The sequence below is a fragment of the Sorex fumeus genome, unplaced genomic scaffold (genome assembly GCF_029834395.1).
Source record: "Sorex fumeus unplaced genomic scaffold, SorFum_2.1 ptg000042l, whole genome shotgun sequence".
Taxonomy (NCBI): domain Eukaryota; kingdom Metazoa; phylum Chordata; class Mammalia; order Eulipotyphla; family Soricidae; genus Sorex; species Sorex fumeus.
In genome coordinates this window covers 2,836,408-2,907,423 of record NW_026606099.1, presented here as the reverse complement: position 1 = coordinate 2,907,423, position 71,016 = coordinate 2,836,408, and the positions used below count along the sequence as shown (strand labels likewise).

The 71,016-nt window shown below is 48.2% G+C and overlaps 1 protein-coding gene across 22 annotated transcripts; it reads right to left on the bottom strand.

The window, feature by feature from the left end:
* Positions 1–20,254: 20,254 nt before the first annotated feature.
* On the bottom strand, positions 20,255–46,396 carry TPM1 (tropomyosin 1). Of its 22 annotated transcripts, none has more exons than XM_056119973.1 (10): positions 46,187–46,392; positions 45,386–45,511; positions 45,078–45,203; positions 34,637–34,770; positions 32,307–32,424; positions 31,248–31,318; positions 30,389–30,464; positions 29,741–29,803; positions 28,994–29,063; positions 20,255–21,076 (listed from the first exon to the last, which is right to left on the bottom strand). In XM_056119973.1, the coding sequence occupies exons 1-10, from the start codon at positions 46,298–46,300 to the stop codon at positions 20,994–20,996; spliced, it is 981 nt and encodes a 326-aa protein (XP_055975948.1). In that variant the 5' UTR covers positions 46,301–46,392; the 3' UTR covers positions 20,255–20,993. The 22 variants fall into 22 exon arrangements, with proteins under 22 accessions (XP_055975948.1, XP_055975935.1, XP_055975934.1 ...); XM_056119957.1 differs by lacking the exons at positions 20,255–21,076; positions 30,389–30,464; positions 45,386–45,511 and adding exons at positions 25,650–25,850; positions 27,571–27,649; positions 30,915–30,990; XM_056119953.1 differs by lacking the exons at positions 20,255–21,076; positions 45,386–45,511 and adding exons at positions 25,650–25,850; positions 27,571–27,649 and having other exon boundaries at positions 46,187–46,387.
* Between the last annotated feature and the right edge of the window lie 24,620 nt (positions 46,397–71,016).

Below are 71,016 nucleotides of genomic sequence, written 5' to 3'. Positions count from 1 at the left end.
AAAGTGGTAAGTGGGAAAGAGGCAGCAAGCTAAGAAAGGCAGAACTGTTTTTTTTTAAGAAGCAGAGTTTTTAAGACCACGGCACTAGGTTCAGCGGGCACACAGCTGTGGGTCTGCCCAACTCTAGGCCTACCCAGTTGGAGACATCCAAATCCAATGAGCCATTGAGTAAAGGCCAACTTACAAGGGGTTAGAGTCCCCTTGGGAGAGGCCAAAGTGATTGACCTGGAGAAAAGTTTTGCCAAGGAACCATTCTTTTTCATAGATTATTGCTTGCAATTAGAAAAACATCCTAGGAGCTTCCAACTAGGTAGTTTAGATAAAGAGTATCTTGTTGACCTCTGTAACACCATGTGGCCTGAGTATAGTGGGGAAAGATAGCCAGTGAATGGCAGTTTGCATTACCAGATTATTTTGGAGTCAGATCTTTGCAGGTAACAAAAGAAATAGGAGTATCAAAGCAGACGAGGCAGGAAAATGCAAGATCTTATGATTAACTGTTTGACATCAGAAACAAAGAAGTATGTCACTAAGGCAGCCTATCCCCATATCTGATAAGAATCTCCCAGCCTCAGAATTAGCCTTGGCCAAAATATGGTAACATCTTTGTCATAGTTTATTTTGCTGGCTTATCTCAACAAAAGAGCTTTCTTGACCCATTTTTAACAAGCAGGAGACTGGCTGGTCAGGCTGGGAAATGGGGAGCAGTGTTCCCAATCGGCTGATAAGGTTTCTTTGCACTGGGGACTGTCCCTTCCTTTCTCAGTCCATCAGTTTCTCCCTGTCATCTTTTGAAGGGTCAGATTGATCAATCAACTGCTGATGTGTGCACATGTACGTGTGGTGTTTTTAGTCAGTTCATTGTCTGTCTGTCTGTCTGTCTGTCTGTCTGTCTGTCTGTCTATGTGAACACTCGAGTGTTGAAACCAGGCTGATATCAGAAGTAGAAATTCTAAAGAAGTCAGTGATATGCAACCCAGTGATTTAAGAAATGCAGTTGCAGTTGTTTTTGGAACCTGTCAGACAAGGGTTAAACGAAGATTTCTTATCAGAAGGTTGAGCCTACAAAGAAAGCAGAATTCTCAATCTAAATTTCTTGTTAGAAGAACATTAATGATTATATGATTATTAACAGTTGAAATCCTTTTGAACTTAAGAATCTGTAATATCTAGAAGAGCTATGGAACCAGAGTGAAATAAAGTGAAACTAAAGTGAAATAAAGTTCAGAGAATGCAAGACTTTATCTTACAAGCCTCAGTCAATTGTAATGAGGAATTTAGCTGTTTTATAAACAACAGAGGTACAGAAGGCGTCAAAATACACAAAGTTTTCTTATGGTTACATAAACATTGACAGTCCAAGTGTTATTTTCTATGATAATATCAAAGGTTTTTTTTTCTGTGTCTGAAAGCATGTTTGTATTCTTGTGGAATTGTTAAAAGTATCTGGTGTAGAGAGCTCATGATTTTAAATAACTAAGGTATAAGAACTATTGAAATTAAACCAAAGAAGGTGTTATCATGTTTTATAAAAATTGATTGTTCATAGGTCTCATGCTGTTATGTTACTGTATATATTTGTATCTGCATTGGATTAGAATATTTGACCTAGAAAATCTTGTAAGTTAAAATAACTATGACACATGAAAACAGGTTAAAAAAGTAATAGTTTAGTTTAAACATGAATTTCTAGAGTTATAAAATTGGTTGCAAAACTTGCCCTACCAGTGCTCTATCTGATCTCTGAGACTCCTGGTAACTAAAATTTCTAGAACTACTAAGAGTTATAAAGTGGGTTAATCTCAGATATCAGCCTGTCCAGTGCTTGAAAGTACATGCTACTATTTTGATAACTTTATTTCATGCAAAGCCTTGTCACCAGGTATCAACCTGGCCCTGTTCTTCAGAAAGCTTTGTACACAAGTGTGAAATACTTAATGTTTCATAATAATCTATAAGTGCTTTAGTCTTTTTGTATTTGTGTTTTCCTGGAAATCAGAATTTTTAGATGTCTTCTGCTTAATTTCTAATGAAAAGTGATCTTTTGCCCAGTGAATATGCCTTGTAAGAGCTTTAATTTTGAGCATTTTAAAGGCTTTTTGAATATCTATGGAAGCACTGCAAAGTACAGTTTTGTCATATTAAGTGAGATTAAGATAAGGTTGGCACTTCCCAGGTGGTCCCCCGTATTTTGTACCACCCAACTTCCACCCTTTATGATTACTGGTCCCCGCATGATGTTGCCTCACTCCGCAGATTCCGCCGCAAGCCTGTCTCTGCCATTACCATCACCACCCTGTTCACCCTTGGCCTTGCGGGCACTGGTACAGGCATCGCCCCCTGGCTTCTCAGCACTCTGGACTAGCTACACTTTGTGCCACTGTGGATGCCGATTTAGAAAGCCTTGAACAATCCATCTCTCACCCCAAGAATTCGCTGACGTTTCTTTTGGAGGTTGCTCTTCAAAACCGCTGAGGACTGGACTTGCTCTTTATGAAAGAGGGGGGATTGTGTGCTGCCTTGGGGGAGGAGTGTTGCCTTTATGTGAACTACAGTGAAGTGATTAAAAACTCCATGCGAGAACTAAGGGAAGGTTTGGAGCAGAGATGACGGGAACGTGAGTCTTCTAGCTCTGGGTGGGCCCTGCACTCTCTACTCCCTTACCTGTTGCCACTCTTGGGTCCCCTGACTGCCCTTTTATTGATTTCTATTGTGGGCCCCTGCATTTTTAACCGAATTACCTTTTGTTTGACAACAGATAGCTTCTCTATCTGCCAACCCCATACAAGTGCATTACCATCGCCTGGCAATGGAAGATGCTTCCCTGAACTATGCAGCCTACTGCAGAGGATGGTTCACGGGTCGTGGTTGGTTGGACCCAACCTTGAGTTGTTTATGGCCAGCTCCCCCACCCTCTCTGATCTGACACTCTGGGTACGAAAGAGTCAGACTTTACCCTATTCCATTTTTGTTCAGCCGCTAGGTGTCTGGCAAAGCACTGCAAGGGAGGCCTCATGGCTGCTTCCGACTCCCTGTGGAGTACACTGGGCCTGCATGGAGGTTTTCTCTGCTTAGCCTGACCTTTTTCCGCAGCTCCCCTCTGCTAGTAGGGTGAGCAGGGGAAATGGGCTTTATTTACTCTCCTCCCTCCACAAAACAGAGTCTTCTTGATATCCTGGAGGGGTCCAGTCAATGCTCCCCTTAGCTGGCGTCTTTTATAATATAGGAAGGGGGAGATGTGGGAAGCTGGCCCTTTAACTGACCAAGGGCCTACGTGCCTGTGCTATGTATGGTTATCTTGGCCTATGTGACCCTGAACAATCAGGTCCTGACTAGCACAAATCTGGTACTGCGTCTGCTCTAACCGCAGCCTATGCATATTCTGAGCTAAAAGAATTCTGGTTATCTAAAAGAAAACTTTTGTCACAGCTAGCCCAAGAATAAGAAGTAACTGACACTGACTAATCAAGCACATGAAACATGTAGTTTTTGTAACTCTCTTAACAATATATGATATGACCTAGTGATGTAATTGCCTTCCGTGATGTAAGCATAGTTTCCTGCATCGCAAAGTATATAATACCCCTGCTGCCTTGAATAAAATCCTGTCCTGTCCTATCCTGTCTGCTGTCCTGTCGGCTCTGTCCTGTTTTCTCTGCATTATGTCTCTTGTGTCTTGTGTTCATTCGGTCGGTCCCTCCCTGCACCTACGGACCCTAGGGCCACTTCCACGGGCTGGAGGGTGGTCTGGCAGGGCTCCCCGCAGTTTCTAAGATGGCTCACAGTTGCTTCTTAGTTTGCAGTTCTGTGAGCTTTAGAATGATATCCTTACGGTCACTATATAGTGTTCAGCTTTCAGGAACTTAGCTTTTTGCTTGGTGATCTGTGCCTTAGAAAGGGAGATTTTTTTTTTTTATGTAGGAGTACTGCTATTTATTCAGCCACTGATTAGCTGATTGAATTGTGCATTACCTCCACCTTAATTTTTTTTTCATTTTTTATAATTTTATTTATTGAATCACCGTGAGAGCAGTTACAAAGCTTTCGGGTCTAAGTCTCAGTCATACAATGAAACACCCATACCTTCACCAGTGCCCATTCTCTACCACCAAAAACCCCAGTATACCTCCATTCCCCAACCTCCCCCTACCTGTGGGGCAGATGATTTCCACATAACTCTCTCTCTACTTTGATCACATTCAATGTTTCAACCCAGACCCACCATTATTATTTGAGATTTTACCGCAACACTGACATCTGCTGAAAAGGCAACAGTAGACAATTTGTGTTCTATTGCTGGTTATGAATAACATATGACGTTGCATGGCTGCAGTAGGGCCACGTGATTTTGAAATTCCGAAATTTTAACACTTAAATCTGGAGGGATTTCTGCCAAAAGTCACTGGGTTTTGAGATTTTCTTCTGAGTCTCTGGGATCATGGCCGTTGAGTAGCTTGATCAGGAGCCAGAGAGGCCGTTTGTGGGTGATGACTTGGGGTCTCATTGGGACGGGGAAACCAGGACCAGCTCCACCCCCATCCTGTGAAGCCCAACAAGTTTCATCACTGCAGGCCCAGACCTGACTGTCCAATGGCCTCTGGAGAATGATGGCCACTGAGCCGCCAAGGGGGAGCAGGCAGATGGACAACACCCTTTCCCCCCTGGGGTGGCCTGGCGACGGTAACCTACTGCGGAGTCCGAACGCATTTCTGCTAAAAGCCGCTGGGTTTGGAGATTTGTTTCTGAGTCTCTGGGATCATGGCTGTTAAGCAGCTTGATCAGGAGCCAGAGAGGCCGTTCGTGGGCGATGACTTGGGGTCTCGTTGGGGTGGGGAGGACAGGACCGGATGATGGCCAACGAGCCGCCGAGGGGGAGCAGATGGAGTGACAACACCCTTTCCTCCCTGGGGTGGCCCGGTGACAGTAATGTACTGTGGGGTCCGGACGCATTTCTGCCAAAAGCCACTGGGTTTTTGAGATTTGTTTCTGAGTCTCTGGGATCATGGCTGTCAAGCAGCTTGATCAGGAGCCAAAGAGGCCATTCGTGGGCGATGACTTGAGGTCTTGTTGGGGTGGGGAGGACCGACCTGGCTCCACCCCCTTCCCGTGAGGCCCTGTGTATCTCGTCACTGGGAGCCCAAACCTGACTGACCTCTGGAGAATGGTGGCCACTGGGCTGCTGGAGGGAACAGGCCAAGGCACGAAACCTATTCCCACCTGGGTTGGCCCAGCACTGGTAACCTACTGCAGGGACCGGACGCATTTCTGCCAAAAGCTGCTGGGTTTCGAGATTTGTTTCTGAGTCTCTGAGATCATGGCCATTAAGCAGTTCAATCAGGAACCAGAGAGGCCATGCCTCCAATTATATAGCTGAGCTGGAGGTGGTTTGTGGGTGTGTTTCCCACATACCTAACTTTTGACTGTTTACTTTCTTGGTAAACTTTGCCCCAAGTTTTTGGGGTCTGGCCAAAGGCACAGCAGCAATTTTGGGGTATCTGGAAGTCTGAAGGTGCCATCAGGCTGCTGATGCACTCGTCTCACAGGTATAGATTGACCTGCTGGCAGCACCATACTCCCGTTATTTATATTTTATTTTTAATTTTATTGAATCACCATGAGAACAGTTACAAAGCTTTGAGGTTTAAGTCTCGGTCATACAATGATCAAACACCCATACCTTCACCAGTGTACATTTGCCACCACCAAGAACCCCAGAATGCCCCTCATTCCACCCCTCCCCCTGCTAGTGTGGCAGATGATTTCCACTTTATTCTCTCTCTACTTTGATTACATTCAGTTTTTCAACAGAAGACCTACCATTATTATTTAAAATTTCCCCCCAACATTCAGACCTGCCGAAAAGGCATCATTAGATAATTTGTTTTCTATTGCTGATAATAAAGAACAGATTGGATTTCTGATATTTTAGTAATTAAGTCCGGAGGGATTTCTTCTAGAAGCCACTGGGTTCCAAGATTGGTTGTGTGCCCCTGGGAACATAGCCATTCAGGAGCCAGAGGAGCCGTTCTTGGGCGGTAACTCGGGGTCTTGTCAGGTCAGGGAGAAGGGCTGGTTTTAGCCCCCATCCCGTGAGGCCCTGTGTGTCTTGTCACTGCAGGCGTGTACCTTTCAGTATAATAGACTCTGAAAGATGGTGGTCTCTTAGCACGCTGAAGGTTGTGTGTTCGCGGGCTCTCTGGACAGCTCTATCTCACTGCCCGCGTTTGGTGCTCTTGAACCACTATGTGTGGCCTGGATCGGGATGGCTGTTGGTCAAGGGCAGACAAAAGAAGAAACGAGGGCCAGACTGGTCAATATTAATTGTAGTTTATTCCAATCCTCTTCACTCCTGTCTCTCCTTTGCCTCCTTCTCTCTTGGGCCCCAACCTGGAACCCCTTCTCCTCCTGGCTCTGACTCTGGATCTCTGGAGCCCCAGCTCTCTCACTTCTGACTCTGCTCTTCGAGCTTACATTCTTAGTTTATATAGCAATCACGTAGGGTGGTGACACAAAGGTGGGTTGAACATTACAAATCAACAAAGAGAGGTAAGACCATTCCTCCAGGAGATTAACTCAAGGATAAAATCGCATCTAAGGAGATTACTCCAGTTTACTAGGAGATCCGCTCAAGGGTGAGATCCTAACAAGGGTGTGTTCTTTCCTCAGTAATCTACTTAAATAGTTGTGGTAAATCTACTTCTAATATTTCTAGCAATATCATTCTGTGTGAGCACAGTAAGAGATAGAAACATCTCACTATACATTCCGCAGTCCTCAGACCAGGTTAGTCTTTCTAGCCCCAGCTGGGTCCTAGTCTCATCGTTATTTACTATTGGATCATGACAGCATTTGTCCATGATCATGCCCTCAACTTATAGTTGAGTATCATGGGGCTTTGGCCTGGCCCATTTCAATGCCAGGGTAGCTCACAGCTTGCCCTGGGTTCATTCAGTCCCTCGTTGGAACCCTGCTCTTGGGGTGCTAGGAACTAAGGGCAACTGAGTCAAGAAAGCAGATGCCCAGGAGTAAATACTATTCGGAGTCAATCAACTCCCAAGTTACAAAGCATAATATTAACTGTCTTCCTGTGTCCATACAGAAAGGACATTGCTTATAATACAATTTCAGTGTCCTTAGGATGGGTGTGACCCGATAAACGTAAGCTACCTGAAGAAGGACAAAAACAGTGTTATCCTACAGCAGTCACAATGCCGCTGAGGGGAAGAGGGCGGAAGGGACAATGCCCTGTCCCCCCCAGGGTGTCACGGGGCCATAACTTGATTCACAGTCCAGAAACATTTCTGCCAGAAGTCACTGGGTTCCAAGATTGGTTTGTGTGCCTCTGGGACCATGGCCATTCAGGAGCCAGAGGAGCTGTTTGTGGCCGGGAACTCGGGGTCACATCAAGGCGGGGAGAAGGGCCGGTTCCAGCCCCCATCCCTTGAAGCCCCGTGAGTCTCGTCACTGCAGGCTCGTACCTCTCAGTCCAATAGACTCTAAAGATGGTGGTCACCATGCTGCCAAAGGAGAGAAGGCAGAAGGGACAATGCCCTTTCTCCCCCGGTGTGCTACAAGGCCGTAGCTTAAGTCACAGTCCAGAAGCATGAGCCACTGTGAGACACAGTTACAAAGCTTTCATGTTTGATGTTCAGCTATACAATGATCAATCACACATCCCTCTATCAGTGCAAACTTTCCACCAACAATATCCCCATTATCTCCTCCATTTCCATCTCAGTCAGATCTCCTCCATTTCCATCTCAGTCAGAAGGGGAGATCTTATATCAATAAGCCCCCACGAATAGCTAAAGCAATTCTTGGGAAAAAGAAAATGGGAGGAATCAACCTCCCGAACTTCAAACTGTACTACAAAGCAGTAATAATTAAAACAGCATGGTACTGGAACAAAGGCAGAACTGCAGACCAATGGAACAGGGTTGAATACACTGACATCTTCCCTCAATCATATGATCATCTAATCTTTGATAAAGGTGCAAGTAATGTGAAGTGGAGTAAGGAAAGCCTCTTTAACAAATTGTGCTGGCATCACTGGATGGCTACACACAAAAAAATGGGCTCAGAACTCTGCCTAACACCATGTACAAAAGTAAGATAAAAATGGATTAAAGACCTCAACATCAGACCAGAAACCATAAGGTACATTGAAGACAAAGTTGGCAAAACCCTCCATGACATTGAAGCTAATGGTATCTTCAAAGATGCCACGCCACTGACTGAGCAAGTGAAAACAGAGATAGATAAATGGGACTATCTTAAACTAAGAAGCTTCTGCACCTCCAAAGAAACAGTGACCAAAATACAAAGACAGTCTACAGAATGGGAAAGGATATTCGCCGAATACACATCTGACAAGGGGTTGATATCCAGGATATACAAAATACTGGTTAAACTCCACAAGAAGAAAACATCCAACCCCATCCAAAAATGGGGCAATGAAATGAACAGAAACTTTCTCAAAGAAGAAATCCGAATGGCAAAAAAGCACATGAGAAAATGCTCTACATCATTAATCATCAAGGAGATGCAGATCAAAACCACAATGAGATACCATCTCACACCTCAGAGACTGGCCCACATTCAAAAGAACAAAAGCAACCGATGCTGGCGTGGATGTGGTGAGAAAGGGACACTCCTTCACTGTTGGTGGGAATGTCGACTGGTTCAGCCCTTCTGGAAAACAGTATGGACGATTCTCAAAAAATTAGAAATTGAGCTCCCATTTGACCCAGCAATACCACTCCTGGGAATATATCCCAGAGAGGCAAAAATGTATAGTCAAAGTGACATCTGCACTTGTTTGTTCATTGCAGCACTCTTTACAATAGCCAGAAACTGGAAGAAACCTGAATGCCCAAGAACAGATGACTGGTTAAAGAAACTTTGGTACATCTACACAATGGAATACTATGTAGCTGTTAGAAAAGATGAAGTCATGAAATTTACATACAAGTGGTACAACATGGAAAGTGTAATGTTAAGCAAAATGAGTCAGAAAGAGAGGGATAGACATAGAAAGATTGCATTCATCTGGGGGATATAAAGTAACAAAATATGAGATTAATACCCAAGAATAGCTGAGATCAGCACCAGGAGGATTACTCCATAGCTTAGTGGCCAGTCGGGCATTCTAGAGGAAAGGGCAGCTCAGATAGAGAAGGGAACACCAAATAAAGGGTGTTTGGAGGATCCTCCCAGGAGGGGAGATGCATGTCGAAAGTAGACTATGGACTGAACATGTTTGCCACTCAATGCCTCTTTTGCAGACCACAACACCCAAAAGGAGAGAGAGAACACAGGGGATTGCCCTGCCACAGAGGCAGGGGGGGATGGGGGGATGGGGGTGGGGGATATTATCCATGGTGGTGGAAAATGGGCACTGGTGGAGGGATGGGTATCTGATCATTGTATAATCGAAACCCAAGCACAAAAAATTGTATATCTACAACTGTACCTCATGGTGTTTCACTAATTAAAAAAATAAATTAAAAAAATCACTTCTGGGAATATATCCCAAGGGTCCAAAATAGCACAGTAGAAATGACATCTGCACCTGTATGGTCATTGCAGCACTGTTTACAAATCTCCCTTGCTCTTATTAGTATCGGTGAAGGTCACTCATTGAGAAGGCACATGAACCTTCACTACACCTGCCTCTCATTTGGCACTTTCCTTAGAGGAAACATTTGGCCATCTTATCAGGTTTGGGATCAGGTTTGGGATGCTGGCAGGGCAGGTACACTCAGGGTGTACCCTGCTGAGCTGGCTTCTGATAGAGAGGGGCATGCAGCAGACTCTTTTGAAAGCACACTGCTCTTCTGGGTGCTTTATGGTCATGGTGGGCTTCCTGCTAGCATCTCTTTCTGAACTACTCTTCTCTGAGGAGGAGCTAGATCACCCTTGGGTTGCCGAACCAGGTAGCCTGAATTGGGAGACTTCCGCATTGGTAGTGATCTAGGTGGGGGAGGGCCCTCCTCTGTGACCGCCTGAGCCTCTGAAATTTTTTTCTGTTCCTGGGCAGAGTCATAAACAAAGGTGGAGGCAGATCCTCCAGCGGGGCCGGAGCCTTTGGAGCACCGGTGCATGCAGTTTGTGGGGAGTTTAACATCAGAATATAATCTATAGGGTCTGTGTTCTGTTTTTTTTTTTTTTTTTTTTTTTTTTTTTGCTTGTGAGACTGGCAGGTAGCAGTTGTGTCAGCTCTTTCCTGATACAATCCTGATACAATGCCATAAAGGCCTGGACATAAGAAATTTCATCTAACTTTTTTTGCTTTGTGCAAAAGCCATCTAACTGCAGAATGGTCTGGTAATGCAAGCTGCCCTTCACTGGCCATCTTTCCCCATGCTCTAGTTTATACTCAGGCCATGTGGTGTTACAAAGGTCAACAAGATCCTCCTAATTTAGGCTATCTAATCGGAAACTCTTCAAATGTTTTAATAAGCAACCCAGAGGGGAATCTTTGAGTATCCAAGTTGAGTTGCCCATATCTCTTGAGTAAGAGCAATGACCTATGAAAGAGAAAAAACAACCTCCCGGTTTGCTCCCTGTCCTAGGTCAGTGAACCAGACCCGGGCTACCATTCCCCCGTGCCTGTGCCCCAGTCATCCCCTCGGACCCTGAGCCACCCAACCAACCTCCCTGGCCGCCATCCTGTCTGCCCCTGCGCCATCCTCCAGCGCCGCGACCAGTTTGTTCTCTGTCCCAGGTTCATGCCTCCCCCCCTACCCAGCACCCCACCTACATTGCGGTAGGGGGTGTGGCTTCTGCAGAAGTGGGCGTGGCCACTTTGGGGGCCGGAAGCCACTCACAGGACAGTTATTTCCCCCCTTTCCCAGTACTCTGGACTCACATCTTCATCTCCATCACCTAATTCTGGGGAGAATATCCTTGCCATCTCAAACACATTAGGCCAATAATCCTGTAACCCATTCCAATTGAACCATAATACTGGCAGACACAAGAAGCTCTACAAGCCCAATATAAAAGAACACATCCTCCGAAGCTTCACTAGAGCCCTCACATAAGCTGCAGAGGAGCACCTGAGAGGAAGGTGGAACTTTAGAAGGGGGAAAAGGTGACCACCATCGACGGAGCTCAGCTAGAATCCTTTCTCAAAACTAGAGGGGAATACTGATAGTGAACTAGAAGATTCCACCTCCATACTACTACAAAATCCCTACCACAAGGAGAGAATGATGAAAAGGATCCAGATGCCTCTACAGGCATCACCCACAAATACAATCTCTCTGATAAAGAATTCAGAGATGAAATGTTGAAGATGTTCAATGAACTCAAAGAAACGATGGAACAGACATCCAGTAAATTAAAGGAGGACATGAAAGTAACAGTGGAATGGACAGCCGAGAAAATAAAGGAAGAAATGAAAGCAGAAATAAGAAAGCTGAAAACAGAAATGTCACTAATAAAGGATTCGGTAGATGAAATAAAAACCTCAGTGGATGCCCTCAACAGTAGAATGACTACACAGAAGACAGAATCAGCGAGCTTGAAGATGAGCTGCAGGAAGCTTACAGGCAACAACAAACAATGGTAAAAGACCTCAAAATAGCTCTTAGGCAAATCAGAGACCTAGGTGATGATTTCAAGAGGAACAACATTAGAATCATCGGAGTACCAGAAGGACAGGGAAGCAACCCCAATGAAAAAGCCACTGTTAAAAATATTATTGCTGAAAAGTTTCCAGAGCTGGAGAATAAAGACATCCAGATCCAAGGACCCTGAACAGTACCAGCTAAAAGAAATCCTAGTAAAAAGACTCCAAGATATATAGTAAGAATGATGGATGCCACAGATAGAGACACAATACTGCAAGCAGCAAGGTCAAAGAAGGAAATCACACACAAAGGAGCACTCATTAGATTTACAGCAGACATTTACATTCAAAGGGCAAATGATTAATATTTATTAATTTCTTTTCCTTCAGGCTCATTTCATAAGGTTGCAATTCGGAGGAGCACACCCGACAATGCTCAGGGGTTACTCCTGGCTCTGCCCTCAGTGTACTCTGAGAAGTTCTCGGGGACCATAGGGGACGCCAAGATCAAACTGAGGTCAGCCACATGCAGGTCCTATTGCCCTGGCTCAAGGTTGGAATTCTTGAAATGTAATATTTTATAAGAATATAAACATTTCCTAATTATAGCACCCTGGCTTTTAAAAATGAAAACTGAAGTTTTAGTTAAAGTTAGTTTAGTTAAAGTATCTCTCTTCCAAATCCTAGGATAAATAGATTTCACTCACCACTGTTAACTCTGTGAGGCACAGTTCTGTAATTTGATAAAGTGCCATTGATTTTTCATACAACTTTACTAGATAACATGGGTAAGGGTCTCTCACACAGTTTGGTATAAATTTTAGTGAGAAACTGAGCAAGCTGTACTTGGATAGAAACTAAAAATAAATCTTTTTAAAGTTTAATAAAGTTTCTGAGAAAGTAATGAGAATAACCCCCCTTACTATCATCCCAATGGTATTTTTCTAAGAAGGATCAACCTTCAGGAGTTAGAGGCAAGATAATGCAAACTCATATCACTAATGAGTCAATACATTATCCATCAGTTTTTTTCTAGCTTTCTTCACGGGCTGGAGCGATAGCACAGCAGGTAGGGCATTTACTTTGCACGCAGCCGACCTGGATTTGATTCCTCTGTCCCTCTTGGAGAGCTCGGCAAGCTACTGAGGGTATCCCGTCTGCACGGCAGAGCCTGGCAAGCTCCCTGTGGCGTACTCAATATGCAAAAAATGGTAACAATAAGTCTCACAATGGAGATGTACTGGTGCCTGCTCGAGCAAATCGATGAACAATGGGAAGACAGTGCTACAGTTTTTTTCACAATCTATGTTAGTGAACTATTGTTGATATGGCTTTTCTGCCTGAAATACCACTATCTGAATTGATAAAAAAATTTACATTTTTGTCTTAACTCAAATTTCTTCTTTTCATTGAAACTTTCTTAGATTTTCTTTTTCTGACCTGATTTACCACCACTTTCTCTATATTACTGTAGTAATTTATCAAACCTATAGATTTTTAAGAAATGTATATGATTAATGAATGCATTTCACTCATTCTTCACTTTTCATCAAAGTCATTGCAGTTATAATCATTGACCAGTGTATATGCCATTCGTCACCACAGTGGTAGTGGCGTTTACCTTGCACGCAGCCAACATGGCCGACCTGAGTTCGAATCCTCCACCCCTCTCGGAGAGCCCGGCAAGCTACCGAGAGTATCTTGCCCGCACGGCAGAGTCTGGCAAGCTCCCCGTGACGTATTCGATATGCCAGACACAGTAACAACAAAGTCTCCGATGGAGATGTTACTGGGCCCGCTCAAGAAAATCGATGAACAACGGGAGGACAGTGACAGTGACATTTTCTTATTCTCATTGTCTGCCACCAGTGTCTTGCTCAAAGAGACTCTTGGTAATATTGTTTCTCAAAAAACGTTACTTATTGGAAATTAGAAAACAATAGCATTTTTAGCTGAATCGGATTTCCTATTGAATTCAATGGTAGTTTCAATGTCTCTGGTATACTAGAATAAAGGCACCCAACTCCAAAGAGAATAGAGAACAAGCAACTCTTGCTAAAGTTGCAGTTTGAGGAGCTAAAGGGCCCTGCCAAAATCGCAACTAGGACCTTTCTTCTCTTCTCAGAAAAACGCGTTTTTATCAGGTTGTGTGTTCCCATTGATTCCAAAGGGAGCCTTGCCTCTGCTTGTACTTAGAAAAGCCTTTAACGACACAGGGAAAAACAACAGAAAGATACACTTCTGCCACAAGAGGGCGTTAGTGGCGATAAAGATGACAGGGAAGTGCCCAACTGATACATTTTTTTTTTTCCTTTGGGAGAAAAAAAAAAGCATATTAAGCCAAATAAGGTTTCCAATTAATTTCGATGGGCACTTTCACTCCTTCTGGCACAGATAAACAAAGGCCCCTACCTCCCAAAAGACAAATAAAGACAAGAAATACAAACTGTAACTTCTTGTAAAAGATGCAGTACAAGGAGATGAAGGATCCTGCCAAAGGTCTAACTTTTAGGTTTCTTCTTCTGTAAGAAATATGTGTTTTTAACAGATGGCATTTCCCCATTCATTCCAATGGGAATCTCGCTGCTACTAGTATTTAGAAACAAGTGCCCTTAACTCTATAGGAGAAACAGAAAGTTAATCTTCTGCCACCAGAGGGCGTTCCTGGAGAGAAAGGTGACTGGTAAGTGTCCAAATTGTACAAATTGTACGTGTTTTCTACTCTAAGAAAATGGCATATTAGTCGAATGCGGTATCCCATTGATTTCAAAGGCTGTTTCGCCATTTTTGGCATATGGAAACAAAAGCCCTTAACTACAGAGATATAAGAAATACAAACTGGAATTCTTGCAAAAAATGCAGGTCAAGGAGATAAAGGATCTTCCCAGGGGCCTGACACGCAGTTTTCTTTTTCTCTCAGAAAACTACATTATTAACAGGCTGAGTTTTCCCGTTAGTTCAATGGGAGTTTGGCTGCTGTTAATTATTTAAAAACAAGTGCCTTTAAATCCTAGGGGGAAATAGAAAGTTCACCTTCCACCACAAGAGGGCATTCGTGGAGAGAAAGGTGCCTGATAAATGCCCAGGTTTTACATTTTTTCTTCTCTGGGAAAACAGCATGCTTAGCTCAATGAAGTTTCTCATTGATTTCAATGTCAGATTCTGTTTCTGGCACGTAGAATCAAAAGCCCCTGGCTCCAAAGAGAAAAATGGTAGAAACGGGAACTTCTTGCAAAAGATGCAGTTCAAGGAGATAAAGGAGACTGCCACAGGGTCAACTTGCAGCTTTCTTCTTCTCTCAGAAAAATGCACATTTCCAGCTGTTAGGAAAGATGAAGTCATGACATTTGCGTATAAGCAGATGGTCACGGAGAGTATCAAGTGAAATGAGTCAGAAAGAGAGAGACATACATAAAATGACTACCTCATTTCTGGAATATAAAATGAGACTGACACGCAAGGACAGTAGACAAAGGGCCAGGAATATTGCTCCATAGTTGGAAGCCTGCCTCTGGAGCTGGGGGACAAGGCAGCTGGAATAGAGAAGGGATCAGTAAGTCAATGATGGTTGGAGGGATCGTTTGGGATAGGAGATGTGTGCTGAAAGTAGATAAAGGACCAAACGCGATAGCCTCTCAGTGTCTATATTGCAAACCACAATGCCCCAAAGTAGAGAGAAACTATGGGGGAAACTGTCTGCCGTAGCGGGAGGGGGAGGGTTGGTTTGGGGGGTATGCTGGGGACATTGGTGGTGAAAAATGTGCACTGGTGGAGGAGTAATGGGTGTTCAATCATTGTATGACTGAAACTCAAATATGAAAGCTTTGTAATTGTATCTCATGGTAATTGAATAAAAAAAACCCTGCATAATTCATAGATTGCATTTTTCCATTGATTCTAATGAAAGTCTCCCTGCTGCTAACTGCTTTAAAAACAAGTGCCCTGAACTCCAAACGGGAAAGAGATAGAAACTTAAACTTCAGCCAGAAGAGAGTATTCACAGAGAGAAAGGCAACTGGCAAGTGTCCATTCCTTTGAGAAACAGGTATATTTTGCCAAAGAGGATTTTGCATTGATTTAATTGGAAGTTTAACTGTTTCTGGCATACAGAAACAAAAGGCTCTAGAGAAACAAGAGGTGCAAACTAGAACTTCTAGCAAAAGATACAACTCAAAGAGATAAATGATCCTCCCATAGGCCCCACTTACAGATTTCTCCTCTAAGAAAGCGGTATTTTTAACAGGTTGTGTATTCCCATTGATTCCAATGATTCCAAGAGTGTGTTCAGGGTGAGAAGTGCAAATGGTAAATGCCCCAATAGCATATGTAACTAAATGTGATTTCCCATTGATTTCAAGGGGAGTTTTACAGATTCAGGCATGTGGGAAGCCAAGAGCCCTCTCATAGACCCTGGCCGTGGTTCCCATGTTAGGAACTGCTTGGGACAGACATTGGTGACAGTCTCCCAGGGCTTCCTGACCTCAGTGGATGCCTGATCTATAGCCACATAACATCAGGCTGACAGTTATCTTATCTGGCCTTATCTATAGTAACCTCCAGGATGCATCTACTGCCTAAGACCCTTTGATATACAAATGTAAAGCTCAGGATACACCTACTGCCATAAGACCCTTTGATGTACAAATGTTTACCTTGAATATTAGGTAAAGCTCTTGTTGCTGACCTTACCATGTCTGGTTATATTGCTTCTGCTCCTGACTGGGCTGCCCCGACCCTATGTAAACAGCCTGTAGCCCCCAATAAAGTTCTGTCCCTTTTTCTCTTTGTTTCTAAACTGTACTGTCTCTTGTGTCTCGTGTTCATTCGGTTGGCCCCTCCTTGCACCATCGGATCAATCCTTGGGCCACCTCCACGGGCCGGAGAGTGGTTAGCGGGGCCCCCTGCACAGGCATACAGAAACAATGGGCCCTAACCCCAAAGAGAAAAGAGTTAGAATGGGAACTTCTTGAAAAAGATGCAGTTCAAGGAAGAAAAACATCTAACCGAGGCCCAAACTGAAACTTTCCTCTTGTATCAGATAACTGTGTTTTTAACAGACTGCATTTTAAAAATTGATTCCAATGGGAGTCTCACTGTTGCAAGTATTTAAAACAGGTGCCCTTAACTCCAGGGAAAAGTGAAAGAAAATTATAATTCTGCCATAAGACGGTATTCTGGGAGAAAAATGACAGGCAAGTGACCAAGTTGTACACCTTTCCTTCTCTGAGAAAATGGCATATTCAGTGGAATGCAGTAACCCAGTGATTTCAACAGCAGAGTCACTGTTTCTGGCATATAGAAACAAAGGCTCCTAACTCAAAAGAAATAAGAATTTCATGTAAAAGATACAGTTCAAGGATCCTTATAGCTTTCTTCTTGTCTCAAATAACTATGTTTTTAACAGAATGCCATTTTAAAAAAGATTCCAAAGGGAGTTTCACTGCTGCTTAGTATTTAAAACAAGTACCCTTAACTCCATAGGGGAAAGAGCTAGAAAAATGAACTTCTGCCAAGGAGGGCATTCATAGGGAGAAAGGTGACTGAAAAATGTACAAACTGTCCATCTTTTCTTCTTTGGGAAACTGCCATATTTTAGCAATTGCAGTTACTCATTGATTTCCACTGGAGTTTCACCCTTTCTGGCATATAGAAACAAAGGACCCAACTCTAAAGAGAAAAGAGGTACAAACTGGTACTTCTTGCAAAAGATGCAGTTCAAGGAGATGAAGAGTCCAGCAAAAGCTCCAACTTGTAGGTTTCTTTTTATTTCAGAAATTTGTGTTTTAACAGTGTTTTCCCTTTGATTCCAAAGAGAGTCTCAGTGCTCAAGGGGGTTTAGAAACAAGTGTCCATAACTCCACATACATAGAAAGTTAAACTGCCACAAGAGATGACTGGTAAGTGCCCCACTTGTACATCTTTTCTTCTCTAAAACAGCAGCATATTTAGCCAAATGCAGTTTTCCATTGATTTCAATGTGAGATTCAGTTTCAATCATATGGAACCAAAGGCCCCTAACTCCAAAGACGTACAAACTGCACCTTCTTGCAAATGATGCAGTTCATGTAGATAAAAGGATTCTCCCAAAACCCAGCTTGTAGCTTTCTCTCAGAAAACTGGGTTTTTAACAGATGGCAGTTTCTCACTGATTCTAATGGGAATTTCACTGCTCCTCGTACCTCAGTGACCTGGAGCTGTCCAGTGTATCATCTATATCCTGGGGGTCAGTAGCCCCTTCCAGCTCAGAACTGTCATTTTTGTTCAGGCATCAGCCTTGGCAGGACCTGAAAAGGCCTTGACTTGTTTCTTTGTTCGCCAGGGCCTTGGCAACAATAAAACTGAAACTCTAGGGGAACTGGGACCAGCGTGAGCCTCAGGTCATGCTCATGTGTCAGATGTTTGGCAAAACTTGCATCCACAGGCATGAACCCTTAACATGGTTTGTTCACTGTGACACAAAATTGATTACATATCAGAGCACATAGAGCTGAAAGCTCTTAGTGTTAAAAAGGGGTTAGGAAGGATGAACAGGGATGAACATGCACTGCCTGACATTTTTTTTATTCTTTGATCTCAAGAGTTTACTCCTGGCTCTGCACTAAGGGATCACTTCTGCCAGGGTTCAGGGGACCATATAATGTCCCAGGGATCAAACCTGGGTTGGCCATGTTCTCTCTTGCTCTCCTTGACATATTAAATCTCTTTCCCAGCCTCAGTTCTCAGTTTTTGAAACAATGGCTCCTAAACATTCCAGGGTGCTATGCTTTGATTGGGGGATTCAGATGCTCCTTTTCCCTTCCCTCTGTATTTATATACCCCCAAAATCACATTTTAAAAAAGTGTTGACCAGCTGAAAAAGTCAGCATACACTCAAATATTTGTTCAAAAAAATTTTCTCCTGAAGGAAAAATAATCAGGCCAGGAGTTTTATACTCTGAAGAGTACACCCCAACCAGCATACTCAAAAAAATTAGATTTTGTTCCGGCCAATGATATCTCTAACGGAAAATGTTCACTTCAATGTGAGTTTCAAAGTTCAGGGTGTTTCCCTTTCCCCTTAATGACAGATTATAAGACTTTTATCACCCATTCAAGCATTGTGAAATGTCCAATCATAGCTGGTTCAGCATTAACAAGGCTACTTTCCTGGCTGTCCATGAGGAGCTCAGGGCCTGCTAGGCACCAGTTATGGACTTGAGGGCAGGAATCTTGAATTTTCTGCAGATCCAGGTTTTCTAGATGATGAGCTATCAAGCGCCAGGCCTCTGATGGCTCTCCTGTGCCTTCTGGGGTATGTGCCGCAGAGACAGCATCTCTCCATAACGCTCAGATCAAGTAAGGCCAGTGGGGAAGTTAGGAATCAATTCGAAGCTATGACAAGCTGACCCATCCTGCCTCTTCCCAGCCGGCACCTCTGCCTGCCCATACCCACCACTCACCATTCTGGGCTCCAGCCAGAGCCTTCTTTTCCTGAGAGCTGAATGGGAGAAAGTCAGGGAAGTCTCTGGAATGATGCAAGTCACTGCTCAAGCTGACATGTGAGCAAGGAACCGTTCCCTCAGCCTCCCGGAGCCTTGGTGAAGTCAGGGCACAGGGTTGAAGCAAGGCCTTCACGTGGTGCTACAGCTGACCAGTGTGGTCCCTGCCTGTGGCAGGGGAAAGGCACAGCAGCTGAGCTCCTCAGGCTGTGCTCGGCTCTGTCCTGGACTGACCCTCAGTCAAAGCCCCATTTCTTAGAGAACTTGGTGTAAGGGCTTGGAGGCAATGTCAGATGAATTCTGTGTGTCTGTGTGTATGTGTGCGTGTGTGCGCGCGCACGCGCACTCCTAAGTCTTCACTGTAAAGTGGTCTGGGGCATATGCAGGCAGGCAGACACTTCCTTTTGTCTGGCACAGTCGGAGAATGCGGAGGTGTGGGGAGATTGAGGCACAAAAATTTGCTTCAAGCAAGGGGAGAGTATGAAAGTCAGTCAGGCCTGTCGGCTCCGCAGCCATTTACCTTCCCTGTGGAGAGGAAGTACTGGCCGAACAGTGAGCTGAGTCGTACTTTGGAATGAGAAGACTATGTACTTTCAAGGAAGTGTTCACGTATTTCTTCTGTGCTTGCTTTTCATCCGCACGCACATCCTTCTCCACTGCAGCACCAGTTAAACCAACACTATTTGCAACACTAGTTGCACCTCATTTTTCGGTGCAACCTATGGTATTTTCAGATTCCAAGTCTAAGAAAATGAAGATATATTGGAATTGAGGGCTTACCGTTAGTTAGAAAGCAGTATTTCACCAAAGACCTTTAAATCAATAAAGCACACTGCAGCTCCCCCCCCCCCCCCCCGATTTGGGACACTGCCCCTCAATATGTTGATAGGGATGGGATGGGTGCTGCTTCAGAATCCTGGCTAAGACATGAGGAGAGGCCCTCCAAAGCAGGAACCCGATACAGAATGCTGAGAAATACGCAGCCCACAGGCACCAATGCCGCGTGTGGAGTCTTTCCTGCTTGGCTATCACTTCAACAGACTGAACGATCACTGCGTGAGTATTTCTAGGATGTTGACATTAAAAACCAGTTCCCCCTGAGTTTTGGGAGGTTATTACACGCTCAGGAACCATCATGAGGGCAGGTAAGTTGATCACCCAATCTAAAACTCACAAAAATAAAAGGAAAAAACAAAAGGAATGTTCTGCAATGTGCATTTTATTTCATATCATTATACAATGTTCAGATATCGTCATAACTCTTAAGAAAATGTTTCTTTACCAATTACATGTAGTGCCTTGGACTTTAAACATGGAGAAACGAAGGGTGGAGATCTACTTCCAATGCTACCCTACGAGTCGTGAGGAACAAGTGTGCCAGTGGTGAGGAATGGATGTCTAGGAAGAGCAGTGTGGTGTGCAAACCCTTTGCTTTACTGGACTCGGGCATACAGGATCCACAGACTCGTCTTGCATAGAACTCAAAGACAAAATAAATTAGTGTTGGACAGAATTCTAAATTGGACACTATTGAACAAAAAGACCCCAGGGGGACCTTTGGTTGAAGTAGCACCAATCCACACCTGATTGTCTTTCCAATATTCACCTTCTGGCTGGCCATGCTGTTGGCACTTTGCGTGGGACATTTCCTGTGCCAGGGAGGGGTTCACACTGAGCACTCTGCATCGCTACAACTCGCTAGGGGTGACGGCAACGGCATTGTCCGCCCGGGAAATGGCACAATGGAATCGTCCTGGGCCTGCCCGTGTGAGAGGTGTTTCCCTTGCCCCTTGGGGAGGCTCTGTGACAGTGGTTTAAAGTAAATAAAAATGCACTGAAGGGGGTTCATGAAGTAGGTGTCTCATAATCAAACAAACAACAATGAAAGAAAACAAAATCAAACACGACATGAAAGCATGTGGCCGCAGCTAAGGAGGTGTTCACATGTTGTTTAACTCCAGTAAAGTCTGATCCAGCATCTGATGCATGCTAAGGTTTTCTTCCTTGGCATGGGCCACTTTCTCTGTGGTGGGATTAGAAAATTAGGTCATGAATAGCTGTGCTTTGGACACAATGGCGGTCTGTACATTCAGGCAGGCAAACATCAATCACAAACACAGGAGGAGATGATTAGAACATGCTGTAGACACCGGTCATTTCCCTGAACCCGTGAAGGGAGAGGATGCTGTGCCAGGAGGCTCTGTGGACACAGCAGGGTTGGAGTGGATGGGGCAGGGGGCTGCTGTTTCCAGAAATCCATCCTGATGACACAATGCAGGGGGCAGGGCTGGGTGAGGGTCGAGTCAGGTGCCAGGGACACAGGAGCCCTGAAGTGGGGCTCTAAGCATAGGCGTTGTAAGGAGCAGAAGTTCCAATTCCGGGAGTCGCGCTGTAGCGCACACGCAACCTCACCGGAAACGATCAGAAATGATTTAGTCCCGTAGCTTGCTGGGAGAGACAAAGGGATCATGTTTCATGCACACTTCAGTAGGACATTCTCTTACTACTCTTGGAGCATTCTATTATTAGCACGGCACTCTCACAGATTCCAACACAGGCTCGGAGGGGGAAAAGCATACCTTCCAATCAGGGCCTTCGGACAAAAGCGCCTGCTTTCCAGAGCTATTTTGCCCAAGCATAAGTGCATTTATTCATTTTTCAAACACTATCAGAAATGATTAGGAATATGTATACACAATAGTTTATTATATATTATATATAATGCATCCTATATACTCTATATGAGCATGTATATATTTGTAGTCGTACACACATTCACCCTTTTACTTTACCTTGCTAACTTAAAGCCAGACTCAGCTTTCGGCAGAATTAGAAAACGATTTTTGGGTTCCCATTATTCATTATTCACCACTTCAAACTCAAATAACAAGGACCTACTATCGCAAAGAGGAGAGCTGGAGGGCATGTCCTAAAAATCCCCCCAAAACATGGATACACATTATACTGCAAAAGCCTTTTGGAAATGGAAGAGAATGTGGTCATTCCAGACACGACAGGAGAGAAGGCAGGCAGTGCTGTCCCCCACCAGTTTCCCCACGCCGATGTTTCTGCAGAAAGCTGCTGTGCTCAACCCTAGTAAAAGAGTGCAACGGCAGGCTGAGGTGACCTCCCAGGGCTCCATTCCCAGAATTCAGCCCAAGTTCTTTCCCATTTAGGATTAGTCCTCATTCAGGGCCAGCTTTAGTTGGTTAGTGAGGCGGCGGTTTTGCTCAAGTTGCTGGTAGAGTTGATCTGTACAGGTCAGCGAGCAGGTTAGCAGAAGAGAAGAGGCAGAAGGGAGAGAGTTAGGCAGGTGTGGCAGAAGGAGCTGATAGTGACAGTTAGGGCGATGGTCCCGGCCCAGCAGCTGACCTTCCCACTTGGCCAACTGGCTGTGCGCAGGACGGGCTTCCTCATAGACAAGGGGAGGAAACAAGGGCCTTGGGGATGGGCATGGGTGGAGTATGGGGGGTGTTCTGCTGGCTCTTGCTAAAGTCACCCTGCGAGCTCAGCTGCAGGCGCAGCCCCAGGCACCTAAGGGGAGCCAGCACTCGCCATTCTGCCTGGGCTCAGTGGAGTTCTTACAGGGGAACCTTGATCTGACCATTCCTCCCACTTCCCAGGGCCCTGCTACCACCCACCCCCCACCAAGTGCCTTCTTCTTAAGGGCCAAGATCACAACTCCGGATCTTGTTAGCTGTGGTGGTGCTGGGTGGTGTGTGTCCAAGTGATGGCGGGGATGGAACCTAGACCTGGAACCCACCTGGTACATATGAGGCCTGGGCTTGGCTGCTTGAGTCACATCCCCGGCCCCTGCAGTAAAATTTTTTGAAATGTAGAACTCTGTCCTTTCCCCCATCACCTGGCAAATTCAGAACTTGCAGGCGGCTCTGTTGCAGGCTGTTACCCTGCTCCGATGGCAGAGCATCAGCATGTCTTGCCACCTTGAACCCATTTAGGGCTGGGATGTGGCTCCGTGGAAGAATGCACATCTCACATGCCTCGGGCCCTGGGTCCAGTCCCTGTACACTCATTACACACACACTTTGGGTTTATCTGCTGGCTTTAAGGTTGGGGGCAATCCCAAGGCATTCAGGAATAACTCCTAGTGGGGGTTTGGGGACCATATTGGGTGCTGAGGATCAAACTGGGTTGACCGCAAGTGAGACCAGGGCCCTACCCATTGTACTATCACTCTGGCCTTTGCTGGCTTCTAGAGAGGAATGTGACTCATGTTTGCTGCCAAATGTCTATAAAGTGAACAAAATCTTGTGTCTCTACGTGGAGACGAGGGTGACCAATTTTATATCCTGGAATTTTTTCCAAGGCTTAAAAGCCAAAGGGAAGAGTCTGGTCTGTACCTGATGGTTCAGGAAACACTTAATGACCAGGAGGAGCTGGAGGAGACCTAAGTGCCTTGAGTGACTGAATGATGCAGGTAGTCTTGTTCTAGAAGTTCTACTTGGTGCTCTGGAGGCACTCATAATCCTACTCTGCAAAGGACTCAGTCACTGGCCCAGGAGTACCAGGAAACAGGTCTTTTCTTTCCCAGGTGGAAGAGGACAGCAAGATGCTATGGCTACTATGGCTTCTAGTTTGAGACATCTGCTGTCTGGTTTGCTCTGCTCCTTTCTTTGGATCACTTCAAACCCTGGTCAAAAGTATCTCTTAGTCAGAACTTATCCTTGTGGGACCCCGCAGCTACCAGCTTCAACCTGCTTCCTTCCTCCACTCCCCACTCCACAGCTGCTTCAAGTTATCATCTCTGCACCTCTTCATGTCTCCACCCCTGCTGGAGCCTGGCCTGTGGCACAGGCAAGATGCACAGACAAACCTGTCACTGTAGTTTCACCATGACGTGGGGGTACGTGGGGAATTATGGGCAGAACAGAATGAAAGGGATTGGGCCAAACCCTGGAGAACGCACCAAGTCAGTGCATGTCAGCTTCCTCACAGCTCCCTGTCAGACACTGCCACCCCCCCCCCCCCCCCCCATCACACTGTCCTTAAGGCATGCCTAGGTGCGGGCGGGGTGGAGGGGTGTGAAGGGTGGCTAGACTCAATGATGCTAGTGTTTAGGGCTTTCCATGGTATCAGTGACTCCCTGGCTTCTGAGTTAAAAGCCTGGGCTCTGGTGATTTCTTGGAGCACTGTCTGGGATTATTCCAGACTTGCTTTCTTAGGGTAAGTTTCCCTGATAGAACAACTGTATTGTATGGCAAGTGTAAAAGGCTCGAGAAGGATTTGCAAAGAACAGATTTGTATCCAGAATCATCTGAACATCTGCTCAACAGAACTTTCAGGCTTGTCATTTTTTTTCTATAGGAGGGGACAGGGTTTACTCAGGTGGATTCACTTTTGCCGCCTTAGGTTTAAAACAGAGTAAGGCAGAAATCATAGTCAAAGCAGCATCCCCCCTGGGAGCCTTGGAATAAGAAAAGCATAAAGCTAAGCAAAGCATGAAATTATGAAATTCTTTATATGCTCAAAAGAGAGACATTGCCTAGGTCTAAATTTAAGAAACCTACAATTCCATCAACAAAATACTTTAATCCACTACCCTCTTAAAAAGAGTATCTCTCCTCTGGTCTGGCACAGTTGGAGACTAACTGAAATTTTCATTGTATCCAAATTTGAGTAACCCTCTAATAAAAACTACACACACACACACACACACACACAAGACACACAACTCCCACGATTAAGACACAGAAGAAATATAGCCAGATTGTCCAGGAAGGAGAAACGATAGGAACTAGGAGTCAACATTCCATGTCATTAAAAAAGTTGTACTATGGCACTGTGTTCTATTTAATCACTGAATTGCTGTTCCTGGAGTGGAAAAAAAAGTGAGGCCCACATAAAACAAGAGTCTCCTGAACAATTCCTATCAATTTTAGGGAAAAGAAACAATGGAGTCAAATGGCTCAATTGTTAAGAAGCCACAACTAAAACAATCAGCTATTAACACAAAGATGATGTATATACAACAATCAACTTGGACTTCAACATGGTCACTGGGATCACAACAAAATGAAAGTGGTTGAGGGTGATGAATGAGCTGGGACTGTCCTTCGTGTGCTATGTTCAACGATAACTTCAGCTGACATGGCTGAATCCAAGTTCTTTTTCACTTTGCCCAGAATGTGAAGTGTTAGCATTGTGGGCTGGCTATAGGCCTTTCTCAATAGCCTTCTCTCTAGGTGAGCCACAGGCAGAGCAAAAGATCAGTGCGAAGGGGTCGGCCCACCCCCGATAAAATTGGTAGAGAAAAATGATGCTTAAGGTTTCGACCCCAAGCAATGTTCCATTGCAGAGGTTCTCAAGCAGAACACATCCAGTGCAATCTCAGCGGGCAAAAGAAAAAGCCCAGGCCACACACCCTAAGCTTGGGTACCGAGAACTCTGAATCCCACTAGAACTGCTTTAGAAACTCTTGCAATCAGTGCATGATGTTCAGAATAAAAATAAATAAATAAATAAATAAATAAAAACAAGCAGCAGCAAAAAATAAACTTTCATGTGCAGGAAGCAGATTTGTACTCAGTGTTGAAACGAAAATGACAACAAGAAGTAAAAAGAGTAGCAAACAGAAATAGCTTACACAGTATTTATTTTACACTGAATTACGAGCTTCTGTACAATAGAGAGCACAGTGTGTGCCTGGCCCTGAGCAGGTAGGACTCGAGAAGAAAAGATCAGGGCCAGCTGGAGAACAGACAAACTGCAGAGTGCAGAGAGGCAGGCATCCAGCTCGACGGAGGGGGTCTTGGGAGAAGTGAAGCAAAGAAACTTATCTGCATGGAGAGAAAAGGTGGGAGAAGGGGAGGGGGGAAATGGCACAATGAAAAGATGGAAGTGCAGAGGGACAGATGAAAGCAGCTGGGGCATAGCGGAGAAGCAGACACAGACGTCTGAGGGCAGCCCCTGTGGTCAGTCTGCCCACCAGAGCCCAGAGCGACCCATGGACACAAGTCAGAATTTCACAGCATAAGCCAAAACTATCTCTTAGAACATTTCATCACAATCCATCCCTGATGTTAAATCTTCCCAGAGTTATTTTAGCACTGTTAGAGTGCTAACACGTGAAGTCCTTAGAGACAGGTGCCCTGCTCCTACCCCCGCACTGACAGGGAAGACATGTGGACACTTCTCTGGTTGCAGGATGGTATCATGTCTCTAAGGTAATGTGGGGATTCCACAACCCATGTTGTTGGGCACAGGTTGCTTCTGCCACTTTTCGGGGAGGGGGGGAAGGGGAGGTGGAGTTGGGGGCAGGGAGTGCCAGGGATGGAGCCTCACACCGATAGGGTGTCTGAGCCACATCCCAGGACTCACACCACACTTCTGCAGCTGTGACTTTTCTGCCTGGTCAAGGTTTATTTTCCAGGTGGGCCCGGAAAAGAAACTTTCCAGCTTCTATGGAATGCGTGTGATATTGTTAGAATGAAGAGAGGCCCCCCCATAGAACATTCTGGATTAGAAATTAGAGGCAGAATCAGCTTCATGTTTAGGCCTGGTTAGTAGCAGCAGGTAGACTGTTGTGTCTGTTCAAGATTCTTCTAAGAACAAGACATTGTCACTCCTGCACTCACAACAGTACAAGCTGGGTCAAGAACGCCCAGACTCTGATCTAGTCTATTTCAGTTCCCATTTCTTCCAGTGTTTATCCAGTGGGAGCTGTTCTTTTATCTCCTTTTATGCAAATACAGGTGAGCCAAGCTTGGTTACTCTTCAACAAACCCCAGTGGGTCTGAAGAATTCCTCAAAGTGAGGGGGAGATTACCTGACACAGCACTATTCTTTTAGTTCTCATTTGTTTTGGGACCACACCAGGTGATGCACAGGAGTTACTCCTGGCTCTGCACTCAGGAATCATTCCTGGTGGTGCTCAGGGGACTACATAGGATGCCAGAGATAGAAACCTGGCTAACCATCTGCAAGGCAGTAGCCTTACCAGCTGTACTATCGCTCTGCACCCCTCAAAACCAGTTTTTCAGTCTGTATTGGATCAAGGTTCTTTCCCTCAGATCCTTACAAACTTTAGGGTTCCTTAAATTTAACCTTTTTTTTTTTAAAGGACCACATTGTATACAATATAGTTGCAAAAACTAGATTGTTGGGCATTTTCTTTTTTTTTTGGGGGGAGGGGTGGTGTTTCTAGACAACTGCATGGCCTCCTAAGGTTCACTTGAGTCAGGTTTATTAAAGAACAGTGCTCAAAAAGGCATTCAGATTCTGGCGCATGGCTTGCTGGGAACAAGCACATAGAGACGGTGGAATTAACGCACTCTGAAAGGACCATGTAGAAACAGACTTCACCTAGTGGCCATCGTAATGGGAGGATGTGAACAAACATGGACTACCCTAGAGGACACAAAAGAGGCAACCCTAGAGGATACAAAAGAGGCAACAGAAAGGCAGAAAGACGGACTCTGGAGGGAGCAGCGGCGAGGCTAGAGGTTACTGCGTGAGCATGAGGCGGGCGCATGAGCAGGCGGGCGGGTGGACATTTACATGGAAGTCATGTCGTTGAGAGCGTGGTCCAGCTCCTCGCTGATGGCTTTGTACTTCAGTTTCTGAGCGTACAGCTCGTCTATGAGCAGGAAGTGGGAGGCAGACAGGCAAGGGCATGGAGAGAGACCAAGAGATGGAGGGTGAGTGGGGGTGGCCGGGCGCCGCCCCGGACAACAGCGAGAGAGGGCAATGCGTGGAGGAAGTGGAATCGCAGCAGGTGGCCCGTGCAGGAGGCGTGCGTTTTGTTTTCAAATGAATCGAAACAAAAAGAGACAAAACCCATTAGAAAATAAAACAGGAAGGCCATGAAAACCATAACAAACATGGTGGGACTACAGCGAATGTTATGCCCTAAACAAAAACCACACAGGCCGTCTTGTGAACAGGCCGTCAACAGCTTTTCTTTCAGAGCTACATTCTAATTACCGAGAAGGAGCCAGCCACATGTACCTGTAAACAGTGGGAAAAACACCCAAAGGCAGTGTTTTGGAAGAACACCTGACGATGATCTATAATCCTTATCTGGCTCTCCTGTCAAGCCACCAATATCCCAGCCAAACGAGGGACCCTGGGATGTCAGTTTCCTGATTACATTTCAATGACTCCTGCATCTGCCGGCCCCAGCTGCCCTGTTACTGGTTGGGAAGCTGGAAAAGCAGGAGACCTACACTTTAGACAGTGTTAGGTCGTGTTACTGGGCCAATTCAGAAGTTACCAAGTGTGGCCACCCTGGGGCTGATGGCCTTGCAACCATCTTTATCTTTTCCCCAGCTTGATTTGCCTCTGCACTGCCCTCCTGACCCTTCTCGAGGTCCTTCCGTCTTTGACATCTACAGTTAATGCATTCCCCCCCCCCCCCCCCCTTTTCTTTCCCACAGTTTGGAAGTCTCACAGATTTCATGGTTTAGGATTTCTGGGAGATGAAATAAGTGTTTTCAAAACCTCATTAGAAGAGGGGGAAAATGCTCGAGTATAATCTCAAAATGTCTCGCTCTATTAGTCCCTTCCTCCCTCTCTCAGGATCTGGAACATTTGCTTATATAATAAAAGAACCCAACTCTCGCACTGAATCCACAATTCAATGAGGAGAGGTTTGTCTGAAAACAAACCCACAGCATTGGGACAATTAGACGCTATTATCAAGACAGAAACGCTATGGCTGGCCGTTTCTTCCAGAAAGAAAAATAAACCCACTGCATCTCAGCAGGGTGTAAGGCAAAGTTGAGGGCTGGAAGGAAGGGGACAAACCCTAGCACTAGCTGACAGGAGCTCGGCCTGGGAGCCGTGATGAAGGCCCCCTGGGAGGGCCAGGAAGAAAGAGCAGGAGCAGAGGGGAATGACCCAGCTCCCGGTGGGAGAACCATTCTGCTGGGTCAGCGCTCGGTCACAAGGCTGAGATGAGGTACAAAATCTAAGATCTTACCTTCTAAGTCATCAATGCTTTTCTCCAACTTAGTTACTGACCGCTCTGCGAACTCAGCCCGGGTCTCAGCCTAGAACAAGTCAATGCATTCCCATCAGCAAAGGAAAGCTTTGGGCTGAAAGCTTTGGCGGGGAAATGCAGGTGGCACATCTGGCACAGCAGTGCCCAGCAAATGCGCCTGAAATACCTTGTCTCGACAGGGAGTCACGGCTGCTTCTGACCCACCTCTGCACACCCCTGACTTGGAGTCCCCTCACTTAGAAACGAAAAGGCCTGAACCAGCAGCCCCAGACAAAAATACTTGTTTAAAATCCACCTGGTGGCAGGGCTGGAGCAATAGCACTGTGGGTAGGGCGTTTGCCTTGCACACAGCCAACCCGGGTTCGATTCCCAGCATCCCATACAGTCCCCTGAGTACTGCCGGGGTAATTCCTGAGTGCAGAACCAGGAGTAGCCCCTGTGCATCGCCAGGTGTGACCCAAGAATCAACAACAAAAAAAATAAATAAATAAAAAATAAAATCCACCTGGCGGGGCTGGAAAGATAGTACAGCTGGTAGGGCACTTGCCTTGCATGCATGCATGAAGCGGACTAGGACTCAATCCCCAGTACCCCATATGGTCCCCTGACCCCCGCCAGGAGTAATTCCTGAGCACAGAGCCAGGAAGCCTTGAACACCTCCCAGGTACGGCCCCAAAACCAAAAATCTTAATCCACCAGGCTTTGGCACAAGCCTCGGAACATTACCTCCTTCAGCTTGTCGGAAAGGGCCTTGATCTCTTCCTCGTATTTGTCTTCCTTCTGTGAGTACTGTAATCAGAAAGAACATTCCAGATGTCAGGCTGCACCTCACACTATACTCCTGTCTCGGATAGGATGAGCGCCAGCCAGGCCAGCAGATGCTGAGGGTCCCTCAGGAGGTAATGGAGACTCAGCTATCAAGTGGCATACGGCAATACACTCTGCTTTCTTGCCTATTGCTTTACATGGGCCAAAAACAGATCACTTATTCATCGGCAGTCGGCTTAAACTGTAGAGGACTTAAGAGACTCAACACAGAGTCTCTTCTGAAAAAAGAAAAAAAAATCTGGCTAAAGACGTAGCTCAGTGGTAGACCACTTGCCTGGAATGTGAGGTCCCCTTGAGTGAATTCTAAGCCAGCCCCCACCCCCACCCTCGCCTCCGAATCAACCAAAGGGTGAGGGAGATAGCGCCCAGAGGCTCATGCAAGATTAGACCTTGCTGGGTGTGGCTCCCCAAAGCCCACAACTGTTGCCCACAACTACCCGGGAAGCACCTAGAACTTATGCCATTTACTACAAGCTCATTGCCAGGGGCTCAGAGCAGAAACAGTCTCTTCTGCACAGCTTGAGAGGTCCCTGACCCCGCGCCTACCTTCTCGGCTTGAGCCTCCAGGGACTTTAGGTTGTTGGTCACAGTTTTCAATTCTTCTTCAAGCTCGGCACATTTGCTAATGTTTCCGATCAGAGGCAGAAAAAGGGAGGGAGACAAGCCAAAGGGAGGAGAGAAAAAAGGAGAGGGATGGGGAAAAAAATGAGAATCGAGTCCCAGAGCACAAAGGGCTGCCTTAAAGGAGCCAAATCATCAGGGATTGAGACGCTTGCGGTCGCCGTGGACACTGCACCCCCCTTGCTCCTTACAACAGCAGAAAAACGGGGTGACAAAAATCCAAACTCGGGAGAATGATCATTTGGCTTCTTTTTCAGCTGCCATCAAAGAGTGCTTATGAGGGAAAAACAAAGGAGTATAAAAGGCCCAAAGAAAGCACTAAAGGCAGAGACGTGAGAGAGCAGAGGGTCAGTGAGGGCGTAGTCTTCACAGCAAATGGACCAGGATGCAGTGGAAGCTGAAAGCCGCCAGGGAGCGTTAACCCTAGAAACCATCCACGAGCCATCAGTACCTTGTCCTCGGCAGCCATTAATGCTTTCAAGGTCTGATCCATTATTCTTAGCTGCTCTTCCAGCTGTCGAACTTGGCTGTTAGTGGACACAGGAAATGCACAAGGCCATTCTCAAAATCAGTGTGCAGGTGAGGCATGCAGAGACCTACGCATTCACACACAGACAACCCCACACAAGGCCTCTGTGTGCCAGACTGGTGGGGCTGATCCACATCAAATGGGCACATCGGGAGCCCGGAGCAGAAACAGGTACGTGTGCAGCTGCCAGAGGGTCATGCTGTTCAGTCACGGCTGCAGTGCCCCCACATGGCCTCCTGGACTTGGCCTGCTTACCCTTCTGAGAGCTCGGCCCGCTCCTCCGCGCGCTCCAGGTCACTCTCAATAATGACCAGCTTCCGGGCCACCTGCAGCAGGACGAGCACAAGACAAGCACACCATGGGGCTTGCATGTGGTAGTGGTGGGTGGGGTGGGGAGCGGGAGAGGCGGGCACAGTTCCTGGTGCCCAACAAGCGAGTGCCCTTTCTGGCCGACGGCACAAATGCCTCCTTCACTGAAGAGGCAGGCAGAGAGCAGGGCACTGTGACACCACAGAGACCCGGACGCCCAGGTGTGGGTGCAGACTTATTTTTGGTCTGCCCCATGTCTGTGCCATGACACAGCCGAGTGCGGGCAGCGGGAGAACTGGGGGATTCACAACCTCGGAGAAAGTAGCGGTGCAGCGAGACCCGGGGCTGCAGAGGTGAGCATGGCCCTGAACATACTGAGAATGACTCCCAGGAGCTGCATCAGTACAAGCTCTGCAGCCTGGCCACCTCTGCTGGGAAGTGGCTCACTGTGCCATTGCAAACAGCAGGACAAATGCAGCCGGGTCTGCATGGAGAGGGCATGGAGCCACTGGGAGAAGTGGCTGCAAAGAAGAAAAACAGGAGCTCTGGCCAGCCGAGGGAAGGGGCTCCCGGGCATGCGCCTGCAGGACTCACGAGGCGGCAGCTTGCCACTCCTGCGTGGGTGTACCCCCACTGCCTCACTGCTAACCCCAAAAGACTGGTGAGTGTAAGGGGGGGGGGTGGGCAGCTGGTGCGAAGACTCCCTCTCTGGCCCTGGCCCCCTTCCCCAGCCCCCGGTAGCTGTTCCGCTGCTGGTGACCCACACGAGGCCAGGCCACTCCACAGACATTCAGGTCTCACTCTACCTTCCCCTGGCCCAGGGTCTCTGTTCTGACCGCCAGGCTTTTCCAGGGCTACCAAAAGGTGTTAGGAAACCCTGGCAAAATCCGAACCAAACCCATGTTTGGAGGACAAGCACATCCCACTTCTCAGAAGCACCCGCATCTGCCCAGGTGGCCGAGCGCCCTGGCCGCCCACATCGCCCAACACCATCCCGGACCTCACCTCTTCATACTTGCGGTCAGCATCCTCAGCAATGTGCTTGGCCTCTTTCAGCTGGATCTCCTGAATTTCCATTTTCTCCTCATCTTTTTGGGCTCGGCTTTCAATGACTTTCATGCCTCTGAAAAGCAAGAGTGGGAAATCCCAGAGTATGGCTGAGAGGTGGCCTCTCCGTCCCTCCCCACACCCATGTGTGGGGCCCAGGGAACTGCAGAGCGGCTGGCGGAGCACAGAGCCACTCTCAGCCCCTCAACCCAAAGCAGGGCTGCCCAGAGCAGAGGCATAGAAACACAGTCTCTGGGGTGCTGAATGAACTCGTGCAATTCCTCCCAGAGGCTCATGGGAAGGAAAAGGGCACGGGGTCAGGAGACCAGCCGGCTTCACTTATGCAGCAATGGGGTCTCATTCCTTTCCTGATGGGAAGTGCCACCATGAAAAAGGATCCACATGAGTACAAAAGCAAATGGACTCTCCTGCATCTCTCTTCTTTCCTGCAGAGAAGGCAGCCACACATGCCAACACCAGTCTGAATCTTATCCAACTGCTGGCACTGGGCCACAGTACCTTGAAAAACAGCAAATTCATGTGGCAGAGAAGAAATTGCACCTGCCTTTAAGAAAGCTCTTCCATGGCACATGTGCCGGGGGCAGGGCCGACAATTTCTTCTGCATGGCCAATGCAGAGGCCTATGGTATGGTGCTATGCTTCCAAAAATGTTAAAGTACAAGACTTATGGATTAACCAGGCACGTTAAAATGGGATGCACGATCTGAGTGGTGAGATCAACAGGCCATTGATTATTTTAGGTTCCACAGTATTTTTTTAGGGGGCTTGAGTTCTAGTCTTGGGTTGGCTGTCAAGTCGCTGAGACTCTGCCTCTGCAACTATGAAACCAGGGGAGTGGAGCAAATCATCTCTGAATTTCCTATAATTACATTGTCTAACATTAGCAAGGCTTTTTTTTTTCTTTTTCTTTTTCTCTTTTTCTTTTCTTTTTTTTTTTTTCTTTTCTTTTCTTTTTTTCCACCTGGCGATTCACAGGGGTTTCTCCTGGCTCTGCACTCAGGAATTACCCCTGGCGGTGCTCAGGGGAGACCATATGGGATGCTGGGAATTGAACCCGGGTCAGCCGCGTGCAAGGCAAACGCCCTACCCGCTGTGCTATTGCTCCAGCCCCAGCAAGGCTACTTTTTAGGTTCCCTGACAAGTGTATTTCAGGAAGAAGCCAGCCATAAAGCCACCGGAACATGTGGACTGGAGGTGATGAGTCACCATGCAAAATTTCAAATCCCTTGGTTAGAAGTGAAACGATAAGCAGCCAGCAGTGAATAATGAGCTGGAAACACAGGCTCAAAAGCCTCTTTAATCCTCCCTAGGGAGACAGGGCGCAGCGCCTCACTTCAAAGCTGGGACAGGGACAGATGACTGCTCACATTCACCTGTCAGGCCTTTGCATGGGGCCTCTGAGCCAACATGGAAGTGCTGGTTTGAACAGCGGAGAGAAGAGGGATGCAGCCGAGCTGCTCTCTGAGCCAGGGAGCCTCAGAGCGGAATCCTGGAGCTACTGGCCAGGCCGAGCCCGGCCAGGGCGGGAGAACGTAGAAGGTACGCGTATCTGTATTTCTACCAGTGAGGGGGCGGGGGGGCAAATGGCCATTTCCGTTGCAGCTGTGCCTTTTCTTCCACTTACTGCTGGGCCCCGAGTACCCATGGTTTGGACACTGACAGTATCTTCTTTGAGGACGGGCCTACCTGGCAGTGCTCTGGGCCAGTCCTGGTGGTATGTGGTATGGCAAAGTGAAGGCCCAGCCAGAGGACATCCAGTGGTCCTCAGCAGAACACGAGGTGCCAGGTATCAAGCTTGGAGTCTGGCACTGACGAGGCATGTGCTCCCCAATGATACCCCTACCTCAAGTCCTAAACTTGAAAACAAGTTTTTTGATGGGGCCAGGAATCAAACCTAGGGTCTCACCCATGCCAAGTCCATTACTACTGAGCCACATCACTAGTATACTTTGCTATATTTCAAAGGCTCGGGAAAGGTTAAAATAAAGCTACCTTCAAAGACTAACCAAACCAAGAGCATGTCTATGCACTTGCCCTGGATCTCTCCTGGTGCCCTGTGAGGAAAGGAGTAAGTTCTTCATTGTAACATGGGGTTGAGACAGCTATGCAAGTGGTCCACGAACTTCAGTGACCAACACCGAGTCCTACCTGGGGCCCACTGAGGAAGCATCCCACCAGAGCAGGGCCAAAGTGCTTACGCTCTTTGGGCCTCTGACCCTCCAGAGGACAGGCCTGTGCCAGCAGGCGGCTGTGGGCAGGGCCCTCACCTCTCGCTCTCGTCTGCGGCCTTCTCAGCCTCCTCTAGCTTCTGCAGGGCTGTGGCCAGGCGCTCCTGGGCACGATCCAGCTCTTCCTCAACCAGCTGGATACGTCTGTTCAAGGAGGCCACATCAGCTTCCGCCTGGGAGAGAGAGAGGAAGGCAGGGTCGGAGGGAGCCTTGGGCAGTTCCAGGCAGGGAGGCCCCAGCCTGGCGGTGAGCTGCTGCCCAAGCCCAGGTCCACCGTGGGGTCCTCAGACAGTGGCCCATCCCTCAGACTGGAAGCACCACGTGTGTTCACAGACACATTCTCATGGAGCAGATGGACCACCAGCTGGGACCCCCATGCCCGGCTCTTTCCTTCTCTCCATACTTTCCTGTGCCACCATGCTCAGTGGCAGCTGCACTGAACCCTTCAGCTGTGTGGCACAGGCTGGGGTGGGGGGAGAGGTTGGTGGTTGGGGGGCGGGGGGAGGCCTCCTAGCGGAACTGATATATCTTAAAGTTTAGGAGTTCTGGAATATACAACAGAGGCACAGCCACCACTGTCCAGTGACTGTCCCTGCCCTTTTAGCGTATCTGATCCTGTGGAACAAGATCAAGACAGTTTCCCAGATGCTTCTAACAGGAGTCTATTGGAATGTCTGAGAAGTCAAGGTTACTACAAATTCCTTCGGAAGCAGCAGAGACGCAGTGCTTACTTAGTGTCTATCTCTGAAATACAATGTTTCTTTCTTGGGACCACAGTGACGACCCACGGTCAACCTATTGCCCTGAGCCTGCTAGGGCAGGCAGTTAGTCTTACATACTTGCTGGGTGAGTGTTTAAATACTAAGCATGGAAGTGAACTATGGAATTTATTTTAACTCCCTCCACCCATTAAATCTTTTCTTTTTAATTTTTGCTGTTTGGTCCAGATGCTTAGGGGTCAGTCCTGCCGGGGCTCAAGAGGACCACATAGGACGCTGGGGACTGAACATGGATTGTTGGCACGCAAGGCAAGCACTGTACCCACTATCTCTTTGGCCCTGAAAGATGGAATTTATTGACCCAGTATTACTTCCTCCTCCTCCTCCTCCTCACTGCTTTTGTGGGGTGCTGGAGATGCTGAACTCTCGGGACCTAAGCTAGTTCTCTACCCACCTACTGTCTTACTCACCTTTAAGCTCCATTTGTGCGTTTGGGGGTCCAGAGGTACTTGCAGAACATGACAGCAATTAGTGTCTATGGAACAAAATGAGCAGAACTACCCAACTGAATCAGTCCCTTTCTTAGCTTATGGATCCATGGTAGATATATACTAAGTGAAGAGCTGCAGTTATAGCTCTGAGCCAACAGAACATGAGAACACTCAGCTCTTGTATGATTTTCATGCCAAGATTCGTCTGGGAAAGAGGTGATGAGGACATCTCCAGCCATAATGAAGGACTCTAAAATTCATTCACGGATACTTTTATCTTGGCAAAAATTAACTATGTAATAATAAACTGTGGAAGAAGGCAGGAAGCAGGGGTAAGTGCAAAATGACTCTGAGAAGGAATTAATGCCAGCTCACCAAGTCCACTGTTCCCGGTGCCCAGACAGTCACAGGCTAGGCCACCGACAGCAGGGACCTGTTCAGGGGCTTTCAGAGGAGGGGCGCCCAGATTTAGGGATTATATGTTTGCTCTTGTTACTTTGGGCCATACCCTGCAGTACTCAGAGCTTAGTCCTGGCTCGATGCTAAAGGACTACAACCTAGTGGACCTTAGAATTGAACCCAGGAGAGCTACATGCAAGGCAAGTGTCCTATCCTCTGTACTGTTTCTCCAGACAAGGGATTATGTATTTAAGTGCAGAGATATGTTTTTCTCATCTGTGGTCCTTTTGTTTTCTTAATGAGAAAGGGTCCATTAAAGGCGCTCTTTTCTGTATTTTCTATTTCAAGTAAAATCCCACCTCTTTAAAATGAGAGGGAAATGAGGAAGCCAAAAAGAGCAAATGGCCCCTTAAAACTCCAGCACCAAGAACGCCTGAGCTGAATCCTGAGGTCATGTATTCGGCAGTCCGACCCCGTCCCGCCTGATTTTCCTCACTATGATTATTATTCTTAACCTGAAAGCAAATATCCTTGTTACAGGCCACAGAAACGTCAACAAGAGTCTCAAAACATGTTCTGCAGCCACCACCTTCACATTTCCTGTTCTGTTTCACTAGGGGCCTGACCTGGGGAGGCTCTGATCTTCCTGAACCTGCAGGCTGGGGGCCTTTGATGCATCTGAGGAAGAAAGAGACCCCTTTTCTGGGGCCAGGGCCCCACATTTATGCTGCTTTGACCCTTCGATCCCCAGACCCGAGAGGGACCCCACCATGTCCATCTCCTCTTTCACTGCCCAGCTCCGGCCCTGAACCCCGTGTCACTGCTTCAGGTCCTCTGACCACAATGACGGGCCAGTGCAGACCTGTATCTTGGGTCCACAGGGTACACAGAGACAGTTGACCAGCAGTGGGGGCAGGGGGTGGTCGGGAGTCAAATGGGGTCTCCAATGTTTAGCCAGAAGGGCTCCTGGGTACTGTCACAACTAGCTAGCTGCAGACATTGCCCTGAAAATAAAATTCCAGGCGCCATCCCTAGAGACTGTCTGCGAAATCAATCAGTAGCAGCTCCCACCCTCCCTTCAGCCAGAGCGGGGCCAGGCCTGTGGGAAATCGCTTTCTCAAAGGCACAGGAGTGGGCAAGGCCTTTCACCCAGGCGGCAGGGCTCCTCGGGCCACCGACTCGTCCAAAGCCCGCCTGCCTATGCACTCTCAGGCTTCCTCTCCCAGGGGTCCACCTCACTCACCAAGCAGGGGCAGAGCCCAAGCACGACTAGAATCATGTTTTGAACATCATGCATGTACTGCACCCCCCAGAATTCATTCTGAAATATGGCCCGGCTTCCCTGAGGAGCACTGATGGGGAACAAACACCTCTCACGAGGACAGCGCGTTCATCTCAACACGGAAGCCACGCTCCACCTGAGACGCTCCGGAGCAGAAGCAGCTCAGAGGCCTGGGGCTGAGAGCACCCTGCAAGTGGTTTCTGAGGGGGAACGCCTGTGTCCTCGAACAAAGTGCCCCAGGAAAGCACGTAGCACCCAGACTCTTCTCAGGTCTCGATGACCACCTGAGTGCAAGTCTGTCCCACTCTCTAGAATTCAGATACATCTGGCCAGAAACTAAGGGCATCTCTCCCACCATGCCTTCCCCTCCCCCCCCACATGTTCTTCAAGTTCTGACACCGACTGGGGTGTTTCCTAAGCTTCTCATCGCAGCACTACCTTGCGAGCTACACAGAAGACAAGCTGCCGCCGCAGCCCCAGGACCAGATGCTGCTGAAAAGGCAGATCTGAATCTGGGAAGGCTTGGAAGATTCAAGCCCAGGAGAGGCATATGCCTTCCTGGCATGGAAGCTGCATTCTGCAGATGAACTGGCTGAGACTCTGCGAAAAATGGCCCAAGCCAGGATGCTGCAGGAGTCTGTTAATTTCCAAGTGCTACTGTGTCCCTGGAGGTAATGAGCTGCTGAGGGAAGAGCCACTCAGCCTTCAGTGGGGTCCTGCGGCCCTCACTGTTTAAGTCCACCTGGGCTCCCAAGGGGCCTCCACCAGGTGCTAGGGACCTACAGGAAATAAACAGGGCGGGTGACGTATTTGTCACTGACCCACAAGGCATGGCACAGAAGGCAAGAGCACAATATCCCACCAAGCCACATTTTACAGAAAACTCAGACCAGGTCCAGCTTTTCATGAACTCCAGATGTTTTCAGCCACGTTAACAAGGAAAGTAAAACTGCAAAGTGGTATTGGTGTGGACTTAAATAACCATCCCCGTTGGGCAATTAAGAAAAACTAGTGGAAGACTAAGAATACAGCTGAAGAATGAATTGTCTACACTGTCTTCACAGGAAGAAAGTCAGGCTTTTCGTTTTCCAGCAAACTGTAGTGGTATATGAGGGTCCAACAAGTTGCTATATGAGGCCCAGTGACTGCAGCCAAGCCAACTTCCGCTCTTCCGTGTCAAGAAAGGGAGGGGGGAAAAAAACCCCACCAATGACATTTTAAGGGGCACTTTCAGGGATAATAGATAATCACAACCTCCTTCATCTGTGCCAGGGCCATGCCCGAGGCATATCTGTGTGATGAGGAAGAACGAACAGAAGCAGGGCTCTGAGGTGCCTCTGCTTTGTCTGCCTGAGAAATCGGAAACGGAGAGTGTAGATTGAGTGCCAACATGGGCCCAAAGTGCTCTCTCCCTCCCCAGTACTCAGAAAGTGACAGGGCTTTCAAGGGGGCAAGGGCCGGGAGTTTCTGTAACCAGGTGATTGATTTTTCCATTATTTAACAAACAGGGCAACCACGAATTCTGGGCCATGCTTTTTTCTCCCCTTGTCTCTGCTGGTTCTGCCCAGAAAGGACGGTAGAAGGCTGGCTCCTCCTTGCTTCCTTTCCCTCTTTGACCACAACCAAGAACACAGGCCCCGTGGGTCCCCCCGAGACAGAGTCAGCCATTTCACGGAGTGAGGCAGCCCCAATCCTACGCCGAAGAACCCCCACGCCCTCGGCAAATAAGAGTGACAGAGCAGTCTTGTTCCAAGGGGAGTGCCGGTTTATTAGCCAGTGAACCCCAGCCTCTCTGAACTCTGGAATCTGAACTGGGGGAAAACGCTTCAAGCCTCTTTCCTTTGCTCAGAAAAACTGGCCACTTTCACTCCCAACTCTCTCGACCCGACAACCACCAAGAAGCTGCTTCAGGGCTTGGGGGTGGGGGGTGAGGATACGGAAAAGAGGGTATGAGGGCATGCGGGACCCCCAAGCATCCCCAATTGCCTGAGAATTCCATGGGAGTGGCCAGGGGGTACTGCCAGGTAAGACCCCTTAGAAACGAAATTCATAGTCCAGCTTCACAAGTGGGAAGGACTCAAGAGTTCTGACCGGGACCACACGTTCTGTGTGCATCCAGTCAGCCGGACAAACTGTCCTCAAAAATGACTTGAAAAGACTTTAATTTACTGATATTTGGGCCACACCTGGTTGTTCTTGGGGCTCAAGCCTAGGGAGGCCCCAGCATACAAAGCTTGCACTCCCTGCTCTCTGTACTTATCACCTCCACCAACCCCCCACTTTCCACCACCACACCCGTCCCAAAAGTTGAAATTATTTAAGCTACCTCTAATATAAGGCTTTGAAAAGAATGAAAGCATTGTCCTCTGTTGCTAACTGAGGACAATGCTTTCAATAGCCAGGAAGCTATTTTTTTTTTTTTAAACCACCCAACTCTGCACAAAGGAGGAGGTGAGTAAGGAAGCAAGAGCCTTACTCAGAGCAACACAGAGCCCTGGGGAAAGGAACCTTCTTTCTCGGGCTTTCACTGCTCACTGCTAGAGGCAGCAGAAGGAAGACTATCCACACGGCCCTGTCTAGCAGGGAAGTTTGTCCTGACTGCCAGCCAACTACTAATACCACTTCAACCCACCCAACATTCCTTCCAGCCTGCCCACACCCTCCCTCAAGTCCCCCATAGAAAACAATCGTGATTTAGATGCATTTAAACAAAGTGTTGGAGACGGAAGCAAAGGGAGCTCCTTTTCCCAGGGGGCTGAATTGAAGGTGCACAATATGGTTTTAACTCCACCAACACTCAGAAACCGGATGTAATTCCCTTTCACTCACTAACTCTGCTCCCCCTAGCCTAAGGGAGGTGCAAGATCAGCAGCCTCCTGCAGTCAGAGCTCCTGGTTCCACTGATCAGTACTGGACGCCCGGATGTGAGTCCTGACATTCTGGGTCCAGACCTCTGAGCGTCTCTATATCCGATGCCCTCTCATGGTACACAAAGGGCAGAAAAGGGGGCAGAACTCACCTATCACCCTCGCAAATCCAGTGACATCAAGGAACTTTTGCTGACTTGGCTCTAAAGAAAATGAGGGTTGGGGCTACGGATTTACTGGCTTCTGTTTTAATTTTACATGAAATGTCCGAGATCTAGGTCCTTTTAGGAGGCTGGAGAGAGTGCAACGGGTAATGGGTAAGGTGCGTGCCTACCATGTGGCTGATCAAGGTTCCATCCCCCTCACCACGGAGGAGCGCTGAGCGCCGCCACGAGGGATCCCTGAGCACCCTGGGGTGTGGCCCAGCCCCAGCACTCGGTATTAAAAATCAAAGGAAGCCCCGTTTGCTTCTGTCTTGTGCAAAACGGGTCCTTGTGCTTTTCTGCAGCCACTACCGACCCGAAGCAAAGCGCATTCGTCCAGCTCCATCGGCACTAGACATTTTGCAGGCACTTGGCGTTCACCTGCCAGGAAGCCCCCTGGCGTCGCTCTGCCCCAAGCCCCCATCACCCTCGACCTGCAGGGGAAGCAGCAGCGAGCGCCTTCCGTGCGGCGAGGGGGACCCGACCTCCCTCCCCCGGGCCCGGTAACAAAGACGCGGCTCCCTGCAAGGCGCGCCCCGCGGGGCAGGCCGGGACCCCCGAGGCCCCCGAGCTGGAGACGCGGCCGGCGGGGTCCGTCCACGCAGCACGGACTCCGCGAGAGGGAAAAGGGACGGCCCGGATCGGAGCCCCCGCGGGGCCCGCGGCTTCCAGAACCTTCTCCGCACCCCTCCCCCCCAGCTCTCGGGCTTCCCCGTCGCCCAGGTGCGCTAGGTGCGGCCCGGCGCCAGAGCGCTTACGGTCTCCCGCAGCTTCCTCTCCAGGTCCAGCTCGCGCTGCAGGCCGCCCGCGAGCTCCTCCGCCGAGTCCGCCTGCTCCTGCAGGCTGCGGATCTTCCTCCGCACCGCCTCCAGCGAGCTGCTCCCCGCCATCGCGCGGGACGCCGCAGCTGCCGCCGCCCGAGAGCGACCGAAGGCAGAGGCGGCCCCCGGGCGGCGCCGGGCGGGCCGGGGCGGGGCGCGGCGCCGCGCCGCGCATGCTCCTTCGCCGCCGCCGCGGGGACCCGGCTGGCAGGGCGCTGCTCGCGGCCACGGCGCCGCCTGTCGGCCGCGGAGGGGCTGCCACCGGGTCCCGCGCCTCGGCCCAGACGGAGCCGGACAGGAAGGCCCCACGCGGTGGCCCCTAGCTGTCAAAACCCGCGCAATTCAGGATCCTCGCCACAAGAGCTGCACTCAAGGGCTGGAGCGATAGCACAGCGGGCTGGGCGTTTGCCTTGCACGCGGCCAACCTGGGTTCGATCCCCTGCATCCCATAGGGTCCCCAGGATTAATTCCTGAGTGCAGAGCCAGGAGTAACCCCTGAGCATCGCTGGCTGTGACCCAAAAAGAAAAGAAAGAAAAAAAAAAAGAGCTGCACTCTGCGTCCCCAAACCACGGATGCACAGCGACCTGCACGGGACAATGTGACGCTAAGCGAATAACTTGGCCAGGCTGCTACTGGAGAACTGGGCTTCATCATCGGGCCACGGCGCAGGCTTTGCACGCTGGAGCCCTGCGTTTGCTCCTCGCTCCTAGGGGTGCGCTGCGCACTCCAGCGTGGCCCTGCTCCCAGTCTCTTCCGCTTAGAGCTGTCGACTATTATGGACATAGAGATGCATGAGCAGGCAGGCGGCATTGGCAGGGTCAGGAGGGCCTGCCCAGGTCTTGGCCTTCCATGCCTTTCCAGCTACCATCTGTCCTGGTTCCAGGCAATCTGCCCCACCAGAACCACAGAACCTGGACTGCCTCTGAACCCGCACCAAGAGAGGCACAAATGAGCCCTGAAAACAGCCGGTGGGGTCATGGGTTTTTTCCCCCCACTTTCTTCCCTTGCCTCTCCCAGAGGAGGCCTAAGCATGGGAATAACGAAGAAAAATACACCCTCCCTTCCACCCCCCTTCCCTGCCCCAGGCCTAACAACACCAATCCACTTTTCTAACTCATAGTCCTGGTTTGTGGCATTGGGGTGCAGGCTCTCCTGTGCCCTGACTGTGCCCTCAACTCCTGCAGGTGGAGCCTCTTGCTTTGCTTCCCACTGAGTCCTCCAGGGAGTTCAGATCAGACACCTGGGAAAGTGCTTTCAGGTGAGTGTATTTACCTGCTGACATCATTACAGCAGGACAACTGATCTCAGTTTTGCTTGTACATTGGAATTGTCCGTTCAAAAAACTGCCAAGTTCTGAACTCAACTCTCTGGCTTCTGATTTTCTTTTCAGGAGTGCAGGCCCATTCAGAAGCTTTTTTTTAAAATCTGCTTTTGGGACCATCCTTTGTGCAATGCTCAAGGCTCTGCACTCAGGAATTACTCCTGGCAAAGCTCCAGAGACCATATGGGAGGCCTGAGAGATCGAACCCAGGAGCTTCTTCAAGTGCTCTTGTGGTTTGGTTTAATAGAGAGCTGAGGTCACTATTAAATCCAAGGAGAACACCTTGGACCACGCAGCTGTCTGAAAAGCAGGCCTAGGAGGTCCAGAGATGACCCTCTTGGAAACATTAGCTATAGCAGGGCCAGGACAGAGAAAGCTGAGTTCTTGGACCCCTTGAGCCTGAAATAACAAAAAAAAACTTCCAAACAAAACCACCAGGATGCTTCCTCATCTGTGAACACCTTTTAAGTCAGGAAGAACCCACTTTGGGATTAGTATTTGTAAAGTATGTTGGAAAATCAGCTGAGAAACATTGCTAGTAGCAGGAAAATGGAAAAAAATATTCAACACCAGTGGATTACGCCACTGATATACACTAATCCCTAACATAAGTAACTCGTAACTGTATTCCACCTCCCTCCATCTCCCCCTTCCTCTAGTGGCAGCTGTTTCTTTCTCCTCAAGTCTAGACTATTTTTACTAGGTAGGAGTCCCTCTAAATATAGCATTTCTTCATACACTTCTTCAGCATTCCCATAAACCCCCAACAATTTACTGTGTCTTAAAGGGGAAGATGATGGAAGCTTTTCCCCATACTTCCCATCCCCACCAATAAAGAAAAATATATTTAGAGTTGGGTTTTTTAGTTGGGGAAAAAAAGAACGTAAACAGTTTCACAAAGTCCCCTCCCCTTCTGCTGTTTTTAAATATCCTCTTTTCCCTGCCTGCCCCACCTCATTCCAACACTCCCTCAAACAAGACTTTTCAATAAAGACAGGATAGCACTACATAGTTACAATAATTCTATCACCCCCCCCCCCCCCTAAAATTGTAGTAGCAATTTTCTCTTGCCTTTAGTCTTACTGGGCTATTTTCAAATTCTCTACATTCTTTTCCTTATAAGGACTATCTCCCCTTGATCTATCAGCGGCTCTTTTGAAAAGACTAACTAAAAGTGCCCTGTTGGAGAATTCAGGGGTGAAAGACATCCTCCGGTTAGCCATATATGGGGCAGATATCTGATCTACATAATACAAAACAGGCCCAGAGTTCTATGTTATTTCTGGACTTTTTCTGAAGCGGGGTAGTTCATAACCTAAGTGTTTTAACTAAATCAGTGGTTCTCTGAAACCCTTTTCTGGGAATCTTGATTTTCACATAAAACTTTTTTTCCCCAAGAGTCTCAACATCCTATGTCTGGGTTTCTAATTTCTGAAGCAGATTTTGAGACTCCCAAGTCTCTGCTGCCATAAACATGCCTGTACCCATTTTTAAGAACAAGGATCCCTCGGCAATGGACATTTTACCCTAAGAAAAAAATTCCTGTTTGCGCTTGGTGGTTTTAACTTGTGGACATAACATTCCCCATGCTCATACATTCTTGGATTGTTACCAAGTTCCTGAGGAATTTCTCCCTAATTGGGGCCTCTAGGCTTCATTAGCTTCTAGAACAGAATTCCTTGGTGTGAAAAGAAGTTGGTTCTTTGGAAAATCGAATGCCTGGCTTGACTTGAGGCAACAGACAAAGTGCTGGGAGCGTTTCTGAGTTTCTGGCAAGTGGCTCACCCCAGAAACTCGGCAGTGTCTGTCAGGGGCTGACAGATGGGGGCGGGGTGAGCAGGAGGAGCTGGGGCTGAGCTTGGACTACCTTATAAAGCCCTGAGCTATATATAACACCCGCGCCTTCTCTGGATCTGTGCCCCACCACAGAACCAGGCCAGGGTCATCTTCAGACCCAACTTCAGGGCTGTTGTTAAGATCTCCCTGCGGGGAAGGGGGCTTCAAGGCTCTAGCACCCCAGCACCAACTCCGCTTTCCAAGTCAAAACAGTTCCTGAAGATTCCTTCCACTGAGAAGCCAGGCTAGAGGGAAACCATACCTGCCACTTGCCTGCGGTGGACCAGGGCAGAGAGGGGAGAGTCGGGGGACCGGTCCCAGAGTCCCGTTTCCACTACTCTGTTCTCCCAACTTGTGGCCCGACCCACTCCACCCTCAGGGGTGTGGAGAAAGGAAGAGAAGAACAGAGCAGAGGGGATGAAACATAAATGAACGTGCGCGGCAGCGGTGCAGCAGTGCTGGGGGCCTTGGCAGGAGGCCGTGTGCCAGAAGGCAGTGACCCCGCTCTGCACGCTAAGGGGACGGTGTGTGCTCACTTACGTCGGTCGCCTTTTTCTCCGCCAGCTCCAGCTTCTCCTGGGCATCTTTGAGAGCCTCAGAGTATTTGTCCAGCTCATCTTCAGTGCCCTTGAGTTTCTTTTGCAGCGACACCAGCTCGTCTTCCAGCTGGGAGTTGGCCGTGGTGGGGGACGGGGGAAGGGGTGCGGCAGGCAGCGTGACCCCGCAGCGGGGTGTGTGGGGTGCGCAGAGTCAGAAGGACAGGGACAGAGGAGAGAGGGAGAGAGGGAAGGACAGGGAGGGAGAGAAGAGAGACAGATTAGCACTCGTGCGCCGGCCGCCGGTGGTACCTTGGCGGCGGTCTCATCGGCGGCCAGGAGGCTGTCCTCGGCCCGGTGCAGCTCCTCCAGCACCCGGTCCCGCTCATCTTCCGACGCCCGCAGCAGCTTCTCCTTGGCCACGATGTCATCTTCCAGCTGCGGCGCGCGCGGGGCGGCGCGCACCGGGGGTCAGACACACACACACACGACACGGGCGCGGGTTGGCGGGGTCCCTCGTCCCGGGCGCTGAAGCCACCGCGTCTCCCGCCCCGCACCCCATCTCCCCGGCGTGGGGGCTGAGGGACGCGCTCCGCTCGCCTCGGCCCTAGGGGCCCGCAGCAGACTCTGTGCCCGGCTCGCACGCCCCGCGCCCCACGGGGTCCCCCTGTGCACAGAGTCCGAAAGAACTGGCAGCGCTTTCTGGGGCGGGCTCCCCGCAAACCTCCTCCCCGGCCCCGCCGCGCCACGCCGCTCCCCGCGGGGACCCCCACGCCGTTCCCTATCGATCCCGGGAAGCGCTCGTCTCGGGTCGGGGACTGAACTCCTTAGTGAGACTCGGGCAAAAAAAAAAAAGTTAGGAGCAAGTCTCGGGCCGGCCGCTCCGACGCTTCCTAGACTCGGCGGCCCGTGGGTGCGGACGGAGCGCGCGCGCGTCTGTGTCTGCCTGCGTGTTCGTGCATCTCCGCGTGCACGTGTGGGTGTGCGCCTCGCAAGTGGGTCGTGTGTGTGTGTGTGTGTGTGTGTGTGTGTGTGTGTGTGTGTGTGTGTCCCAGATTTCGGGAGGGCCTGGGGAAAAAAATCTCTTGGGGCAGGGCCGGGGAGGGCGCAGACCTGTTTGCTTCGGTCCTCGGCCGCCTTTTTGTCGGCCTCGGCCTGCTCGGCTCGGTCCAAGGCGTTCTCCTTGTCGAGCTTCAGCATCTGCATCTTCTTCTTGATGGCGTCCATGGCTGCGGCGGCGGCTGGGCCCGGGGCGGGCGCGGAGAGGGCACAGAGGGTGAGCGCGGCGGGGCGGCGGGGCCGGAGTGCGAGCGCCGGGCGGCGCGGCGCGCAGATAAGTACTTTCCCGAGGGGGGCGCGCGCATTCCTCCGCGCAGCCAATGCTTTTTTGGAAAAGCCGCTTCCTCCGGCCCCGCCCCCCGCCCCCATTTGCTGCCGCGCCCGCCTCCCCGGCCGCGCGATATGACTATATATGGCCCGCGCCGGCCACGGCGCGCCCGGGAAGGGCGTCCGCACCTCTGCGCTGGCCCGCGCCTCTGCAGCCTGGGCCCCTCGCACTCAGCCCCGCGCTCTGTCTTAGCGCCGCGGTCTCCGCACCCAGGTCTTTGTGCCCCCAGCCCCGCGCCCCCTCCACCCAGCCCCTGCTCTCCCCTCGCATCTCTGGACCGCTCCCCTCCGACCGCCCCGGCCGCCAGAGCCTCGGCCGCCCGCGCCCCCCATCTGCCCTTGGGGCGCTGCTGGGACCAGAGGTTGCAGGGCAGTTAGTGGGCGCAACTTGTCCCTTACCAATTGAGCCCCAAGGTAGGGGCGCACTTAAGATCAGCCCACTCAAGGCCGGGGTCCCTGGCCTGGCAATCCCACATCTCTCCCCGGTCCCTGGTCTTGGTAGCCTACTTGTGGCGTCACCCAGGGTGGGCCCACTCCTGTTCTGGAAACTATGCTAGAGCAGAAAAAAGGAAAGCAAGGGAGAGCGGGTAGCAAGGCCTGGGGCTGCTTGGACACCGTTCCAGCTCCCCAGTCCGAGGCCTGGCAGCTGTGTCCCCTGTGCCCTTCCACCCATCAGAGGCCACTCACTGAAACATTTAAGGTATGGGACTCAGGGCTCTGCAAAGGGCGGATTGTGTTCGTATGTCGGGATGGGGATGTGATGGGTGGGAGTTTAAAGGAGAGCACATTTGGGGAGTTGGTACCAAGGACTGTTGAACAAACCAGGCACGGCCTCCAGATCAACTATGGCGTTCCTGGAACCACTGGCGAGCCCCACCCCCATCCCTTATGAAAATTAAAGGGAGAAGTCATTGACCTTAGCTACCACCTTCAGAAGTAGTTTAGACTTTTGCTACAGTTTCTGCATCATCTTTAAATTCCCAAAAGTGAAGGGGAGAGGGGTAATTTTGTCGGCCTCGGCCTGCTCGGCTGTTTTTCTTGCACTGATTTTAGGCAGTCAGCCTCTTTCTGTGGCAGGTATGCAGGTACAGGGGACCAAAACATGGAATAAAGGTTATCCCAGGTAAATCAATGAGTCAATGAGTCTGTACCCTAACTCCGAAGAGGCAACAGGACCAGCTCTAAACTACCCCAAACCAGGAAGAATCTGTTAAGCCCTTCTCAGAGCTTTTGGAAATAGGAGAAGGAGGAGTTTGGCTCTCAGTCATGTTGGCCCCAGGCTGGGGCAGAGTTGGTTAGGGGCATGTTCAGAGTCCCCAAAGAATCACACACACCCTGTACTACATGGATACTGAATATTCCCCAGCCGGCAGTGAAGCAGATCAGGTGGGCCTAGCAACTTGTAAGTCCTTCAGAGAATGATCAAGTTTCTCTCCAGGATTTTATCCAGTTTCTTACATTAACCCAACTGCCCAGGAAAGAACAACCACCCTGAACGCTAGGTATGTGTGTGAGGGGCTGCATGGCACAGTCACCAGCAACCTTGGCTGAGCCCAAGCCTGCCCAGCCCCAGGAGGACTGACCAAGTTCGTGGTCATAGACAAGACACACATATCTGGATCCTGTGGAGTCAACTCCCAGGTTTGGAGCACAGCTCAGGGGCAACAAGTGAAACACAGGGATAGACCCTGGATCTAAACCTGGCCTGGCGACCCCCTTCCATTGTGGCTTTAGCCTTGCACTGACCATATTAGGCTTTGGCTTTCCCTTTTAGGGTAACTGCAAAGCTAAAATGAGATAAAGAATGAAAAGCATTTTATCTGGCACGTAGCAAACTGCTCACTCAGTCTTGGCTGTTGGGAGGACAGTGGGTAAGTCGTTGCTTCTCTCCAGACTCAGTTTTCTCATCTTTATAATGAGGCAACTAAACTCAAGGGACACCGAAAAGAACTTTTAGCTTCTGATGTTTCCCTGTGATGCTTAAGTGCACAGAGGAACTCCTCACAGATTCCTTTGATGAACCGGTGCAACAGAAGATTCCCAACACCCCTCTGGGGAGTGACTTCTGTCCCCGGGTAGGGACTAGGCTCTGAACCCCCAAGTGGGTGATGTGTATTCACACTGCTGAGGGACGAGCGTGAACCTAAGAATTCAGAAAAGGTAGAACTAGAACCAGCCAGCACAGAGAAATGTTGAAAATGGTGATTTGGCAGTGCACAATGTGCTCAAGAGCGCTTATGTAGTTTATTACGGCACCGACTGGGACAGCAGACCAGGAAGGTAGCTGCAGTATAATGTGGCAAAGGGACTCAGGTGCAGCTCCTGACATTCAGGTCACACTGTGTCAGGTTAAACACTTTTCCGTGTCTTCTCCTTAGCCCTCTCAGATTGATGCCTCCAATGTCTGAGTGTGAAATGAAGCAGGAAATGTTCAGAGTTCCTTGGTACCACATACTGGCCACCAACTCATGCGCCAACTTGGGAGGTTCCTGGAATTCAATCATTTCCATCATTTTTCTCTGAGATTCTGCCCTACAAATTCCTCTAGAGCCAGCCCAACCCCGCCCAGCATCACTAACTCACTAACTGCACCACTCATGACTCTTCTGTCCTTTAGGGGTAGGACAAGCAAGTAAAACCACGACTTTCATGTCTTGGCCCCAAATGAATGTTTCAGATGTACTCTTTTAGAGAGGCCTCCTAGTCCTGGCTCAAGAGGAGAGGGGTGGACTGGAAGATCTCAGGCTAAGGTGTACATTCCTATTGTCCAGCCAAATGGCATGTCTCAAGGACAAGTTCACAGGCGAACCAGGACTTCAGGTTATGGTGTGTCAGGCAAACTGAGACTGAGACACTCAGCTTCTCTCTCACTGCAGTTTGTACTAGAGGATGTGGAAAATATGAATCCTTAGCTATGGATGCTAAAACAAGAAGCCTTTGCAATCTCGGGCTAGAGATGTGTTAGGTGAAGGTCATATTGGTGATTCACATGAACTTGGGCTTCTTTCTCCCAACAGGGCCTGGTAGGAATGTATAATGCCACCTCATTAAGTTAGATGTGGATATTTGACTTTTTGGTCAAGGATCAAGCATAAGTGACTGATGGTGGGTACTTGAAAAGTGAGCCAAAACTTTGTCACATCATTTTCTAAGGTTGTGGCTGCTCTGGGTCCCAAATGACAATAGAGCAGAGCCCTCTTTTTCTTGCAACTAACTCTCACTAGATAGGGAGCTTTGGCTATTTTTGTCACTGAAACCTGTGAGTTTGTTGTTATTAAAGCCTAACTAGATTCTCCAGGCTAATATATCTCAGTAGGTCATAAGCTAGAGAGTTGTGAAGTTATATGGTGTCTAAGTTAGGAAAAAGCCATGAAGTTGTCTTTGAGAAAGGAGAAACAGAGTGGGCCTTAGCACCAGAAGAGAGAACATGCCTACATTTGAGTTCCAAAGACCTTCAGAAACCCCTTTTCTCTCCCAAGTTTATGCAAGAAAGCCTATGTCTTAGAAAATAAGGAAGCTGACCAGATCCTGGTGGAGAGGGGCCCACCTGCCCACCATCCTTGACCCCACGCATCATCTGCGAGCATTGGAAATGTCCTTAGACTCTCTAAGCGTCTACCTGACTTTGTATTTAGTCATTTCTCAATGGAGGGTTATTGAATGGTTGTTGGCAATTTGCCAAATAAACCAACCAGAGAAACAGCATCTGGGAAGGATAGATGACCAAACCAGGGACTTTCCGTTCAAAATAAGGGTCCTGTGCTTTCTGTGCTAAAGAATGAAAGTGAGGATTTGATAGGACATGTGATCCACAACTAGTCATTGAACACCTTTTCTATGTAAGGGGCTTACCTAGAGTTTATGGGTTCTAAAAGGTGGGTAAAAGATGGGCATTACCTCCATAGGGAAAAGTATCTTTTTGATGTGGGGTTAAAGCATATCATTTAGGAGGTTATTTTATTTTTTAATTTTTAAAAAATTTTTAATGAAACACTTGTGAGATTACAGACTTACACACTTTCGTGATTATGCTTCAGTCATACAATGATCGAGTACCCGTCCCTCCACCAGTGCCCATTATCTGCTATCCACCACCAATGTTTCCAGTATCCCTCCCACCACCCCCATCCCATCCCTCTCATCCCCACCCCCGCCTCTGTGGCAGGCACAGTCCCCTTTACTCTCTCTATGGGGTGTTATGGTTTGGGGTGTTATGGTTTGCAACACAGGTGGTCATCATGTTTGTTCTGTCCATAGCTACTTTCAGCACAAAGCTCCCATCTTGAGCAATCCCTCCAAGCATCCTTTGCTTCATGGTCCCTTCTCTATCTCAGCTGCCTTTTCTCTCAGCATATGGGGCTGGCTTCCAAGTCATGGAGGAATCCTTCTGGTCCTCATCTCAACTATCCTTGGGTGTTAGTCTCCCATTATGTTACTTCATATTCCACAAATGAGTGCAGTGATTCTATGTCTGTTCCTCTCTTTCTGACTCATTTCACTTAACATGATAGCTAGGACGTCATTTTATAGAACTCATTTTCTCTAAGTCCCTATAGCTATGTGATCAGGCTTTGTAAGAGAGCTTTCTTTTTCTTTTTTTGTTTTTGTTTTTGTCATACCCACTGTTGCTCAGGACCTACTCCTGACATTTTACTCAGAGATAACTCCTAGAAGGGCCTTGGAGGACTATATAGGGTGCTGGAGATTGAATTCTTGTTGAAAGGCAAGAGCCCTACCTGCTATATAATCTCTCTGGTTCCAAATTTTGTAGGAGAAACTTTCATATTAAATATGTTGCCCCTTCCCTCATAAGGGCACTTGTTCCCCAATATCTCGGTTGAGAAAAATTTGGCATGAGCATTGCTTAGTGATGCAAACTGGAGTCCTCCCCCGAATAGCCACAGAGATGTATTCATTGAAAAAAAACCAAACCAAACCCTCATGTACCCAATAATCACCCCTTGCTGAATAATTTCACTTCTTACCTGTGTACTGTGATGCCCCCAGTCAGCAGCGCTGACTTGAGCATAAGAAAGGGAAGAATCTATAATTAAGCCCTAAGACAATTGTTTCTTGCCTGGGTGGTGGAATGTGGAGTGTCATGCTCATAGCTTAGCAGACCAGGAACAAGATGCGGCGTGTTTTATTCAGGCAAGTGAGCTTGCTTTCTCGAGTCTCTGTGGTTCAAGAGGGCTGAGGTTTTATTTCCAGGGAGGATTTGGGCTCTGATATGGGGCTGGTGACCACTGCATGGTGCAGTGCCCCAGGCTGGCCTGCTCTGCTGGGGAGGGCCCACAGGTTTGCTGCCTAGACGACTGCTTAGGTAAAATGTTTCCCCGGGTTAAAAACCAAAATGCACACAAAGGAACACCCCTGCCCATCTCCTTCTCTTCTGTTTCTTAACAGCAGCAACTATGTACAGGCTCATGGGACCTCTTATGGCACGTAGCTGTTTCCAGAATGACTGTATCCTCTTGCTGTGTCAGTTTGAAAAGCACATTCATTTTCTGCTCTCAGGAAAATCCCAGCAAGTGTTATTATGATTGCTCTCCAGATGAGAAAGCAAGTGCTATGGTGGGATCAAGACCACCCAGCTGGGAGTGTAGGGCAGGGACCAGGGGATGTCCAGCATGCAGCAGAGGTGGTGACCACGGGGTGTCTTACTAGCCATCAGTGTTGCACCCCGACTCCTGATCTGGGCTGATGGGAGAACCAGGGGAGGAAGCTTGCTGGAGCCCAGGAACTATTTTCACTGCTCGTGTTTCTAGACTGGAAAGAGACCTTCAGAAGGACAGAAAAAATCAAAGGACAGGTCCATTGTTTTGTTTTGTTTTTTTCTTTTTTCCCTAGTAATTTCAGGGGAGAATTGGAGGCAAAAGGGAGAAATCCACAGCTCACAGTTGATCCTGCTCATAGGTGGAGCAGAAGAAACAGGAAGGACATTGAAATCTTCACTGGAAAATACCCCTGAGGTGGTACCCACGGAATGGCCAGTTGAGGGGTAAAGGGGGTGGGGTGGGGGAGCTTGGGGTGTGGAGGGGGAGTGATAGCAGTGTTGGGTGCTGTGTGGCAGCCCTGCAAGGAGAAAGTAATATCAGTACAGTTGTCCACCATGCCTTCTCAATAAAAAGAGCAAGTTAAACAGAAAGAAATCTGGAAAAAGGAAGGAAATCTACAACTGCTTTTTGTAAGTGTGTGTGTGTGTATGTGTGTGTGTGTGTTAATTTCTGGTGGATGCTGGAATGATTGATTGTACAACAGGTTGGGCACTTGCCTTGCACAAAGTTGACCAGAGTTTTATCCCTGGCACCCCCTATGCCCTTCCCACCCTGCCCCCTCCCAGTGTCATCCTCTGAGCCCCACTAGAAATCATCCTTGAGTGCAGGGCCAGGAGTAAATCTTGAGTACTGCTGGAATTCAAAAACCAAAACCAACCAACCAAACGAACAAAATGCCTGGTGGGAGGAAGGTTCACAGAGTGAGGCCCTGGCAGGGCTTTGGCATAAGGACATTTGGGGAAAACCAGGAAATGACTCCAGGTCAGGAGCTCAGGGTCTTCTTGGGTCTTAGCCAGGTGGGGTTCTCCCAGGGGCCTCAGAGTTTCACCAGGGGCTCCATCAGTGCCTCCTGCAAACCTCATTGTCTGTGAATTGGAACATGTCATACTTGACTCTCAGATCCCCACGGCAGGGACACATGTGAAGGAAACTTCTCAGAGCCCCCCATTGCCCATGAAGCCCCTGCCCTCCTGGCCTCCAGCTCTCCTGACATGGCTGCAGGGGAACCCCCTTGGGGGGACAGGTTTGAGACCCAGATTTCTAGAATGTTTTGCCCAGGCCTGTACTGTCTCCACTACTGACAAGTCAACATCAGGTGAAGGTGACTCAGCTTGGACATCCATGGGTGGAGACCATCAGGCCTCGGGCTTTGTGAGGGGCCTTCCTGGCTGGCTTCTCCTCCCTGCTTCCTGCTGGGTCCCCGGATTGCACAGGCCGTGGTCTCTCAAAAGAAAAGTCCTTGGGGTTTTGTCCAGAGGCCCATTTCCATGTCAGTAAGGGCAAGGGAGGTGGGTGCTGAGTGGAGGGAACTCTGGCTCCTTCCGACGGCCGAGGCTTGAGGAGCGAACTCCAGAAGAGATGGGTATTTTTAGCAAGGCCTCTTTCCTTCCCAGCACCTGCTCTGCTCTGTAACTCAAAGGCTACTTAAATGCCAGTGAGATGACCGGGGACAAGGCCGCCTGAGCTCATGTCTGAAAATATCAGCCAGTGAGGCTTCTCTGACTCAGTCTTCCTGAGCTCTTCCAAGAGCCTTTTCTTGTCTCTCTCAAGATGGAAGGCTGCAGCAGGTTCTGGTAGAGATGTGGTAGCATTTACAAGGGGAAGAGGTTGGAGAAAATCACTGCTCTCTCTACTCGAAGGGCCCCAGCTCAGGCCCATAGAGCCCCCAAGCTCCCTGATTTCTCTGGTTCCTGCCTGTCAGAACCCACAGGGAGTGCCTGCCTCCCAGAAACAAAGCCCTCTTTGGATAGGCGTCACAGTAGGTGAAGATTCGAGGTAGCATCCCGCTGGTGTTCTTCATCTGATGCTAGCAATGAGGGTGCATCTGCCTCATGGCAGCTGGAATCCCAGGGACTCATTATCCCCTTCAGATGGTACGAGCTGGAAATAGAAATGTGTTCTCAAGAAGCTTGGTATGTCTGGGGAGGGCAGATGCATTCTGGGTCATGGAGGAGAATTAGAATGTCTCAGGAGGTCACTAATCCTAGCCTTGACATCAACCCACACTGGCCACTGCAGAGACACAGTCTGCAGCTGAGAAATCTCGGTGTGGAACTTTCTGATGCGTTTTTTGTTTCTCTGGTGACTCTCAGTTCTTCTCCAGGCTGTGGGAGATCTGGCTATAGAGTCAAGAGCTGGTTTCCAAAGAAGTGAACAGAACTTAAAATTGAAACTCTCTTCAAAGTGGTCAGTTTTCAGTTAGTTATATGAAAAAGTGCAAACAGTGACTCATTCAGAGGTTGACCTAACTTAATAAAAGTGACACAGCTGATCTATATGATTTATGTTAATAAGTGTTATAACAAATTGTACATCTACATATGTACAAACATGAAGATTTGGAAAGTTGCAAGTTGATCTGACAAGTGCATTTAGTCTTACTGTAGAGTTTCTGAGGGCTGAAATTAGGAAGGCATGTGATCAAAGGATGCTATATCTTTAGTTTTTCTAAGGAGAATTTAAAATATTCTATTTTATTTTATCACACAACTAGAGTGAGAAAAATCTCCCATTCCTCATCTTTATTTAAAAACATGTTACTGAGTATATTTCAGAACATTTTGAAGACCTTATATTGTCCCAGTGTCTTAGGGAATGGAGAATCCACATTGGCCTGGTTGCTACCAAAATTCATTTGTACAAAGGCTCACGGTAATTAAAAACCAATTAGAAAACAAAATAATAAATACCATTAACCCCTCCCCCAACTATTCTTTTTTTTTTTTGCTTTTTGGGTCACACCTGGCAATGCACAGGGGTTACTCCTGGCTCTGCACTCAGGAATCACCCTTGGTGGTGCTCAGGGAACCATATGGGATGCTGGGAATTGAACCCGAGTTGGCTGCATGCAAGGCAAATGCCCTATCCGCTGTGCTATTCCTCCAGCCCCTCCCTCAACTATTCTTAAGTGCTTATCATCTTTCTGGGCACTGGAACCTAACAACTGAGTAATCTCACATTTTAGGTTTCAAAGTTGCTTCTTATGGTAAACTCAGATTGCTTGCTGCCCACTGAAACTGCTGTTGCTGTTTTCTTTTTACAAGACACCCAATAAAATTAGCTTCATTAATTTTACCATGGAGTGTTTGGACCAAAAACAACATGCCCTGAGCTTGTTCATTAAACAGATCTGCCTCCCTGGTTCCTCACAACTCACAGATGAATCAGACAAATGCCAACCTTCCTTCAAAGGATAAGTTTTCCTTACTAGGCAGAATCAAAAGCATGTACTGCAGAGACCAAGGGAGGAGAGACTCCAAATGTGGACTTCAGAAGCTTTTTGCGGAAAATTTAAATGAAAGAACAGACAGCAATCTATTACCTCTAATGTCATGGATGACAGATCAAAAGACATTTTTGAAATACTTCCCATGTTTTCCAAACTTTCAGAAAGGAATGTTTTACTTTTAAAATAATGGTATATCACTAAAAGTTCGAAAATGCCTTTGCTCATCAGCAAGGATGCTTGAGGATGTGAGGGTGAGATCTCCCAGAGGGACAGCATTGATAGGGGTCGTGTTTGTCACTGAATTATCTCTGAGATTGTTTGTCCTAGACTGCCTACTTCTTGTTTTGGTGTCAGGGGCTATTTGTGTCCTTGTCTTCACTCCTCTCCTAGCAGGAATACTTCTAGAATACAATCCAGTTTCCCCACCAGCACTGGGGGCTGGGCTTCTGCTGGGGAATGATAGCAGCCTACTGAACAGACTCTCAATTTAGGCAGTGGCCTGGGTAAGCCACTAGACAGTCTTGCCTTTTCAAATGTCTAATGGGTGAGTCCCACCACACTTGCTTAGAGGGAACTAATGGTTCACGGTGTTAAGGAGGAGGAGGAATATGTTCTGGAGGGTTTTAGCAAGGAGCAGGACCTAGGAGACTCTTCCAGATCTGATAATCTAGCAGTTCCTTTTCTTCCCAGATGTACATCTTTGTCCTGATAAACTGATTATTTCTTTTTTGTGGGGGAGGGTTAAACCAGGTGCTGCTTAGGGGTTACTCCTGGATTTGTGCTCAGGTATTATTCCTGGTGGTACCCAGGATGCCTGGGATTGAACCTGAGTTGCATGCATGCAAGACAAATGCCTTGCCAGCTATACTATCTCTTCAGCCATGATAAACTGATTTTGTCACCCCTGCACCAAATTTGAACTGTAACAATTAGTTAACACGGTGCATGGAGCACTAAGGCAAATGCTTCCCAAACTGCCAAGTGAGGGGGTATTTCCAGCTTGGAAGCAGTGACTGGTCATTCAGGATCCAGCAGTTTCATTCTGGCTCCGAGGATCATGGTGCTTTTATAGGCACACATGCATTGCATTCTCTCCTGGAGGGAGGGCCGTGTTCCATCACAGCACAGAGCTGGCCCTTGAAAACTAATTTCCTGGATGCAGAGACCACCGACTGTTTGTGATTACCACTGTTATTACAGAATCTTGAAATTCCTGCCTATGTCCCAAACATCACCCATGGAGTATTTATAATGGCATTTTGCATCCTGGGTCAGCTCGTGGGAGAGGGGGAGAGTAAGGGAATGTGAATTCAGCTTTTCCTTTAATGGGTGTGAGGGGGTGATGTGGGGGACAGAGATGGAGGCAGGAAACTGCATCTGGTTTGCTTACAACATGTACCCATTTGATCCTCACTGCAAATCCAAGAGGAAGAAACTGTTCCGTGTGTGTGTGTGTGTGTGTGTGTGTGTGTGTGTGTGTGTGTGTGTGTTAAGTGCTCAGGAATCACTCCTAGCCTCCGGACTCTATTCTCAGAGATCACTTCTGGTTCTGTGCTCAGTGCTCAGGGATCACTCTGGGCAGTGCTTGTGCTTGGGTGACCATAGGCCAGGGAACCAACCAGGACTGGTTGTATGCATGGTAAATGTCTTACCCCCTATACTATCTCTCTGGCACCCCTTATTTTTATGGATAAAGAGATGGTTGATCATAACAGAGGTGGAGTCTTTTAGCATGTATAATGTGATTTTTAGCCTATTTCACCCCCAAGAAACCCCATTTTGCGATACATTTTCTATAGCTCAGTTTCCCAGTTTTACACAGATCATGCAGGGCAGGGGTAGGACAGAGATTCAGAATTCTGCTCTCATTCCCTGAGCCTTGCACAAGTTCACCGACTTCTGCAGCTTCCTGGCCCTCTGCACCAGGGATACTGCCCATCTCTGGCTCATCCTGGCTCTGCAGTGGGGCAGTAGCATGCATTGTGGATAAACTGCAGAGGTAACTCTGCATAGATAAATAAATGCAGATGGGGCGGGGCTGGGGAGATAGTACAGAGGGTAGGGCTCTTGTCTTGCATGTAGCAAAACTGGATCTGATCCCTAGCATCCCATATGATCCCTTGAGCATTGTCAAGAGTGATCCCTGAGAGAGAAACCAGGAGTAAGCCTGAGCACTGTCAAGTGTGGTCTAAAAAGCAAAATAAAATAGTTAATGCAGCTGTGAAGAATGCTTGTAGGTAGCACTGTAGCATTGTCCTCCCATTCTTCATCAATTTGCTCAAGTGGGCCCACTAACGTCTCCATTGTGAGACTTGTTGTTACTGTATTTGGCATATTGAATACATCACAGGTAGCTTGCCAGGCCTTGCCGTGTGGGCAGGATACTCTCCGTAGCTTGCTGGGCTCCCTGAGAGGGGTGGAGGAACCGAACTGGGGTTGACTGGGTCGGCAGCATACAAGGCAAACGCCCTACCCACTGTGCTATCACTCCAGCCCCGCTTGTAGGTAATCCACAGGAAATTGAAAAGTATTTCTGAGACTTGTGAACTGAAATCCAGAGACATGAAAGAGAAGAAGGACTGATGTTTGATATGTTGTCAATTAGTTCTTGTTGGGTGGGTTTGGGGGACAAGCACAATCTATTCAATTTTATCTTTTTATTTATTTATTTATTGGTATTTTAGGCATCTAGTTGTGCTTAGGGCCTGCTCCTGGATCTGCACTCATAGATCACTCTTGGTGTGCTCAGGAGACCATAGGGGTGCCAAATATCAAACCTGGGATGGACACACGCAAATTAAGTGCCTTACCTTATGTACTATAGGTTCATAGGCCCCAACAGGCACAGTCTAAATGAAGGACTGGACAGGCCCATGCCTTGGGGAGCAGGAGTATCTGGGGGAAAGGTGTCAGTCTTTGATGTATAAGAGATTGTGAGGCTGTGAGGCTGGGGAGCCTGCAAAGCAAGTGTTTTACCCACTGAACAATCTTGCCAACCCCAGAGAATGATCTTTATGAGTTACTTCGGTAAACCATCCAAGCTATCCTCATCTGGCCTCATTTTACCCGCTTCCAGGGTAAGTCATATAAATCATTAACCCTTGTAAAGAAGGATTTCAGTTCATCATGCTCACTTTACAGCTGGGGAAACTGAGACACAAGTAGAAGAAAATGACTTGGCCAGCAAGAAAACAGACTCAATAGCCGAGAGGCATTCTCCTGTTGCCCTTCACCCCTCATAAGTCTCTCCTGTGCTCTGAAGGATGTTGTGAGCTGTGGGCTGGTCACTGGATGCTGGATGGGAGAGATGCAGTGCACAGGCAAGGAGTCACTTGATGAGGAATAGTATCTACCCCTCAAGCCCTGCCTCCTGTCTGGGGTATAGGCATCCACCGCCTGGATAGTCTGCATGCCTTTCTGGAGACTAAACATTTTCACAGTTCCGTTGACCTGAGGGTTATTATTTTCTGGTTGGAAAATGGAAAATCCTTATAGATGGTAAGAAAAATAACTTCAGCTGTACTCATCTCAAGACAAAGTTTCCTCAGAAAGCGAGGAAAGAGAAAGAGAGAGTTAGGAAGCAAGTGTTTACTTTAAGTAAATACAGAAGGTTTCTTCTGGGACTCTTTTCACTGCTCATGCTAATGAGCCTACAGGGGAATCCCAAGTCCTCCGGGGTCCCCTGCCTGGCCAAGGCCATCAGCAGCTGTATCCTCTAGAACCTGAGTGGAGGAGAGCAGTCTTCAGTGACGGACACCCCCATTCATCCTCCTGAACCCTTCCCTATAGACAAAGTCAACCTATTTGGATACCCTATTGATTACTGATTTTTATTCTTCTGGTTTTAGGGCCACACCTGACAGTGTCAGGGCTTGGCTTGCTCCTGGCTCTGTGCTCACGGGTTATGTTTTGTAGTGCTCTGAGAATCATATGCAGTGTGGGCGATCAAACTGGGGTTGGCAGTGTGCAAGGTAAAAGCCTTAGCCCTGGTTCTCTCTCTCTGGCCCTTGGTGACTTATGTTTAAACTGCTTTTTAAAAATATACCTGCCCACACCCGCCCACCCCTGCCAGCACCTGTCAGTATGTGGCCACCCTACCCACACCTGTAGGTAACTCACCGCACCTTCTAGTACCTGCCCACACCTGCTGGTACCTGCCAACACCTGCTGGTATCTGCCTACACCTGCTGGTATCTGCCTTACCTTGCCCACACCTATTGTGCCTAATGGTTGTTACAAAGCAGGTACCATCAGCTGAATGTTGCTACCCAAACCATGTGCTATGACCCCATCTAGGGCAGAAAAAGTCTAAAAAAATGTTTGCTCCAAAATAAATTCTTTATCGCCTTACAAGCGGCCAACATGGCCGACCCGAGTTCGATTCCTCCGCCCCTCTCGGAGAGCCTGGCAAGCTACTGAGAGTATTCGATATGCCAAACCCAGTAACAACAAAGTCTCCAATGGAGACGTTACTGGGCCCACTCGAGCAAATCGACGATCAACGGGAGGGCCATGATTCATTATTAGTAAATGATCTAAAAAAAAAGCACTTGTTCCAAAAACCTATAAACACAAACATTTCCCTGGTGGAAAAGGGTAGTGGGACACAAAGCAAAGAGGCCTCATCTGGACTCAGTTTGGGAGACTTCATGTTGAATGAAGTCACAGGTGGTCAGTCTTCCTGTGCCAAAACTTTTGGGATTGCATGTGGAAGGGCTTGTGCAGATGAGAAGGACTAAGCTTCACAGCAAATCTGCTTTATCAACAAGCAAAGGAGTGTCCCAGCACCCCCAGTGTCCTTTCCCTGCACACCAAGATACTCACTTTACAGCATAGGGGCACAGAGAAGACTTGGTGACTTGTGTTGACACCCCCCGCCACCCTCCCCCCCATCACACACACAATATGTGTACTCAGGAAGGGCAGGGGCCAAGGCTGATCCGGGCCCAGGGGATCCTTGAAGATCAGAGAGGCAGGCCGGTCCAAGGAAGCATGGGGTGACCGTGCTGTGACTGGAGGGAGAACAGGAGATTCAGGAAAGGTGAAGAACAGGGCCCAGAGATGGATCTGAGTGGGGACTGTGGCCCCTGGCAGAGGACCCTGGTCAGAGGTGAAGGGCCCAGGGCCAGAGTGTTCCTATGGCAGAGAAACGCATGGTGTGCAAACAGCTGCACCCACACAGCCACTCGCTGTTTTGGAGAGAAGCAAAGTTCACTTTCAAGGTGTTTGGCTGCTGTGCTCAAGCATCAGGCAGCCTGGTGCCCTAGGCTCCTATGGCCCCTGGGATTGAGAGCCACCCATCTTCTCCCCACCCAAGCCCCTCGCTCCTTCTTCAGGACAATCAAACTCACTAGTAACTGGAGCTTCCCTCTGTCACCTCCAAAATTCTAGAAACTCTTCCTTTTGCTCCTGGAATTTTTGTGGGAAAATGCTGCCAAATCAGGAGTTCCAGGAAGAAGTCATCAGGAAATCAGGAAGGCAGGAGGCTGGTCTAGTGAGAGGGTAGGGGGTCTTTGCACCCCAAATCTGGAGCAGGTAGGGTAAGACCTTTCCTTTCAGTGACTGGAATTTTCATTTGTCATCACCTTCTCATGCTCTTGATTTTAAACGAATCTGCCTCCCAGGTCAACATTAAGGATGAGTATCAACCTTCCTGGATGTTATAGGTAGGCCAGCAAATGTACACATCAAAGGTTTAAGGTTTGTTTTCTGGTTGCAAAATGCTGCCTAGCCACCAAGAGTAACTTAAGATCCTGGCCTTAACTTGTAGGAGCCCCGGGGACCCCCATGTTGGGCAGGAAAGAAGTAGACTCCCCCCAACCCCGTGATAGGAGGTTGGCTCCGTATGATTGTTCTGCTCACATGAGAGGAAGAAAGTATCTAACTTAATGTGACTTTGCTCGTATCTCAGTGCTCAGTCCAGCCCAGCCTGCATGGGACAAGCCATGCGTTAATGTGGACAGCAGATCTTCCACATACCTCTGGGTCCTCCAAAGGTACATTGGGTTCTTCTTCTTGATTCACAGACACCCAGCAGGACCTGCCAGTGTGTTTCCCCAGAAACTCTCATGTTCTAAGGAGGCTCAGATTTAACTTGGTCTTGCCTGTTTGTAAAATGATTTGTCTGTAGACGTCGTGTGGATAGATGAGGCTGGAGGTTGACTGTTCAGAGAGGAAACATTGTACCATAGATAAAATCCCCTTTTAAACCCTCCTTTGGACAACTTTCCCTAATCTCTCCCACTCCCTTATAGACAGAATTAATCACTGTTTTGTGAATGACTTGGACACAAGTTATTTTTCACACACGTCACATTATAGTACACAATTTTGAAGCAGTTTCAGATTTGTTTCTGGGTTAGGTTGAAATCTTGATTGTCATTGTCCCTCTGTTCTTGATGTTTCTAGGGCTGCAGGCAGAATCGGCCTGTGGGTGGAGCAGCCTGCTTGGGGGTGGGCAGGTCTAGGTGTGAGTTTACACTCATGGCTCCCCCGCTCTTCCCCTTGGGAACTTTGGGACTGTCCTGAAGTCTCTGGGTCTCAGTTCATGCATCTGGAACGAGGGCAACATTCCCTGGGAGGTGCTGTGTTGGTGACTGTCTTTGCAGCACCCAGACCTTCAGTCACTCTTCCCCGTCACAGTCCTCTAGATGGTGGAATCATTACATTTTCTGGTTGGGCTAAATGCTATCCACTAAGCTTTGGTGCCCACAGCGGGGAAGAAGGGTTCTGGGCCTAGTGTCCTTGAGCAGATCCAGCTCTTTCTTTAAGGGGAAGTTCCCTCTGATAAACTCTTCCTGAACTAGTGGGTAGATGGTGCCAGCCTGTCTGCAGACACCTCTCATCAAGCCCAGGGTGTCCAAGTAGGCATGTAACCTGAGATCCACTTCAGGGGCCTGGACTTTCTCTCTACCCCTGGGGGAGCTCAGCCTCCTGGAAAGCCATTGCTGGCTGTCAGCTGGGGACAGTGTGTGTGTATGTGTGTGTGTGTGTGTGTGTGTGTGTGTGTGTGTGTCTGTATGTGTTGGGGAAGCAGGAAGGGCTGCCATGGTAACTGAGCCTCTTAGTCAACTGCACTGGCCCCAACATGCATTTACCTTTGCTCCCTAGGGTCCCACAGGTGCCATATTTGCTCTTTGGGCCTCTGCAGCCCTTATTCTGTGCTCTCAATGCATCAACCTTCCACACACACTTTATTCTATATTTAGTGTCCATTTGTGGCTGATGAGTTCATACTTCATGCTTGCCTCTTTCCCCTTTCATGATTCTTGTGGCTGTTGGGCTGACCTGGGGAGAAGCTTCCAGCTGACTGGGTGTTCAAACACGGTTTGACACCATGCCTAGGGGGTGGCACACCAGGCTGTGGTGCTCCCACACCTGGCTGTGCTCAGGCAGCCACATGGCAGGTGCTTATGGACAGGAGCTGACTCAACAACCACCTGAATGAACCATTGTATTCGTAGCTAATTTGCTGACAAGAGTTGGAAGTGAGAGAGATGAGAGGTGGTATGTAGGAGAGTAACAAGCACTGGAGCAGTTCCTGACACAGTCCTTCCCAGGATGGCACAGACCTTTCAGGACCTTCCAGAACCTTCCAGTAAGTGCATCCTCCAGAATATCCCAAACAGTACATTTGCTGACAGGTCCCAAACTCCCAGCAAACCTGGAACTTCCTTCTCTCTTCATGCAAGGTGGTGCTTGAAAGAAAACCTTCTGGTTTCAGATTTTCATATATTTTCCTCTTGTGAAAACCAGGGATTTGCAAACAAAGCTTCATTAGGACTCAGCCACACTGATGTATGCCTGCTCATCCATAACTTGCCTAACGATACAATAGGAGACTTGAGTAGTTGAAACATGTTGGATGTGATTTGCAAAGCTGAATGTACTTGCTCTCTGGCCTTGTAAGGGAAAGTTTGCTGGCTCCAGGAAGAAACAGGACGTGCATTGTTGGGTCCATGCTGGAGAGTCAGAGAGACTTTTGGCTGTCTGTTCTCTGTGAGACCTGTGGCCTCTCTCTCTCTCTCTCTCTCTCTCTCTCTCTCTCTCACTCTCTCTGTCTTTCTTTCTGTCTCTCTCTGTCTCTCTCTCTCTCCCTCCCCCTGACCCCCCCAGGACTTTCCAGGAAGACATAAATAGCTCACCAAATCCTGGCCAAGTAGCCAAAAGAGATCGATCCTCCTATATTCATTTTCTAGAGCTGTGTAACAAATTGCTCCAAACTTGGCCTTGAAACTATAAGCAGTCATTATCTCTCGGTTTCTAGTTAATCCTAGATTGACTTAGATCAATCTAGGATTGACTTAGTTGGTGGTTTTAGATAGGGTAATTCTTGAAGTTGCCATCACGATATTAGCTGGCTCTGCGGCCACCTGAAGGCTGATGCTGAAAGATGGGGTTCTTGGCAGCTTACTCACAAGTCTGGTGTCAGTTTCCCTGTGGACCTTTCCATGTCTTATCTGAGAGTTTCTACAACATGGCAACTAACTTCTGCAAGAGAAAGAAAGCAAGATGTTTCTGGGACATTTTTATTTTATTATTATTATTTTTAAAATTTTTATTAATGAAGCCATGAGGTACAGTTGTAGACTTACAGATTTTTGTGCTTGGGTTTCAGTTATATAATGATCAAGTACTCATCCCTCCACCAGTGCCCATTTTTCACCACCACGGATCCCAGTATCCCTCCCCCACCCATTCCCCCCCATCCCACCCTGCCTCTGTGGCAGGGCATTCCCTTTTGTTCTCTCTCTCCTTTTGGGTGTTGTGGTTTGCAAAAGAGGCATTGAGTGGCAATCATGTTTGGTCTATAGTCTACTTTCAGCATGCTTCTCCCATCCTGGGAGGATCCTCCCAACACCCTTTATTTGGTATTCCCTACTTTATCTGAGCTCCCTTTTCCCCTAGCGTGTGTGGCTGGCCTCCGAGCCATGGAGCAAAATTTCTGGTACTAATCATGGCCACTCTTGGGTGTTAGTCTCCTATTTGGTTACTTTATGTTCCTCTGGGACATTTTTTTTTAAAAAAATGTTTGTTTTGGGGCATGTCCAGTGGTATTCAGGCCTTACTCCTGGCTCTATGCTCTGGCATCACTCCTGGTGGGACTTGGGGGACCATATGGGGTGTCAGGGATCAAACTCAGGTTGGCCATGTACAAAGCAAGCATACTTTATCCACTATCTGATCTGTGGGACATCTTATTGGCTACACAGTGGACAGGAAGGGACTACACACAGGATAAACACTTCAATGCTCTTTTGAAGCATCCAGAAATACCACAATCTCACCTCAAATCAGGTACTTGAGAAGAAGAGGTATCTTTGGACTGAGAAAAAGATGGCTGCTCTTCTTGGTCTCTGTACAATGGGAGGAGATGCTGTGGGGAGGCACTCTGGAGGCTGGAGCTCATCCTGGATCTGCCCCTTGACCTCCCGTGTGACCTGGAGTGAGACAGGTGTGCTGCTGTAGCCCCTGCCCCCTCTTACCCATGAATAAGAAATGACTTGGAATGGGGGTCTGCATGCATCAGGGCCTGGCATCTACCATCTGGAGCCTTCCTGTTTGCAGACATCTTTACTTTCCTCATCTGGAAAGGGAATCAGGAATACTACTGTCCTCTCCAGGGTGAGATTAGGACCAAGGAGCTTGTCCATGCACAATTCTTAGTGCAGGGAAGGGACTGGCCGAACAAGCAACACCACTACCTCCAGCCTTTAGAGCTCTGATTTCGTTCTGCTCTGAGCAGAGAATGAGGCACTTTTAGCTGATCTCTAGACCTCGGTTCAGACATCTCCCAAACCCTGTGAGACTTCCTTTGGGCTGTTCTGCTCAGATCTCTGGGGCAGGCCAGAGTGTCTATTTCCTTTCTTCCCAGGTGGCATTCAAGGCACTGGTCTGTCTGTGAAATCAGTGAACCCAGTGACTGCCTGAAATCGGAAACCCAGCAACCAGAACCACTCAAGCTTCAAGCTGGGTCCAATTGGGACAACTGTGCAAGAGTGTGTGATCACAAGGTGGCAGGGACAGGAAGGACTTCATTCATCCTTGATCTCTCCCCAGACCCCAGCGTCATTGACCTTCCCTGCAGAAGGGAAGATCAATGAAACAATTGGACTGTGGAACAATGGGCTAAAGATTCCACCATCCAGTATCCAGCCTGTGGGAGCAGTCTCGGATGCTGTCCACACTTTTGCTTTTGCTCCCCATACCCACCTTATGACCAAATCACGGTGTGAACTCTCCAGCTTCACTTGTTAGAGATGGTGGGGCAGAAATCTGTCACCCCATTCTCCTTTGCCTCGGCAGGAGCCCTGAGTGCTTCACATACTCATTGGCCCCCAGACTACCTCCCATTTCTCCTGGCATTGCTCAGTGGCTCTGGCCTCCACCAAATGTCCAAATCCCTCAGTGCTCCAGGGCACAGATACCCCTGGATCCTCTTCCTTTCCCCTGTGACATTCCCTTCCCAGACCACTGACTCTCAGATGGGGCGACGTTTCTCCAGGTCAGGGGTTAGTGTGTCATCTTTCTGCTCTCCTGAGCACTCCTCAACTCCTATTCATTGCTTGCAAGACCTTCTCATTTTACTCTCCCACTATTTATTAGCTTTTTCTCATCCCACACTCTCCTAGGCCTCTGGTCAACTCACTTCCTACCTGACCATTGGGATCCTGGAACACACTGGCCCTTCCAGTGATCCCAAGCCATTGGCACCCTTATTTCTTCAAGGTATCAAACCTCATCTGCCTACTTTCTGCCCATCACCCAAAGTGTGTAGCCCCCCAAATCCCAACCTTCCATGTAGCACCTACTGACCATCATTTCCTATGCTTCCGCAGTGATATTTTGGTCTCTGCATGAATGAATCCAGATCTCATCAGTGTGCTAACTTCACTGGACTTTCTCTCTGTGTCAGATCAACGTTCTTCAAACTTTTAACACCCATGGATTTGCGCTTATCCTGGAACGGCCCATGGATCAGAGATTCTAACCACTGTGGTAGACCAGTGGCGTTCACCTTTTTTTCTCTTTCTTTCTTTCTTTCTTTCTTTCTTTCTTTCTTTCTTTCTTTCTTTCTTTCTTTCTTTCTTTCTTGTTTTTGTTCTGGGCCACACTTGGCACTGCTCAGGGGTTACTCCTGGCTCTGCACTCAGGGATCACAACTGGCAGAATTGGGGGACCATCTGGGATGCCGAGGCTTGAACTCAGGTTGGCCCTGTGCAAGGCAAACGCCCTACCCACTGTACTATCATTCTGGCCCCAGATTTCACCCTTTCTACCTTTGCAGACCAGCACTGGGTAGTGGGTGAGTGACTGAAAAATTGTTTTAGATCCACTGGACTTACTCCAGTGTATGCACTTCCTGATCCTTATTCCTCTCCACTTTGCCCAGCTATGTACATACTTAGTAGGGGGCAGTTTTGAAGACACAGATTCCAATGATCCAGGATTTTGTTTGGGCTTGTGGGTGGTGGTTCCAAATACTTTAGGGCAGGGAATGGGGCACACATTCACCTTTCTGTTTTATAGACAGGGTGCTAATGCTCTAAGGACTGTAATTGACTTTCTAGCCTTGTTCAAGGCACTCTCAGACTCACGTGTCCAGGCCCTGAGTCCAGTTCATCTCTTGAAGGCAGCCCTTCTAGGAGATCAGGGATATGAATGTGAGTGGGGGCTGGGGGTGGGGCCCAGCAGGGGGAGAGTGTTTCCCAGCAAGGTTGGGGGCAGGAAAGAAGGTGAACCAGAGCAAGAGGGGCCACAATGCTCTCAGGCGCCCTGTAGAAACTGGGGTATTCTCCAAGGCCTCCTTGCAGAGGTATGCAGGCTTCAAAATACAAAACCAGATGCCTCTGGAAAAGTATCTGAAACCAAACTCCTCCAGCCGCCCAGCCCTCTGCAAACCCCATTTCTTTCCTTGTTGGGGCTCAGGACTCAGAGGGTCTGCCTTGCTTTACACATCAAAGACGGCACCAGGTTTCCCCAGCCCTGCTCTCAGGGGTTTTAACCAGCCGCTGACAATAAAATCACTTTCAAATAAAAACCAAGACTCAATATTCAGCAGGAAAGGGATTAAGGGATCAGTCAATGGATGACATCATGCTATTTTTGTTGGCCCTTCCCCAGCACAAGTGTGAGGAGTCTGGGCGTGGAGGGAAGACACATATTTTTTCTTTTCAACGGACCTGGTTGCTCTGAGTCTGGGTCTGGAAATTCCGGGGAGCAGGAGGGAGCTGGTGTGGGGGTGAATGAGGAGGGCTGGTACCTAGCAAGGTCAGGCAGATCAGCCTGCACGGAGGAACTTACTGCCGGGTTTGTTTATCTGGAGTCTCAGACCACAAGAAAGGACAGTCCCTGCTTGGTGACAGACCTTTCCTTGGAGAAAGGTGCCCTCCAGAGGGGGCGACATCGGGTACAGTGTGTGAGTGCTTTTCTTATTATTTATTTTCTTACTCATTATTTTTTTTTTTTCATTTATCATGTGTGTATGTGCACTTTTATCTATTTACTTGGTCTCCCGAGCAGTCTTCAGGGGCCTGAAAATCTTTTCCAGTGTTACTTGGCCAACCAGACAGATGGTTCACTGTTCAGTCTTGGTGTTGGGTGTTGCGGATGAAGGGCCAAATGATGCCTGTGGGCTCCCAGAACTACTACTAGAGGTGCTAGGGCTGCAGACAGTACCAGGAATAGAATCTGGGACCTCACACACTTGAGATCTACACTTTGATCTTCATGCTATTTCCCCAGCCCATGGAAAATCTCTGCTAATTTATACCCTGAATTTCAAGTGACTGTTCCTTGTCCCATGCCCATTCCTTTAGCTTCTCGTGATAGCTAAGCTTTGATTGATTAAGGACGCAAATATACATCAACTCTCTCCTCTCCCGACAGATGTAAGCACCATATTGTGAGGTACCCCAAGTCTTAGTTGACTCTTGGTAACCCAGACTCGGGCTGGAGCGATAGCACAGAGGGTAGGGCATTTGCCTTACATGAAGTCAACATGGCTGACCCGAGTTCGATTCCTCCGGCCCTCTTGGAGAGCCCGGCAAGCTACTGAGACTATCTCGCCTGCACGGCAAAGCCTGGCAAGCTACCCGTGACGTATTTGGTATGCCAAACACAGTAACAAGTCTCACAATGTTACTGGGCCCGCTCGAGCAAATCAATGAACAATGGGAGGACCGTGACCGTGAACCCAGACTCAAGAGCCTTCCCAAATTTCCTGCTGAATCCCCAAAACCCTCAGACACTGGTGCCTTTCCCCCAGGATAACTTGTCCATCCCCTGGTCTATCTCATTTTTCCCTCCTTCCTCCCCATCCTTTATCCATATCTGTCAAAAATCCCTGTAACATGTCACATGCTGAAGTGCCTTCCAGAGGAGGAGCTCTTCTAGGTCTTCTAGGTCCTCTTTACCTGGTTCCTAAAGGTAGGGTGCAGTTCGCATTGTGGAGGAGTGAGAAACCAGGGCATTACCTAAGGCAAATGGCCAAGTAGATAACTCCAAAGGCCCTAACCTAGTCAGATCACTCTTTTAAAAATCCTTGTCTTTTCTGTAACATTCTTATCACTTGATAAGTAGCACAAAGATAGTTTTCCTATTAAACACACACACACACACACACACAGTCACACACAGAAGGCCTTTTTTTTTTCCTATATAGGAAAAGTAGCATTACCTTTATACTTTCTCTAATTTGCATACAGGCCCAGTAAATAATCAGCCACATCTTTATTTTATTTTATTTATTTATTTTAAATGTAGGAACACTGCTATTTATTCAGTCATTGTTTAAGCTGATTGAATTGGGCATGAGCTCATTACTTTATTTAATTAATTAATTAATTAATTTTTTGCCCTTTTTTTTGGGTCACACCCGGCAATGCACAGGAGTTACTCCTGGTTTGTGCACTCAGGAATCACTCCTGGCAGTGCTCGGGGGACCATATGGGATGCTGGAAATCAAACCTGGGTTGGCTGTGTGCCAGGCAAACGCCCTACCCGCTGTGTTATTGCTCCAGCCCCCTGAACTCATTACTTTAAGAAATTTTTTAATTGAATATCCATGAGATAGACTATTACAAAACTCTTCATAATTGAGTTTCAGTCATACAATAATCCAGCACCCATCCCTCCACCAGTGTGCATTTCCCACCACCAATGTCCTCTTTTCCCTACCACCATCCCCCAATACCTAACCCCCACCTCGAGCCTCCCTCTATGGGAGACTTTCCTTTGTGCTCTCTTTCTCCTTTTCCTTTTGTGCATTATGGTTTGCAATACAGGTCACTGAGCCATTCTTAACTTAGTTCTATATTAAGTTTTTCCCTGGCTGGGAAGTTTCTTCACTTCTATTTTCCATAAACTTTTCTATTTTCTAACTCTGAGCCTGAACATTGGTATTACTCAATATATTTGTTCTTGAAAATATTCAAGAACCCAGGAACTGTGGACAGACACAGAGACCCACCATCACACTCCTGCATCATTGCTGGCCTCAGTTTGAGCCCCCTGGTTTTCCTTTTTCCTGGTAGCAGCAGAGGAATTTCTTTCCCTCTGGCACCAGTCCATCCCTCAGGAGACAGAAATAGGATCTGAATAATACAGGGACACTTGAGCTTTTGCCACACCCAAAGATATTTATTTTAAAATTAAAAAATAATTGGGGGCCACACCTGACGGTGCTCAGGGGTTAGTCCTGGCTCTGGGCTCAATGAACACACCTAAAAGTATATCCCAAACAATAATATTTATAGAAATATGGAGTTGTTCATTTATGGTTTTTTAACACTTAAAAAAATGGTTTTTGGGCCACACCTGGCTGTACTATCTTACTCCTCAGGAATGAATCAGGGCTTACTCCTGGCTCTGCATTTAGGGATCACTCCTGGCAGGCTCAGTGGACCATATGAGATGTCAGGGATCGAATCTGTTCAGCTGTGTGCAAAGCAAACACTCTACTTGCTCAGGCCCCTTACACATTTGTAAAATTTGTCCACTTATATCCTGGTGATCCTTTCCAGAGACAGGAGATACATTTTGAGCAGTGATAAAGAAGCTCTTATCCTGCAGTCCAAATAAGGAATCTGCTAAAAAGATTAGGGTTTAAGGTGGTGGGGGTGGGGGTGGGCTGGTGGTGGTGGGGGATTGTTCCCTGTCAGTGAAGATCAAGACTAAAGGCTTCCCCAAGTATCTAATACTCAAATGACTGAGATAAACAAACATTCATGTATCCCTTTGTATGAAATGTTATGTAATGATTAGAATCATGCTTACTTTACAAAGTGAAATGAAAGCAGGATATACACAAATGAACACTGAGTACATAGATTAATTATTACTATATAAAGTAAGTTGTGCATAAGACAAAGTCATGCAAGAGATACTACTATATGTCAGCAACAAATTTTCAAAAATTAAATTGCACTGGTGTTTTTTTTCTATTTTTCACCTCTTCATTATGTCCAAGATTTTTTATTTTTGGGCCACCTCTAGTGATGCACAGGGCCTACTTCTGACTTTGTGCTCAGGGATCACTCCTGGTGGGCTTG

What these genes read in the sequence shown, in the direction of transcription:
- TPM1 (XM_056119974.1), bottom strand. Translation starts at nt 46,300, where the DNA reads ATGGACGCCATCAAGAAGAAGATGCAGATGCTGAAGCTCGACAAGGAG. An exon ending in CGGAGAAAAAGGCGACCGAC is followed by an intron (nt 34,771 to 45,077) that starts GTAAGTGAGCAC and finishes TCTCTCTCCCAG; the next exon opens with GCGGAAGCTGATGTGGCCTC. An exon ending in CTGACCGCAAGTATGAAGAG is followed by an intron (nt 31,319 to 32,306) that starts GTGAGGTCCGGG and finishes GTCCTGCTGCAG; the next exon opens with GTGGCCCGGAAGCTGGTCAT.